This window comes from Juglans microcarpa x Juglans regia, chromosome 1S (assembly GCF_004785595.1).
Source record: "Juglans microcarpa x Juglans regia isolate MS1-56 chromosome 1S, Jm3101_v1.0, whole genome shotgun sequence".
NCBI lineage: Eukaryota > Viridiplantae > Streptophyta > Magnoliopsida > Fagales > Juglandaceae > Juglans > Juglans microcarpa x Juglans regia.
In genome coordinates, this window is record NC_054595.1 from 20,886,250 (window position 1) to 20,947,197 (window position 60,948).

At 36.6% G+C, this 60,948-nt stretch overlaps 4 protein-coding genes and 1 long non-coding RNA gene across 7 annotated transcripts; 2 read left to right on the top strand and 3 right to left on the bottom strand.

Moving 5' to 3' along the window:
• Positions 1-12,302: 12,302 nt before the first annotated feature.
• LOC121247393 (meiosis regulator and mRNA stability factor 1-like) lies at positions 12,303-14,761 on the bottom strand. Its single transcript, XM_041145750.1, has 3 exons — positions 14,321-14,761; positions 13,218-13,510; positions 12,303-13,157 (listed from the first exon to the last, which is right to left on the bottom strand). Exons 1-3 carry the CDS (start codon positions 14,610-14,612, stop codon positions 12,303-12,305), a joined length of 1,440 nt encoding a protein of 479 aa, XP_041001684.1. The 5' UTR covers positions 14,613-14,761.
• Positions 14,762-22,941: 8,180 nt separating this feature from the next.
• On the top strand, positions 22,942-26,877 carry LOC121247394 (TMV resistance protein N-like). The gene is made up of 4 exons (XM_041145751.1): positions 22,942-23,553; positions 23,904-25,002; positions 25,312-25,368; positions 25,546-26,877. Exons 1-4 carry the CDS (start codon positions 23,072-23,074, stop codon positions 26,875-26,877), a joined length of 2,970 nt encoding a protein of 989 aa, XP_041001685.1. The 5' UTR covers positions 22,942-23,071.
• A 14,440-nt stretch (positions 26,878-41,317) lies between these two features.
• Positions 41,318-49,004, top strand: LOC121246023 (eukaryotic translation initiation factor 2A). Of its 2 annotated transcripts, none has more exons than XM_041143988.1 (14): positions 41,318-41,474; positions 42,521-42,613; positions 42,686-43,040; positions 43,231-43,417; positions 44,676-44,910; positions 44,989-45,057; positions 45,669-45,770; positions 45,945-45,985; positions 46,799-46,932; positions 47,706-47,769; positions 47,848-47,944; positions 48,075-48,193; positions 48,471-48,493; positions 48,587-49,004. In XM_041143988.1, the coding sequence occupies exons 2-14, from the start codon at positions 42,574-42,576 to the stop codon at positions 48,672-48,674; spliced, it is 1,554 nt and encodes a 517-aa protein (XP_040999922.1). In that variant the 5' UTR covers positions 41,318-41,474; positions 42,521-42,573; the 3' UTR covers positions 48,675-49,004. The 2 variants fall into 2 exon arrangements, with proteins under 2 accessions (XP_040999922.1, XP_040999923.1); XM_041143989.1 differs by having other exon boundaries at positions 41,361-41,474; positions 42,536-42,613.
• LOC121246024 lies at positions 46,791-47,198 on the bottom strand. The gene is made up of 2 exons (XR_005937042.1): positions 47,055-47,198; positions 46,791-46,979 (listed from the first exon to the last, which is right to left on the bottom strand). It is a non-coding gene; the product is annotated as an uncharacterized LOC121246024 (long non-coding RNA).
• Positions 49,005-49,216: 212 nt separating the features above from the next.
• On the bottom strand, positions 49,217-60,671 carry LOC121246025 (something about silencing protein 10). 2 transcript variants are annotated; one of them, XM_041143991.1, is made up of 17 exons: positions 60,530-60,671; positions 60,176-60,313; positions 59,196-59,287; positions 58,177-58,264; positions 56,997-57,139; positions 56,343-56,489; positions 55,864-56,000; positions 55,076-55,163; positions 54,176-54,355; positions 52,820-52,966; positions 52,648-52,725; positions 52,276-52,415; positions 52,059-52,194; positions 50,657-50,931; positions 50,235-50,295; positions 49,585-49,653; positions 49,217-49,499 (listed from the first exon to the last, which is right to left on the bottom strand). In XM_041143991.1, exons 2-17 carry the CDS (start codon positions 60,279-60,281, stop codon positions 49,368-49,370), a joined length of 2,019 nt encoding a protein of 672 aa, XP_040999925.1. In that variant the 5' UTR covers positions 60,282-60,313; positions 60,530-60,671; the 3' UTR covers positions 49,217-49,367. The 2 variants fall into 2 exon arrangements, with proteins under 2 accessions (XP_040999925.1, XP_040999924.1); XM_041143990.1 differs by having other exon boundaries at positions 52,648-52,728.
• Between the last annotated feature and the right edge of the window lie 277 nt (positions 60,672-60,948).

Below are 60,948 nucleotides of genomic sequence, written 5' to 3' on the forward strand. Positions count from 1 at the left end.
GAAAAAAATCGAATCGAAAAAATGTCTCGGGACCACCTCTCTGTGATCTAAGCATTTTGCTTTCATATAAATCAATATGTGATTTGTCATTTTTATCATATTATTTTAATGCTCAAATATATATGTTTAAATAAAAGAATAAAAATAATAAATCACGTTTTAGTTAGCTGGAGTATATAGTGTAAAACTTTGAATTTAGATGTTGGAATTAACTTCTTTTTTTAATTTCATTAATTTAATTTCATCTATTGAATCATGTTGTACCCCTAAAAATGGGTCTAAATTCAAGGGATATTTTTCCGCCTAATGACTCTGAATGAAATCTCTTTTCTTCATCGTGATCTGAATGGCAATGTCAAATAATGGTGAAACGTACATCGAGTAGCCATATTGAGAATTGTCTCCAAATTATAATAATCCATGCATGCATGCAAAAAAAAAGAAATCAATTAAGAAACAAGTGTTCGTGAAGACACTACAAGAAAAATTGTCTTTTTTAGTGCCAATAATCATTGCAAATAATTCCTAATATCGTCGCAATTAATCTTTCTTTGTGATTTTTACAGTGCCGAACGTTCGCCGTTATTGTTTATTAACTTATAAGTTGAACCAACGAAAGTCAAAAATCATCGCAAATAAGTGATCATTTTCAGTGATTTTGTTTGCTACAAATACCGAGAAAATTCATCACAGCTACGTTGCACAGTTGAAGGTGAAATTGTTGGAAAAAAAAAGTATTTATAGCAGCACATAACTATCGCAAATACCTGGAATATCGCTAGAAATAGGTATGTTTATTCACAACGTTTGGGGAAATTGTCCTAATTAATATTTTTTTCCAGCATTGAAAAATCGACGCAAATATAATTTTCAACAGCCCAATACTATCTATTTCGACGCTTAAAATCACCGCAACTGAATTTAGCAATGACTTTTGGTTCGCCGAGAATAAATCACCCATTTAGATAGTGATTTGTCGCGTCGAATTAAATTCATCGAAAGAGTATTTATAGTGAATATGGGTTTGGCAGTAAAAATATTTGGTAGCTACTTTTTTTTTTTTTTTTTCGTCCAACTATATTCGCCGCAAAAAAGATTAACAATCTAACACTTAGTCTCGTCGATTTAAAAATCACTGCAAATGGGCTTATAATAAATTATGCCCAATACACAAAATGCAGTATTTTTTTGGGTACCTAATTTCGTGGACACGTGTTTTTTGGGTTACTTGTGGCCGTATATATCCCCAAATACCACTTCAAGTCCTGCTCTAACTCAATTACAATATTCTCAAATACTACAATACATCATATGTTAAACCAAAAAAATAAGTCATCCAATACTTGGTAACTTTAATAGCATATAAATTCAATCATCCAATACAACAGTTTCAGATTCTTTTAGTAGTCTATACACTGGCATGGTGCATTAATGGAAGGCAATTAAGTACTACAAATCGGAGAAGCTAATGTTTCTTACAAGCATAAAGTAGGATATTTGAGCTTGGAAAATTCTCTCAATAAACACACAAGTAGTCACCATGCGACTATACAAGTGGATAACCTGGTTTGTGTTGTTGCAAAGATCCAACTGTCCGGAACAGAAAACTCATATCAATACATGAAACAATGGTTAAAACAGAAAAAGCACATTATCCTTCTCACTTCATGAACTCAATGCACAGCTTCATAAGCTGATCACTAGTTTGCCAATTGAGTGCTAGAGCACGAAAATAGTCTAATAGTCTATTGTTGTATGTGTAAACTTCTGACTTCCTAACAAAGTAAATTTTCTCAAGTTCATGTCTTGGATGCAAAATATTCAAATTCATTAGTGAGACATTGTTCATGGTGATTGTTACCAGAAAACGTATGTATATAACCAAATGTTAGAGACAAAACCTTTGAAATAAGATCATAGTATTTGGATAGAAGTCCATACTAAAAGTAAATCGCTACGGGGAATGAAGACATCACATGTTCATTCAGCCTCCCGAGAATTTTTGCAAATGACTTTTGGTCAAACATAAGACAAAACATTTCCCCGGTTCATCACACAGTCCAGCTTTCCAAGAGTGAGCGTAAGGCAGCTTCTTTCAAATTCATGTTAAAAGTATATACACATACACACACACATATATATATCTATCTACAGATACATGCATTCAGGTCTTTATCATCCACCAATTACCACCTTAAATCTTAATTTTGTGTTGAATTTCTCGTACTTCTTCCAAGCATGATATCCAAAGAATTACTGCAGAATAGAATTAGCAATTCCCTCGTACGTAGGTGTTTTATGTGTCACTCAGAGAGAGGGAGAATTATGGGCATCTTGAATGCATATATGTCGTTGGTCAGTCTCAATATTTGACCTGGAACTAGAAGCGCCTAGTTAGCTAGCCATTTGCAAATTGCAATGCTCGATTGGAGCCTTGATCACGAGAATGGATCCAACCTGAAATTATGCCACAAAACATGGCTTCTGTTCCTTATAAAGCGGGTTGAATATGACATCAATCTTGATCGATAGACTACTACTTTGCCATGCATGTGGTTCTAACATTCAATGTCACTTTGAAGTAATTCATCATCCCCCATCCTAATATATATATATATATATATATATATATATATATATATCTCACACGCGCATATGTGCTCGTATGCGTATCCGCGCGTTAATTATTCTATCTTCTTATTTTCCTAATATATCTATCTATATATGCACACGCGCATATCCGCACGTAATTATTCTATCTTCTTTTTTTCACATGAATTAAGTTTCGATATTTATTTTATCGAAAATGACAATTTATCTTCTAATTAATTCAAATTTCATATCAACGAATCATGTGTTTTTCAAAAGCAGTAATCAAATCAACATACATATCATTTCATTGGATGATTAGAATCAAAATATAATAAATCGGATGCCAAATCCCATGTGAGTGGGGAAAAATGCAAAAGCTAAAAGTCTCGATTATTCAATGGAGTTGGTTAATAATGTCAAAGTTTGATGGGGTCAACATCTCACAGCTTCCCTTTGGTGGGTTCAAAAAGACTCGTAGAAGCTGGTGCAAAATCATTATCAAGGCATGCAGATGCTTTTCACAAATTAAAGAAAACATGAACCGCGACCCCATATTCATTCTTTTCACCTTCTTAATGATAGTGATAAGATGGCTGCACCAGAATCACTGTTTCAAATTTTGAAATACTTTAGCTATATTAAAATTATACAAAATTTAATTTAAATTTACGTGATTTTATGTAATATATGATTAGATTATAAAATTATTTTTATTATAAAATAAATCTAACATATCATATAAAATTATTAATTTATTAATTTAAATCTTTTTATAGCTGTAACAGACACTTTTCTTTAAAAAAGAAAAAGTCGAAGAGATAATAGACAACATGCATTATTTTAATCAAAACATTGGAAAATAATGCACCTCTTAACTTCTTCTTCTAATGACAAGATTAGCGGCAGGATTACTTTGATGCTATATTTTGTCGGGAGATCTTTTGCTAACTTTATTTAATGCAGAGATTATCTTTGGTGGATGGCAAAAGGGTGCATGGTTTTCTTAAGGAATAATACTAGCTAGCCTTTCCCCGGCGGCTCCCGCTGGATTTTTTTATTATTATTATTTTTTTTTTTGTGTGTGTGATTAAAGAAGTATTTTTTAATAATATTTTGATTTTTTTTTTAAATATTTAAAAAGTGTTAAAAAAATATGTTTAAAAAAAACACATAATATACACTAATAAGAGCTCTCAACAATGGCTCTAGTGTTATTTTTTTAAATATAATTAATTCAGTATCCTTGTGGTCCTGTGGAGGGAAAAGTTTCATCAATCTAGCTAATGTCTAGCTACCTATCTTGTCCAGCTTGATGAAACGTCTACGTATTATATTATCATTCCAGCTATGACTTACCGCACAAAGTCCAATCACAATAAGGCAAACATTTTTGGGGGGAAAAAAATCTACCCAACCTCTTGTATACTCGTTGCACACCACACACCTCACACTTCACTTGGCAAATCTAGCTCGTTGGCCACGTCACGATTCTTCTCCCCTCGCTCTTCAGTTTTTCTTAGGTTTGGTGTGGATGTATAAGTCATTTCAATTCATCTCAATTTATCATTATAATTTTTTAAATTTGAATATAAAATATAATAAATAATTCAACTTTTTCAAATCCTAAAATAATAATAATATTAGAAAATAATATTCTAATAATATTTTATCATCTCAACTCAACTCATTTCAACATCTAAACACAACCTTATCCTAGCAATATATATATTTATGCAAAATATTCTCTGTCAAACTACAATTATGCTTTATTTTTCTTAAGCCTGTTTTACACAAATTGTACTCTTTTTTATTTTTTCTTTTTCTTTTCCTTCCAAGGATGCCAATTTATAATTATTGATTAGTTTCGCATTGGGATTTTGTTAATATATAATTAAAATAATTAAATTTACTTTTTCTATTAATTAATTTTTAGAACAAGCAATGATTTAATAAAATATTAAAGCACAAATTTTAAATTCAAATTTTTACTCTACATTTCATCCCCTTTAATAATTTAGGAGAAGTGACGATATAACAGATTTTAAGATATAAATTACAAAAACTCTTGAATAAATTGTAATTTTAGAATAATGATAGATACAATTTTAGTGTATACAAGTCTCACGCATTCTCTTTGAAAGAAAAAAGATGTCCACCATTAAAAATGTCATTTTTCATGTAGATTTTAAATTTATTTATTTTTTCAAATAGAGTTTGTAAAATTTGCACATTTTAAAATTACAAATATTATTTTTCTTTTATTAATTTGAATGGGTGATCTGACATGGGTTCAAGTTCTTAACAGATATGAAGCCCAATAATGTTCATCAAACAGCTGGTGTTCATCTATTCAACTAAGCGACTCGGCCCGTCATAGCCCAACACACCCACTTCCCAGATCACTTCGTTCTTGGGCTAAAACTATATATTTCTTTTTCGGATTATGGTTCAGATTACTCAAAGGTTTTATACGCATATTTAAAACAGGGAAATGCAGGGAGCCCGTTTTTGGACTCCGGTAGATTTTCTCGATTGTTCCTTTTTTTTTTTTTTTTTTTTTTTATTAAGAAAATATTTTTTAATAATATTGTTACTTTTTTTATTTTTTTAAAAATATTTAAAAGTGTTAACAAAATATTTTTTTTTTCACATCATTTTTTAACACTTTTAAATATTTTAAAAAAGAAAAAAATTCACAATATTATTAAACAATATTTTCTTAATTACTAAGTTAAAAAAAACTAAAAAAAATAAAAAAAAAATCGGAAAAAAAAGGAAGCCCAAAATGGGCTCCCAGCATTTTTCTTTAAAATATGGGTGGCACTACCCATCCGTGATAAGTGTATTTTTTGTTTTTTTTTTTAATATATTTTTTTAATCATCTTAAAACATTTAAAAAATAACAACATTATTAAAAAGCACTTCTTTAATCATTAAATAAAAAATAAAAAAAAAAGTTCTAAAATCCACTATCAATTCCCACTATCAGAACACTTTAATATTTTCCTTAAAATATAAATTAAAAGAAAATAAATATAGAAAATAGATCATACAATATTTATTAAATATTTATCCAATTATAAATTCAGTAGGTCTATAGGAAAGCCCCATTAATAACATCGATTGTCGTGGAGGTGGATAAGTTGAAATATAAAAAATAAAACAAAAACAAAATAGAAGCTTTTCTCCGCATGTACGAGTTCAGCAATTCGCCCATCCGCATAGCTTCTCGAGTTCAGCATTTCGCCCATACGTTGCACACAGCATCTCATTTGTGTCAACCAAGAACTGCTTCTTCATGATTTCTTAGCAAACAAAGAGGATGCTCAAAAGAGCCATCTTACGAAAAGATTACAGCATACCGAGACAAATGCAATGGGTTTTTTATATTCAAGTGAAGATACGCATTTCCTTCATCCTATTATGAACTTTTGTTCACAAAATCCTCAATAACTTATGAGTGTTGGACTTTGCACGTGTATTTTAGTCTGTGATCTCAAGGGGAGAGATTCATAGTGTTAACGTCGTGTTTCGTATACTTTTGAACCAAGTTTCAGCAACTCAGATCTTCAGAACTGGGCCTGCAAAAATAGAGAATAAGGCAACTAGAAGAGGGCAGTTTTGAGACCGGGAGTATCCGATACCAAAGTCAGTAAAGTCTTTTAGAAGTTTATCAATAAGTAAGAAAGTCTAGGGATCCAAGATAGTTTCTCGTACCTAGGAGCTGCTATTTATACTAAGAGTCTGGGGAGACAGATCGTGTCTGCCCCCATGGAGTCCGTGTCCTTCGTACTGTTTCTTTTGTCAGAGTCTTTTAATGCGGCATGGCTCTCCGACGATGTCATTAATGTGGCATGTAGCTCGGGTAGTGGTGCCATTAACGCGGTGTAGTTCCTCGATTTACCACACCCCGCTGGTGTCCTTGGTGGTCCATCGATGCCTTTCATGTCAGAGGATCGAGGGTTCCCCTTATTTTTCGCCCATGAAGCGGACAAGCACTCAAGGGCTGGATACTGTTTAAGGGATCTCCAGGTCGGTGAGTCACGTCCCCCTACAGTACGTTCCCTCATAGAGGTTGCGTCCAAGGGAGTCTACCCATGGGCCGGGCCGAAGAGTCTACTTGTTCTGGGCTGGGCCTTTGCTTCTTGACCCTTAGTTGCCCTGCTCAGGCCCACTGAGATAGATGGGGGGGGGGGGGGGGGGAAACCCCCACTAATTCTCATCTGACTCGTACGGTGGGAATTATTATTAATCTTAAACCCACCTTGTCGTTGAGGCCAGGGTCCCTCTGCTGACGTGTACACAGTTTCGAAATTTAAGATGGTTCCCCGTCGTTTGGCTATCCCTACAGTACGTTCCCTCATAGACGTTGTTGTGGTCTGATGTTGCCACGCCCTAACTTCTTGGTGCCGCTGCTGCTCTTTTATTTTGTTCTTCTCTCTATTTCTTTTCTTTTTAGTAAATGTATATACCTATGCGTTGTCGCCTTGCGGCTTGTATGTAACTTTTAATTAATGAAATTGTTTCACATTTTTGTTGTGTTGGGTTGCTTGTCTTTACGATATTTCACTTGTATCATTTTGCATTTCTCTGACGTTTCCTTCTTTTTTCTTTTTGATGGGCAGCCTGGGGAGTTTTGCAGCAAGAAATTATGAGATTCCTGACTACCCCGCTGTCCGTCTGCCTATCTGTTTGCGCTACGTTCGTTCGCCCTTGTTAGGTAGTCGTCCTCTTGGGGCCTTTAGCGACTTTATTTGATGAGGCCAACGTCTCTCCACTTTTTTCTTATGCTAATTTCCTCTTTTCTGCCGTCTGTCTCTTGGATGCACTTTACCCCGCCTAGTCCATATGTTCTTCCTATTTGTGTTGTTGTGCTTTATTTTGGCATATAACTGAAAGAGAAGAAGAGAAGTACTTATTAGTGTTCGTTGGCCTTCGCCCACTACCGTAGGCTTAGGGGGATGAAAATCCCCCTATGAGTTAAGCCATGCCAGGGAGACTCCGATCGCCTCCTTGGGGAGAGGCTAGGTAGTATTCAGCTAACCGCCTCTATGCCATTCCCGAGTGGCACCCTGTCGCGAAGTTGGATGTAAATAGAATGGATTGCCCTTTGCCGCAATGATGGTTGAGATAAATTCTTCAGGTAGTCGTGGGGCTGATCCTGCTCTCCACTGCAGGGAGACAAAGCGGCCTCTGGCTCGACCCATCTCCTCGGTTTGCGCAGAGGTAGGTTGTCTTGGCAGTTTAGAACTCGACTCACTCCCATCCATTAGCACTGTGCATTTAATCCCTGGTTGGAAAATAAAAATATCATCATCATTTTATCCTTTAACTTTGTAGGAGTTATACTTCGCAAACAGGGCTCTCTGGCCTGTGACACAATTTGCTTGTCGCTTTTGCCAAGTTATTAACGTTCGCATTCCTTGGTACAATATTAGGGCAGTCAGAGGACCTAGCCCACTCTCCACTAGGGAAAGGTCAAGACGCCTTAGGCCGACCTACCATTTTAACCCCTAGGGAGGTAATTTCTTTAGACAGTTGTGGGCCGGCTTGTTCATTATTGTGATGGGAATTGGGTAGGAGTTCGGGCAGCCGCAAGGCTGGACCCGCTCTCCTCCGAGCAGCGTCCAGTTCAACTTGCCCCTACCACCCCGCGAGGTGGTAATTTGTTCAGCAGTTTGAGATGAACCCGCACCTGCTGTTGACATCGTGTAACCCCTTACTTTGACTTTTTTTTTCTTTGGAGACTTTGTTCACGTCGGGTAGCCGAAAGGCTAGACCCACACTCCATTAGGGAGAGGTAGGGATGCCTCAAGTCAAACTCGCCCATTTGATTCCCTAAGGAGGTAACTTCTTCGGACGGTTGTGGGGCTTATCCGCTCTTTTGCTGCAATAGGAGTCGGGGTAAGTATTCAGGTAGTCGAAAGACTGGAACTACTCTCCTCTGCAGAAGGGTTCGAGTGGCCTCTGGCTCAACTCATCCCTGTTACCCCGCGGGGAGGTAATTTGTTCCGTCAGTTTGAGACTAAACCCGCTCCCGCTCGTTGATATCGCAGGAAAATGTAAGATTTAGGCCAGGTTGGCGCTGAATCCACTCTTCGTTTGCAGTGAAGGTCGGTGTAAGTATTCAGACCGCCATGGGGGTTGGATCCGCACTCCTCCATAGAAGGGGTATAGTAGCCTTTGGTATGACTTATCCCTTCAAATCTCGTGGGGAGGTAAGTTTTCGGGCAGTTTGCAACTAAACCCACTCTCGCCTGTTGAAGCTTACGAAGAAGGTAAGTCTTTTGTCTTTGGCCAGTTGAGGAATGAGCCGCACTCTGCCGCGGGAGGGATAAGGCAACATTTTGGCCTACTTTTCCCTATAGTATCCCGCAGGTGGAGGTAAGTTCGAACAACGTATAGCTGGTTCGCTCTTCGCTGCGATAAGAGTCGGGGTAAGTTGTTCCGGCTGTTGGGGGGTATAACCTGCTCTCCATCGTGGGATGAATAGAACGGCGCAGGAGGTATATTTTTTGGACAGTTTGAGATTGGACCCGCTCTCACTCGTTGATATCGCAGGGAAGGTAAGTGTTGGGTCTGGCTGGCGTTGATCCCACTCTTCGTTGCAGAGGGGGTCAGGGGTAAGTTGTTCATGCCGTCTAGGGGGCATGACCGCTCTCAATCGTAGGAGGGGTAGAACATCCTTTGGCCTAGTTCTTCCCTTTAGTCCCTCAGGAGGTACGTTATTCGGGCAGTTTGAGATTGGACCCGCTCCCGCCTGTTGACGCTCGTAAAAAAGGTAAGTCTTTGTCTTCTGGTTTCCGAGGGCTAACCCGTACTCCGCCGTGGGAAGGGTGAAGTAGCCTGTGGCATGCTCATCCTTTTGGTACCCTGCAGAAGTGGTAACTTATTCGGACAGTGATGTGGCTAGTCCACTCTTTGCTGTGATGGGGGTCGGGGTAAGTTTTTTTGGTCGTCGGAGGAGCAGGATCCGCTCTCCATTGCGGAAGGGATAGAGCGGCCTTCGATCTAACCCTCCCTTTGATCCCGCATATGCTTATTCGGACAGTTTGAGACTAGACTTACTCCTGCCCGTTGACATCGCAGCGAAGGTAAGCATTGATTTGGTGATGATTTTAACATTGTATATTTCGTTAATTGTAGATCGTCTTATCGGCATTTTGTTGATAACACAAAAATTCAAAGTAGATATGTTGCATTGTAATGAAAAATAACGTTTTTCATTAAATAGCAAGAATTTACAGTATTTAAATGACATATTACAAAAGAAAGGGGAACGAAGCCTACATCGGGGGAGTTTTCGTTCGTTTTACCTCTGCCTCTAGGGTCATGCACCTTCTCACTCCCCCACGAGCCCAGTAGGGCATGTTGCAGACTAAGGCCTACTAAGGCTCTTCAAGCGATGCATGGCCTACTCTCTCCTAGAGGTGTCGTCCGTAGTAACCCCACCATCTCGCTACTTCGACTCTTCAACGTAGCATTCTCTTGTTAGAACCTGTTCGCCTCAAATTTCTTCCACTCCATAGGGAGTTGGGAACTTCATCTTGAGGTGGTAGGTCGACGTGACAGCCCACAAGCTGTTGAGGGTGGGCGTTCTGATGATGGTGTTGTACGACAACGGGGTTCTCACCACTAGTAAGTCGACCATGATTGTAGCCGTGCAGAGGACATTACCCGCGAGGACCGACAATATGATGGTTCCCATGGGTTGGACTATACTCCCGGAGAAGCCATCAATGGCATGGGGGCCAGATGCAGCCGGACAACATCTATTCCCATCCTGGTGAAGGCTACCCAGAACAGGATGTTCGCAGAGCTTCCATTATCAATGAGGATTCTCCGGGTGGTGAAGTTGGCGACCAAAATAATCACCACTAGTGCATCGTCATGGGGGTACAGGACCCTCTCTTCGTCATCCTCCGTGAAGGAGATGACCGGAATCGGCTCGCCTCTTTGGTGCTTGGCGGGATGGTACTTCGCCGAGTACACCTCGTGGTACCAAGCCTCCTGGCGTGTGCTTTTCTGCTTGAGGAGGAAGTGCCCTGACCCGTGAATCCTCTCGCTATGGTCTAGATTTCCCCGAGTGGAGGTCCCCCCATGGTGGCAAATAGGGGCAATCTTGCTGTGGCTCTCGTGCTGGGGGTCGTCGTCGAATGTTGTCTTTCCTCCTGCACCAGTCAACTCAGTTCGCGCTTCTTTCCCTTAATCTTTCCCTTCTTTCCTGCTCCAGTCTCCGGGTGGGGGGATAACCCTGCATCATTCGCTCTGCATGCTCCCTTTTCCCTTGCCAGGAGAAGCAATCATCAGTGTTATGCAAAGTGGACCTATGGTATGTGCAGTAGCGATGGACAATACATCGGTCTTCATCTTCGCGGGTGGCGGTGTCGGCCTCGTGGATGGTGAATGTAGGCCGGTCGAATCGAGGTCCTGGTCCCCTCGTCGAAGCTTCCTCCCTCCTTTTGTCTTGGGAACCCTTCTTCGGCTTCTCGTGTGCCTTAGCCTTAGCCAGGGCCCTTGTCTTCCTTTCTACTCACTCCAGCTCCTTATTTCTTGGCTTCATCAAGGCCCGAAAAGTGTCTTCAGCATTGATGAAGTTGTTGGCCTGATCCATGAACTCCTACAACGTCACGGGGTCCTCCTCGCCAGCTCGACCATGAACTGGGATCATGGCCAGACCCCTCCTAGAAGCGCCGCCGAGGTTATTTTCTCGTCCTGATCATCAGTGGTTATGTACTCCTTGTTGAATCGAGTCAGGTAGGAGTTCAGGCTCTTCTCCTCTCTCTACTTGATGGTGAGGAGGTACGCTGCTGGACGCCGCCTTCTCCGACTCGACATGAACTAGGTCAGAAAAAGTCAGACCAGCTCGATAAAGCTATCTACTGATCCGGGTGCTAGAGACCCGAACCACACTCGTGCTGGCCCATTCTGGGTCAGCAGGAACGCCCTACATGCCACCTCGCCTGGGAAGCCATGTAACGTCATGTGAGCCCTAAATGTTTCCAGGTGCTCAAGGGGTCCCTCCCTCCGTCATGCATCTCCATGATTGGGATCCTGAACTTTGGTGGTAGAGACACAGCCATCACCTCCACCTTGTAGGGTAGACTAGTGCTCATGAGCAGTTGGTCCACGGACGACGATGTGTCCACCTTCCTTACAATCTCATTGTACTTTCATTTGAGATTGTGGAGCTCATTCTACATGTTCTTCCTCTCTTCCTCCATATTTGCCCTTGCTCATATGTTTCGGGACCCCATGTGCTTGCTATCACTGGGCTCTGTTTCCTCATCCTGCACTCGTTGAGGCTTTCTGAGCTCCTTGTTCTCTTTGTGAAGCGTTTGCACCTCGTCGATCAGTTTCGTCACCCATTCCTCTATGGTTTTCAGTCTTGCTTTCATGGCTTCCTATGTGTCTCTTATGAGCTGTCTGGAACGTGTTGTCTCATGCATATGAAGTACACGTAAGATCTATAACGATCTCACAGACAACGCTATTGTTAACGTCGTGTTTCATACGCCTTTGAGTCAAGTTCCCGCAACTCAGGTCTTCAAAATTGGGCCTATGAAAATAGAGAAGAAGACAACTGGGAGAAGACGGCCTTGGGGCCAGAGAGTCTCCGATTCTAAAGTCAATAAAGTCTTTTGGAAGTTTATAAATAAGTAAAAGAGTTTAAGGATCATAGAGAGTTTCTCGTACTTGGGAGTTTATATTTATACCACGAGTCTTTGGGGGGACAGTCGTGTCTGCTCCCATGGAATGCGTGTCCTTCGTACTGTTTTCTCATACTCAGAAGGCGGTGAACGCCCTCGAGATCCCCAGCCACCATTACTAGAAACGCCATTTATAGGAGGAGATGCTGGTGGTCGATATCCAGAACCACGGGGATACCTGTTGCTCATAGTATCACGATGAAATGTTGGGCCATGGCCCTTTTGTGTTACATTTACACGAGCTGGATATGGAGATTCAGTAGAGTTCGGCCTTAATTCTTCTCCACTTCGGTGTTGGTAATTAGGAGGATTTTGAACATATCCGGGTGATTCAGGGATACTTAGACTACCCATATCAGGCATACTTGTGTGTCGAGCTGAAAACCTGGGGCCATCAGGTCTAGGAGAAATTGGGCGAAAACCACCCTGACTATGAGAATTTACAAGATGCAGATTCTCTAGTCCAAAAGGAGGTTGCATATGGGGGTTGTTTGGCCTCAAAGGAAGAGAATATTGATTTTGTGCAATACCTACGAAATTAATGCTATTACTCCCTGAGATTTCAGAACTGCCAGTTAACAAATCTGAAGTAGACCGACTTACAGAGACTACAGGCTCAATGAAACCAAAGAATTCATGTGGGGCTTTCTTAAACTGGTTGGGTTCTGTATGTTCCGGTTGGTAAGGGTAATCATTGTTTTTACTCTCTTGAGTTGAAACTGGCATGCTTGAGGCCCTGGACATGCTCAATTGATTTATGGTTTTTCGACCATTCCTCCCCTTATTTTTGTTATCACCAACCCTTTCACTACTGGAAGGCCTTTGATTTCCAAAAGAAAGGTTTTCAGAATTGCTGTATGTCATAGGTTGGCTTAATTGAATAGGTTCAGAAGCTTGGTATTGAGATGTTTCATGATTAGAGGTATGATGACCATTAGCGAACTGTGATGATTCACCACTCGAAAGTGGGGGTCCTCCGGCAGAGAGGCTAGTCCAAAGCCAGACAGTCTTCGCTGCAGCAATCAGGGGTGCGGATGCTTTTTGCGGCTGCGCTAGAAGAATGTTATACCTCCTCATGCGCAGTTGATGGAGCGCATTAGAGAAATCTCTGTCTCCCGAAATTAGCATAAAGTTTGCAGGGGCAGGGTTGTCTACTGCCCAGAACAGCATATCGACTAATATCTTCTTGTCACTAGCATCTTTCACACCTGTAACATACCTTGACGTGTCAATGAGAACAAATACACATTCAAACATCATCACAATCTTACCTTCTAGTTCATTAAACATGCTACTCAAGAAAGTATATATATTTTCAACAGGTTTGCAAGAGTTGGAAGTGCAGTTAAACAAAGTTTCTAAAACAATAATTGCACAGAGAATGAGTTCCAGAAAGAAATAAAAAGACTGTACGTAATTGATGCCTAATTAAAATTAGTTCTCACATAAATAATAATAGATACTTGATCGTCTATAACTTCAACCTTCATTGAGGACAGCTAAAAAAAAATAATTTCTTATAAATGTTTTCCACAAAATAAAAAATCGTTGAAAAGAAAAGAATCCAAGATCATCGTCACGCCCGAACACAAAATCTGCGCTTTAATTTGCAAAACTAGGGTTATTCTTAGATGAATTGGATGTGCAGTAAGGAATCATCGATAAGACGATAATCTAACATAACATGAGATTTAAGGATCAACAAGTGGAGTTAAAAGCTAAACCAGTATACACATAGCTACATCAATCGATAACAAAGAGGCAGAAATGCTAGTTTGGCATAATTGGCACGGAATAAACCAGGCGTGTATTTGATTTTGAACTCGAAAGTCAAAAGGCAGAAATAAACCAAATTCTCACAACAAAAATTAGTCGAAAGAAATGAAAAGTCGATGCGACACTCGGAAAATCCAGATCGGAAATAATTTGAAGGACGACCGTCCTCCTCCACAATCAGAATCAGAATGGGGGGAAGAGGATACGCAACATATTTTAAGGTGGGGGAAGGAAAGGAGTACCAGCGGGGACGTGGTTGAGGGCGATGCCGGTGCTGGAGAGGGCTTGTTGGACAGATACAGGGATCCCGTTGGTGTCGCCATAGGCGGAGATGGAGACGGGACCACAGTAATTCATCTTAGCGAGCGCGGAGCTGATGTTCTGGGCAATCGCGTACGCGTCGCTGCCCTTGGGAACTTGGCAGTTCTCTATGTCCCACCACACAGACGTCTTGGCCTTGACGTACTGCTCCTCCGCCAACGCTGGGGACGACAGCGTTGAACCGAGTCCGCCTCCATTTACATCTCCGACCATTCTCAACACAGGTCAGGGAGCCGCACACAAAATAGCATAAACCGCCTCTTCTTCTTCTTCTTCTTGTCGTTTATCGGCGCTCTTTCTGTTTCTGGGTGTTTCTGCAAAGTGCAAACTAAACTGCTATCGAGTGTCTTTCACTTTGGAGGTGCGGACCGTGGTGTGGGCAAAGACAATATACTCCATGGGCGGGGCCCACGCGAAGACTCCACTTCTTCCGCTCGTAATATGTAATTAGGTTAATAATCAGTAACCCTTGCCTTCTTAATCATGATTATTACTCAAATTATCTTTAAAGAGCCATTAATACAAAAAAAAAAATCATCTTTGCAGATTGTTTTAAAAAATTATATATATATATATTTGCAGATGAAAAATGATAGAATTTAATTTATAAATAAGTTTATAAAATAAATTTATCTTATAAATTAATTAAGATTGCAAATCAAATTTTGACACAATCTACAAATAAAATCTTATTGATTTGAAATGAACAATTTAAAATATGAGAAATGACTTAACTACAAAGAAATTTCGCAAAAATAAATCTACAAACCGACGTGGTATAAAATAGTAAATTAGATTATAAAATCACTTTTATTGTAAAATAAATCTAACAAATTATATAAAATTGTGTTAGTTTGTGTGTGGCTTTACAACACATTTATATTCTGAATTGTATTTTTTTTTTCCTATATTTTCTGGTGAATTAGAATCTATTGAGTTAAAACCGTTCGGTAAATAATGATAACCCTTACCTTCTTTTTCTTCTAAAGAAACTATTATATTGGAAATGTTTGACTAAATGGTAGTGCTTGTTTTTAGTGGCTGATTTATTCCATCCCAACATGGGTTTTTTTTTTTTTCAATTTTCCATTTCCATTCTTTAGGATTATTTAACTCTCTCTCTCTCTCTCTCTCTCTCTGTGGTTTAGCTGTATTTAACTTTAAATATGAAATTGTCACATGTTCACAGGAAGTTTCCTCCAACCCAATTCGGAAGTAAACTGTGTCCGTATACAAAATAGTATTCTCTAACCCATATTCGAAGTAAAGAACTAATCAGGGGGAAAAAATGGTCATTGCACCCATCTTCTCTTTGTCTCATTTCATTTTTCCTCTAGATTTCCACATTCGAGGCAATAAAATTTGGTTGACCTGGAAAGAAAATCCACATCCCACATGTTTGTTCCTTCCCTTTTTCCTCCATACCAAACAAGAAAAAAAGGAGTCATTCTGGTCCACTCTCCATTTTCCTTCCATCTGTCTTCATTTTTCTCCTATATGACATAACACAACCAATAAATCACTCCTTGACTACTTCCTCAGACCGAGTCTTTACATTAAATCAGTATAGCCTACTATATGCTCCTTGCTATTCTTCCTCTGTTTCTAATATGTATGGCTACTAAGCTGGCTTCTCCCAAGATGCGACAGTTTCGAGGGAGGAATTAAAGTAGCTTCTTCATCCACTTCTGAACCGGGAATGGAAGCATTCCATCCAATCCTTCCATCGTTGTTGTTGTTGTTGTTGTTGTTTACGTCATCGGGGACATATGCATCAGATTCTTTCCTCTCCATCTTAAACTCCTGCAAAGTTTGGAAACAATAAGAACATAATAAGATCATTATTTAGCATACTATAAGCAATCATTCCAGAACTGGCACAAGAGAATTACATTGATTGACTCTTTCAGATAAAAATGAAAAGAATTAATGTAACGAAAGGTAATAAAAAAGAAAAGATATGTGGGTACTCACTAAAGAAACCAAGGATTCTTATCAGGCTCATTTCAATTTTCCAAGCAAAGGGAGAAAAAGCTATAAAAAGAAAAAAGCAAAATGTTGTGTGCTTTGTTGGAACATTCGGTGAAAGACAGACAGATGGGAGAGGTAAAGACTAAGTACTCCTAATGAAGACTAAGGGTATTTGTAATGGCTTCTTCGTCCTATCATTTAAAATATATCATCAAAATTTAATTTTTCTATTTTATATATTGACTTTTACATTATACTATATATCAGTTTATCTATTTTTTCTTCATATCATTTAAATATTATATTTTTTAATATTTTTTTATTCATTTCAAATATTTTCTCTATCTATCAATAATATCCACATATCTTTTGATATTTGTAATATCTCCCCATATACAATGTCATATAATTATGTTCTATTTTAAATTAATCCAAATTTATAAGCTAAACCAAAATATAAATTAATTCAAAAAATAAAAATAAGAGATTATATACGGAAAATATTCTCAAAGTATATTATGAGAATATCCATTCTCAATAATTGTAAAAGAATATTCTTTAAGATATATTCCGTGAAAATTCATTTTCGATAATTGTGAAAGAATATTCCTAAAATATTCTTCGGTATATTCTGTGAATATCTATTTCCGATAATTGTGAAAGAATATTCTTAATATATTTTCTAGTATATACTAAGAATATTTCTTTGATTTTCTCAAAACTTCAACTATAAATAACACCATTTCTTCATAAAGTTTCACCAACATCTTCATTTCCATTTCTTTACACAATTCTTCTTGTTCTTCTTTCTATATAGTTCTTATGGATCCCGTCTCTGAGGTATTCAACTCTTCGTCATCTGTCGAGAAGTTCGAATTAAATTTAGCTCTTACTATGGAAGCAGAACGTTTGGGTAATGAAAGAGGCTCGGTATCACGTCGTAATTCTATTATGCGTCGTATATTCATTCGAAGAAATCCGTTTGAAGGCCACCAACGCCTTTTCCAAGATTATTTTGCTAAATCACCCATATATCCTCCGAATCTATTCCGCAGGAGGTTCCGAATACAACTTCATCTTTTCTTGCATCAAGCTGCAGTCAAAGTATACGAACCATATTTCATCTAAAGAAGAGATGTTGCTAGAAGACTTGGGCATTCCTCCCTTCAAAAAATAACTATTGCGATGAGAATATTAGCTTATGGAGTATCTGGTGATTTTGTGGACGAATACTTAAGGATTGTAGAAAATACAGCAATCGAGTATTTGAAAAAAATTTGTTAAGGCTGTCATTAGCATCTTCTCCAATGAGTACTTAAGATCACCAAACGATAGCGATATTGCTAGATTGCTAGCTGTTGGAGAAAGTCGTGGGTTTCCTGGGATGTTAGGGAGTGTTGATTGCATGCATTGGAAATGGAAAAATTGTCCATGTGCATGGAAAGGAATGTATTGTGGTCACATTCATGAGCCAACGATAATTTTAGAAGTCGTAGCGTCATACGACCTTTGGATATGGCATGCATTTTTTGGATTATCAGGCTCTCATAATGATATTAATGTCCTAGAACATTCTCTATTTTTAGAGAGCTCGCTGAAGGACATGCTCTAAAAGTCAACTACTCAATAAATGGAAATGACTACTTAATGAGATATTATCTTGCTGATGGTATATATCCTTCATGGTCGACGTTTGTCAAAACAATTCATGCTCCACATGGCCATAAAAAAAAACATTTTGCTACAATTCAAGAATCAGCAAAAAAAGATGTAGAACGAGCATTTGGAGTGCTTCAAGCTTGATTTGCAATTGTATGCGGACTTGCATGATTTTATGATCGACAAACGCTAAAGGAGATTATGATGGCATGCATAATTTTGCATAATATGATCGTAAAAGATGAGCGGCATTCTTACCTTCGAGTACAAGACTTCGTTCATGAACAAAACGATGAAATATCTCAAGAGCCAGTGTCCCATGAGCATATAGATGAATTTGTAAACTTCATTCAACATCATCATCACATTCGAGATCGAGAACTTCATTCTCAACTCCAATCGGATCTTATTGAACATTTATGGCAAATATATAGTCAATTTTAAGTACTTGTATTTTATATTTCACTATGTTTAGCCTAATGTTTTATTCTTGTTTTGTACAAGATGTAACCTTAATTTTCTTAATTTCACTATGTTTAGTATAATGTTATATTCTTGTTTAATGCCAAGGGTAATTTAAGATTTAGGTCTGTTCTATCATCAATAATGTTTATAATCTTTGCAAACTATTTTTAATAGTTGTTTGCTGAATCATTAGTTTTTTTTTTTTTTCGTAATGTTCCTTTTATAAAAAAAATTTGGTCACAAAACTAGCCACCAATGTTTCTTTTTACTTGGTCCCTATATTCCAAGATGCCTCCGTCAAATACATACACAAATTAAGGATATAGCTACTGAATGTGTTGTTCAGCATTCTCGAGACTTCGAAGTTCAGATTTTAGGGGCTAGGTAACTAGAGAAAACATATGGATAGAAATTCAACAAGGCATTGCTCCTTAACAATGAGTTGTCTATATCAAATAGAAGGTTTGAGACCAAGAACACTACACTAAGGAAAAATACTGCCCAGGATAGGGAAAATGAAGAGAAATAATAAAATGAGACTAAGAAAACTAAGAGATTATATTCCACAAAAATACATTCTCATTCAACATGTATAGATTCTCACGAAGGTAATATCCAATGTGGAAGAAAGTTGAATGTAAGAATTTTCATCAATAAGTTCAAATTGTTATACTCTGAACATAGTGATTAAAACAAACTCCATAATACAGTAAGTTCAGATTTTAACTCATTCATTCACATAATAATCATTCATGCTCATTTCTTCACATAATACTCTTAAATCATTCACAACTACACTTTAGTGTCCCACCATCATAATTTTCCTAACAAATAACACATTAGACTATTAAGACAGTTTGATGTGTGAATTGTGTTATGTTATATATAAAAGAAAATCTAGACTATCCACTGGCTGCATTGTGACTCAGGTTTGTGCATAGTTTTATACAAAAACTATCAAAATAATTTCCAAATGTGGCTGAATTTGTAGCTTCAAGTTTGTGCTATGTTTTATACAAAAAAACTATCAAAAGAGCATTCCCAAAAGTGGCTGCATTGTTACCTTTCTAAAAATGTTCATTTGCAACTCATACACCACCCAGTCATGGATTTGTAGGCCTTTGCTTCTCAAGTATTTTCAATTGGAGCCTACAAAAATACTCTTGCTACATTGGAGGCAAACTTGAGTTGTCAATCCTCATAATTTCCTTATCTTCTCTCTGTTGATCCAAATCAAGCCTCTCTTTTGTAAGGCAGATAAGCTCTTTCTTATCTTCTACATTCTCAGCATTTGCTCACTTTTTCTCCTATCTCATTTTAGTCACCAAATCAGCAAGATTCGAAGAAATACTATCTTGCCTCTTTCGTTTCTTTTTAGCCTTCTTTCCAATAGGTCTCTCCAGATTCACATCTATAGATAGAGATATGGTGTCTTCATCTATAGATATAAACATTGGCACATGAGCATCTGGGGTTACTGATCTTCTCTTAATTTTCACACTACCATCAGCCACAGTTTGTTTCCATTTTGGATGGTGCCTTAGAATAGTCCAACAATGAAGGAAGTTGAATGTTGCGAACTGGTTACTTCGATAGAGCTCATTTGCTTGCTCAATCTAAAAAATCATTAAATGAGATGTGAAATATATATAATACAATGTCATTTAAACAATGAAATTAAAAGATATTGTTTGTGCATCTTATCTTGTTTAGTAACCCCACTTGGAGACCTTCCTTCGATTTGAGCTAAGGCCCCACAAAACTTTTTTGTAGCATATTGGATGGTTGACCATCTATTTGTAAGAGAACTTGAACTACGTTCACAAGATGTGTGTTTCTTGTTTTTCTCATGATATTCATGTACTCTAACCCAAAATAAATGTTTAGATTGATCAACCCCATTGATCGAGTCCAAACTCATATTAAGCCACGCTGACATTAGTAAATTATCCTCCTCAACATTAAAGTTTCATTGTCTAGATTTTAATTTTCTAGCAGTAACTTGTTTTGGGTTGGGAGGAGTTACTTGAGATTCTAATTCATTCAAAGATGTGAGAAGGTAGTCATTGTAGCTTTCTTCCCCTTCCTGTAAGAGGGTAGTAAATGAATGAACTCGATGGAGTTGTGAATCCATCCTTCAAAGGAAAAAACAAAAGAAAAAAATGGGATCATGGAACTCAATAATTCTATCGATTAAAAAGTTTGTCAAATTAAATTTTAATAAGTACCACTTGTTGATTAAACTCAATTAAAAATTTTACTGATCTCAAATGGGGATAACAGGGCAGGTTAGTAGTGGACAAAAAAAGGGGGGGGGGGGGGAGTTGATTACACAAAGCCAACCAATTTTTTAATACATTTTGCTCCCAGCTATCTATACCATCAAAAAGGCTAAGCATTCAGCCCAGTAGTATCAAAGTCAACAATCTATACACCCTTCACCAACCACATCCAATTCATATATATATGAAATGAAGCGAGGAGACAGCAAGTAGAATCTCCCAGCTTGAAAATTTCCAGATGGTAAATAATAAAGCAGGCTAAACTGAAATGAAGCCAAATAAAACACCAAGTTTCAAAAAATAAATGAAGAAAAAAAAAAAATAAATAAACACCAAGTTTCAGAAATTCACCCCAAATAAGAAAATACAGGGACCCTTCAATGGATGACACTTTTAGAGCTTTTACAGCATACAAATGGTTAGCATTTACAACATATAAATTGATTTAACAAATAATAAAAGATTATATTCAGTAAGCCAACCATTTTTGTTAAGACAACCATTTAACTTCAATAAATTTCACTAAGCCAACATTTTTGTTAAGACATTTTGCTGCCTCATCTATATTCTATCTATTTCTCTTAAATGGCATATAACCGAGTAAAAGACTAAAAAATAATACATAATTAATGATAACTAGAGTTGGTTTTCAACTATAAAAAAGGCTGTACATTCAGCCCAGTACCACTTCATTCACATTATATATATACGTATATATATATGGATAATTGTGAAGAATAAAAAGGTGTGAGTTCCAAACAAGGATGCCAATCAACAAAGTAGACAAGAGGCATCACCAACTTAATTGAGATAATAGTCTTTCTGGTTGTGTTTTAAGTTTTGGATGGGAAGATTTTCAATCATGGAGGTTATAATTTCCTTTGCAGTTTTATGGAGTTATTATATTTTACTTAAAAAAAAAAAAATCCTTTGCAAAATGCTGATAGGCCTACATTTAATCCTCTTCCACCATAGTTTGAGACTCTGAAGCTTTTTCTAGTTATAAGAATGCATCATCAGTAGAGCGTATTTTAAAGAAGAAAAACATGCGACCATCCTCGTCCCTCTCAAAATCTAACAAAAAACCCTAAGTATGTGACCATCTCCAAATCTGAAGAAGAAAAAACTCCAAAAAATATCAACATGCACGAAAATCTAAGATTTTATCTACTAAAAATTATCACATAATTTATTTGAAAGAGAATAGAGAGATTGAGAGAGAAGAGGTTGAACCATACCCAAAATTCACTCGGAATAGGAGTTGCGACGGGGATAGATGGAAGATGATTAGAAGGCAACTATGGAATGATGCTTGCACTGGAAGGGAAGCAGATTTGAAGATGAGCAGAAGGTACCTGTGAGGAAGGGAAGACGCGAAATAAACGGATGAAGTGAAAATGGGATAAAATGAAATAAACTAAAACATAATAGGGAATGGAAAAGTACATAGATGAGAGAGAAATAATTAAAAATAGATTTACAACTGTAAACAATTACTGCTAGATCTAGCGGTAACACTATAGAGAAATGGAATTTACGGATGAAATAGATCATCCGTTGGACGGCTTTTTCTTACTACTTTCTTCAAAATATACAGAAATAACAGATTTACATAAGCTGTTGGGAATGCTCTAAGGACAAATTTTTCTTCGAAGTGACTCATAATGCATACCTTTTTTGACAAAAAAAAAAAAATTTGCTTATCAGTTTGAAAGTAGCAACTTCTTTGGTAATGATGCTCAGGAAATTTCATGTGAGTTTTTTTTTTTTTTTTTTCTCAACAAGATAGATTCATTCATAATTAAAACCATACTTACAAGATTAAGACAAAAATTAAATTAAATTGTACATCATCGACTAGTGCAAAGTAAAAGGAGGATCTTTTTTACTGTAAAAGTCCAACATATAAAGTGAAATAAAAAAAAAAAAAAAAAAGGTATGCATCCATATAAATTCTTAGAAGCTATCTAGTGCATAATAGAATGCATTCATAGATTCTAATTTCGATATATCTTTATAGTGTGCCAGCTGTTAAAAGAGTTCAACAAAGATTTAATTGCCATTGATTACAGACAAGACAGGATGGTCCAATCGCCACTTTTTCAGGATCATTTGCCCCTTTCATGTGTCAGGAAATTTCATTCGAGTTTAATTACACATAACAGTACTAGTGACCCACTCAAACCATCTTATCCACTTCCTTAACATAAAGCTCTCCACTCGCATGTCTCTCTGCACTCAATAACTCCTGACCCTTCTTCCTTCAAACAAGCTAGCAAGATTTCAATCTCTTCCATGGCCATCCCAAATGTCTCCTCCTCCTCTTCTTCCCCTCAACGGAATCATGACGTGTTTCTGAGTTTCAGAGGGGAAGATACCCGCAATACCTTTACCGGTCATCTATATAACGCTCTCGTTATAAAGGGGATCAAAACCTTCAGAGATGACGTGGATCTTCAGAAGGGAAACGAAATCTCCCCAGTACTTTTGGAAGCCATCGAACAATCTAAGATTTCCATCATCGTCTTCTCTAAGAACTATGCCACTTCCACGTGGTGCTTAGATGAACTCGTCAAGATTCTCGACTGTCGGAAATCAATTGGCCAAATGGTTCGACCCATTTTCTACGATGTGGGTCCTTCAGATGTGCGGAAACAGTTTGGAGAAGTGATGGATATGCATGAAAAGAAATTCAAGGATGATATGCAGAGGGTGTTGAGGTGGAAGGTGGCTCTCAAAGAGGCAGCCAATTTGTCTGGTTGGCATTTGAACAATGGGTACGATTTCAGTTTTATTAAATGCAAGCATTAATATCAAATAATTCTGATAAAGTAAGGACTCAAATACTTGAGTTGTAACGTAAACCAATGTGCTATAAGGATTTAGCATAAAACCAAATAGGTCTTTCTCCTCCTTTTCATTTCTCTCTGATTTATGGTAATTGCACTTAATTGGTTCCAATTCCTTTTTGCTGCTTTACTTTTCATTTCTTAATTCCTCTATATTTGTGGCACTAAAGAAAGCCTTGATCAGATTCTTCTTAGCGATTTCTAGATTGATCCTGAAATGCTTTTGATATGTAACAGTATATATGATTTCTAGATTGTCCTGTTTGAATGGCATGCAGGCATGAGTCCGATTTTATCCAGAGCATTGTTGAAGAGATATCAAGTGGAATATTGAAGTGCACATTTCTAGATGTTGCGAAGAACCCAGTCGGATTACATTCTCACATAGATGCCATGAGTGAGTTGTTGAGTGTTGGGTATGACGACGTTCGCATGGTTGGAATCCATGGAATTGGAGGAATAGGTAAAACAACTATTGCAAAAGCTGTATATAACTTATTTGCTGGTCAATTTCAAAGTTTCAGCTTTCTTGCTAACGTCCGAGAAACTACAAAGCGGTGCGGCCTTGTTCAATTACAAGAAACACTTCTATCTGAGACGTTGGGCAATACCAACTTAAAGGTTGGAAACGAGGATAGAGGAATTAATGTAATAAAGGAGAGGCTCTGCCATATGAAGGTTCTTTTAGTTCTTGATGATGTCAATAAGTTGGAACAACTTGAGAAATTAGCAGGAGATAAGAATTGGTTTGGTCCAGGAAGTAGAATCATTATTACAACTAGAGATCAACATGTTCTAGATACCCATGGGGTAGAAAGAAAGTACGAGGTCCGAGGATTAAGTCATGCTGATGCTCTTCAACTTCTTAGTTGGAATGCATTCAAGAAATCTTATCCTGAAAAATGGTATGAGAAGCTCATGGATCGTGTGGTTCAGTACGCCAAGGGCCTTCCCTTGGTTCTAGTGGTGCTGGGATCTCTCCTATATCGTAGAAGCGAAGCTGAATGGGAAAGCACAATATGTAAATTGCAAAAAAGTCTTCATAAAGAGATCTATGAAATACTTAAAATAAGCTTTGATGCACTGGAGGACAATGAGAAGGCTATCTTCCTTGATATTGCGTGTTTCTTCAAGGGAGAAAACAAAGATTTTGTAACTGAAGTTTTGGAAGCAAGTGATTTTGATCCAATTATTGGAATACAAGTTCTCATTGAAAGATCTTTGGTGAATATTGGATACCTAGGCCAATTGCAGATGCATGACGTGATACAATTGATGGGTAGGAATATCGTTCATAAAGAATCTCCCAACGAGCCAGGAAAGCGTAGCCGATTATGGTCTCATGAGGATATTCTCCATGTTCTTATGGAAAACACGGTAAATAGAGCTAGCGACAAAACCATTTTATCATTTTTCTTCTATCAATTGAGTCCTAATATTTTGTCGTCCACTTGTTCTATGATTTACTAGGGAACTAATGCAATTCAAGGCATAAAGCTAGATTCGTTCGGACAAAAAGATATTTTGCTGAATCCTGGAGCCTTTACAGAAATGAAAAGGCTTAGACTACTTATAATACGTAATGCACGCTTTTCAGAGGGTCCTAAAAGTTTGTCTAATGAGCTAAGATTTCTTGATTGGACTGGATACCCGTCACCATCTCTGCCCTCCAATTTTCATCCCCAGAAACTTGTTACTCTCAACATGTGTCACAGTAAAATCAAGCAATTCGAAGGAATAAAGCTGGTAAAGTTATGATCTAAATATCTTATTTCTTATCTGGAGTTTAAAATAAGAATTCAGATGCTTGGATCAATTTTTCTGGATTTAAAAAAATATATATATACTTGTAAAAATGAAATTATATGGGTAATTCTTGGAAGCTAATACAATATTGGTCCTTTCACCTTTATTTTCCAGGTTTGTGAAAATTTGAGAAAAATAAATTTTTCTTACAGTGAATACTTGACGTGCATCCCCGATGTCTCAACGATGGCAAATCTTGAGAGTTTGAATCTTAATGGTTGTGGCAATTTAGTTGAGGTTCATCAATCTCTTGGATTTCTAAACAAACTGTCTAGTTTGGATGTGAATTATTGCTCTAAACTTGGACGTCTTCCTAACCTGAAGTTGCCACTTCTTGAATTCCTAAGACTTGGTGAGGGCACAAGTATTGAGAAATTTCCAAATATTTTGGGAGAAATTCCTCGTTTAAGGCAAATTATTTTTGATAACAGTCCCATTCAAGAACTGCCTTCGTCAGTTGAATATCTCATTGGGCTTGAATTCATACAAATACATTCATGCAAGAAGCTTAGAGATCTCCCTAGAAGCATTTCTAAGTTGCCACGTCTGAAGTATCTTGGTCTTTGGGGTTGCACAAACCTTGGAAGGTTTCCAAAATCATCGTCGTTGTCATCATCAACAAGTTCGGGCTTTCGAAGTGTTGATATGAGGTTCTCTGATGGGTTTCCAGCTTTGGAAGTGTTGATCATCTTTAACTGTGATCTAGCAGAAGTTGATTTCCTCGAGAGTTTTCATTGCTTTCCCATGCTACAATATTTGGTTCTATCAGGAAACAATTTCGTTAGCATCCCTGCATGTATGATCACTAGATTTACCAATTTGCGATCCCTTAGTTTGGAGGATTGCGAGGGGCTTCGACAAAAGAATGCAAGTAGTGGTGGAAAATCCTTCATCGATAATTTAACGATGATGATGCCTATGGTATATAGATTCTGTAGAAAAATGGCAATTAGAATAAAAGTTAGAGGAGGGGAGTTACCAGAATGGTTTCGGCATCAAACTAGGGAGAATGAGATGTGTTTCCGAATGCCTCCACCTAAAAAAGCCAAGTTAGCAGGTTTGGTTATCGGTATTGTTTTGCAATTGGATGCTAATTTGTCTCCCTATTTTGACTGTATCAACATATATATCAATGGTCGAGAGGCTAGTAGTCTATACCCCAATTCTGCCCAATTAGATGGTGTCGTGTGGCTGTTTTGTTTTCCAGGTGGTGACTTGGAGGGGCGAGGTGAGACCAATGTAGGGGATGACTTTCGAGTTTCACTTGAATTTGTAGTCAGAAACATAATAGAGGACGGGGATAAATTTCATAAAAGATTGGGGGTCCATTTTCTATTCGAAAACACGGATGATGATGATGATGATCTAAGAGTGATCCGGGATTACTGTTCTAATTACAAAAAATCGTTGCCAAACATAGAAGAAGAAGAAGAAGACGAAGAATAATCGTTACCAACCAAAGAAGAAGAAGAAGAAGAAGAAGAAACGAGTGGATTTTATGATTTAGGGACTTTTAAAAAACATTCATTAAACCTTTTTATTTATACGTATCAGTGTTGGAATCTTTTATTTACACTTCGTTTTGGTTGTTTTATTATTAACTTATTTTGTGAAAAGATTGAGAGATTGATTATTATTTCGCCCATTACAAATTCTACCTGTAGTTATCATTTCCGTAACTTTTTTTTTATTATTTTTACCAGATTTCCGTACCCATTTTAATTATTTGAAAAAGTCTGGATGCAGCGTCATCTGGATCTCCCTGTATACTACTTCATACGTGAATTCAAAATAGACTGTTTAAAAGAAAAAAAAGTACATTTTGAACTTCTTCTTCCTTTGCTAGATGCGCGATTTCCCTTCTCCCCCTTCAATTTCCCTTCTCCCCCTTCTACTTGAATTTTTTCTTCCTCCCCCTTCGATTTCCCTTCTCCCTCTTCTACTTTTCCTGGTTTGCAATACGAAACTCATTGCTGTCTCAACTGGTCTGCAATACGAAACTCAGCAATACAGAGATGTACTGGATCTTCTGCAAGGCGTGAGAGCTTCTACAGCACGTCGATTCCGATTTCGTCCTAGGTAACTCGCTACTCCAATATCTCAGTCCATTTTTGCATAGATTTTGCTGTATTTGAGAATTTTTCATGGGTTTCCTTCTCACTTAAGGAAATGAAGATATTAGCCAAATATTTTTATTGATCTCGACCAAAATAACAAGACCATTCTCCATTGTAATGGCCGGGGCCTCCACTACCATATGTTCTCCTTGATTTACATTTCGGATTTACAATGAAACTCGATGTTTTCATTTTTGTTTCATTTCCTTTATTTATGGAGTGCATTTGTGTTTGTTTTATTAATGAGTAAAACTCCAATTTTTTTGAATCATAGAAAGACTTATAGCACCAGTACAAATGCATTATAATATGCTTGCTAGGTTAAATGTTTTTGTGCACCGGATACACAAGCACTATTTGATATGCATGTATGAAGAATACTTGATAGTTTGATCTGGGGAGTTAGTAAGTAGAAATCATTTAGTAAAGTGGATAAAAATGAGATGGCAATGAATGACTTGGTGAAAAGTTGGATTTTGAACTTAATTTCAATTATAATTGGTTGTTAAAATATTAAGACAAGTCTTTCTTAAACCCTTTTTATTGTTTGTTGTTTTGTTTTGTTTTTTGGCGCAAACATCTTATTATGGCCGTTTGCTAGTACTTATGTATGCTGAAGTAATGTTCTTAGAAGCTGGGGAGAGGAGGATCTGAGCAAAGTTGTCACTGAGGTTAGACTCAGAGTTACTGTTGTGGAACTGGTTAAGGTCAGTATGTAATAGTTATGAATAATTATGGTAATTTTTATTAATTCTTGGTGTTGTCTATTTTCTTTTCAATTTATTTTTTAATTTTTGTTTCTTGTTGTTTGTTTATTATCTAAATTCTGCTTGTTTTAGAAAGCATTATGTTTAAAAACAGCTCGAGGTTTGAATTTGTTTGTGTTACAAGCTAGGGCTATAAAACAAACTGGAGAACCGACTAGGACCGACTCAGACCGGCCAAAATCGGTGCAAAACAGGTTGGAGTGCGGTACAAAATTGAGAAAATCGATATCGGCATATTCAGAGTCGGTTCAAACCTGGTTCAAACTGCTGAACCGGCCGGCTAAAGAAATTAATTTTTTTATATATACTCTGTACTTAAAACGACGTCGTTCTACTTAAATTTAAGTGGAACGGCATCATTTAATCCTATAGTTGTGTTTTAAACACAACTAAAACAACGCCGTTTGATAATAAACCAAACGGCGTCGTTTTATTTATAATGTATTAAAACAAATAAGCAGAATGACGCCGTTTGGTTTGGTAAACCAAACGGCGTCGTTTCGATATCAATCCGTCTTCTTCCTCGCGTCTCAGTTCTCATCCTCTCTCTCTCTCTCTCTCTCTCGCTCTCTCTCCTCTGCAACTCTCTCTCTTTCTATTCTCTACTCTCTCAGACAAAGCTCAGTCTGAGAATCGATCTTGAACCGCCACAAAAATGAAGCATTGGCTTGCGTCGGCATTTCTCCTCCCCATCGACCGGTTTCAACCGGTTTTCTCCCCAAAACTTAAGCGTCGATCGGCATCATTTTGCCCAAAAACCGCACTGAAGGGGTTGATTTTTACCCCTATTACAAGCATCGTGTGCTGATGTTATTAAACTCTATCACATGATGTAAAAAACACCAGCAATAATAGAGTCTTTGCTTTTGTTAACTATTATAATCATGCATATGCTGAGTATTCAATGCAAAAGATGATGAAGCCACAATTGAAGTTAGGTGATAATGACCCAACCGTGAGCTGGGCTGAGCCAAAGAATGTTAATTATTTTGTTCTCTTCTTTTTATTTATTTACTTATGAGTGTTTATAGCTTCCTATCTTCTCCAAATTTAAGGAGCAACTATTTCAATTTATGTTACAAGAATGTAGGATATTATAACAATTTTTTTTGTAACTGGTGAAGAAAGCTAAATTCTTTTTTAGATAATGCTCTGCAAGTGGTTTATCTCAGTGTGCACCTAGAAAAAGATGTTATAGTTAGTAGGACTTGTAGGAGCTACATGACATTACTGCTTCATTCTTTCTTAGCTTTGTATACAATCGCACATTCTTAAGGTAGTTTGTCCCAGCTTCATTCCCAGATTTACAATGTCATTAAGGAGGGAGGAAGAACTTCAAAAGAGAGAAGAATAGATTGGGAAGAGGGAGTTGGCACTCCACAACGATCAAGCCCAGCGTTGTAGTCAAGAAGCCGACATGCAGCATGCGTGCACACTTCTTTGTGCCTATTTTCTAATATACATAGTTATTTACTTGTATTTGATATGTTCGAAGTGAAGACGACTTTGTTTTTATGTTTGATAGGATCTTAGTGTTTGTAAGTCAAGACTTTGTTGTTATATACTGGAGATTTTATTTGTAATTAGTGATCTTCAATTCTGAGACTTTATCCAGCTTTAATGTGCCACTTCTTTTTAATACAGTATGTTTCTGCGTGAAATGAACTTTCCAATAAATTATACGTTTATGGATTGCCAATAAATTACAGGTTTTTGGATTGCCAATAAATTACAGGTTTATGGATTGTCAATAAATTACAGGTTTATGGAGTTAGATTTTAAACTTTCCAGCATTGTGATGGCAGGCAGAAATGCTGCATACCTGCCTGTCCTTTTTATGACAGAGAAAGAAATACTTCCATTTTGGCCATCTACACATGGGAGCGAAAATAGACATAGAAGCAGAAGTATCCATTGCAACAAAAGTAGAGTATGGGTGTTGCTGCAATTTTTCAAAAATAAAATTTTAAAAATAAATAATTAGACCAAATATTCAAGTTCATAAAATTAAAACACATGAACTACTTTACCATCCAATGATTACCTTGTTGCTCCATGGATATGGGTATGTAGTTGGAAGAGGTCCCATCATTGGTATGGCCGAACTATACAAGGTAGCAGAACTACTCAAGGTAGTAGTGGTTGACATAGCAACAGAAGTAGAGTTCCATGGGTGTTGCTAAAGTTTTAAAAAAAATTAAAAATAAATAATTAGATCAAATATTCAAGTTCATAAAATTAAAGCACATGAACTACTTTACCATCCAACGATTACTTGGTTGCTCCATGGATATGGGGTATGTAATTGGAGAATGTCTCATCATTGGTATAGCGAAACTATACAAGACAACAGAACTACTCAAAGCAGCAGTACTTGACCTGGCAGCAAAAGTAAAGTTCCACGGGTGTGGGTTGGCACTTGGAGGAGGCACAAAAGGTGGTAATCATGCATGAGGCATTGGACTGTAGTAACTTGGAATGTAGTTTGAAAAGTCTGGATAAAGTGGTCTTAACCCGTCCTAACATATAGAAGCATAATCTTAATCAACCCAGATGGGCAGTGACTACATATATAATAAACACACATCAATTGTGTGTTGTATACAATATCTAGGTTTATGGATTAGTGAGAGGAGTTGTTATGGGGATGCATCTTCTTTCTCTTTTTCCATATTCACAATTCCTAATAGAAGTTGAAATATTTACTAAAATGTGTGAAATATCTATTGTCATGTCTCTTAATAAAAAAATCATCTCAATTACATTTGAAATAGATAGTCAATCTAATATATGGGAAAAAAAGAAGTTCAACAATATTTCAAGCTATATAAGAAAAAGAAAATATCAGATACAACATAAAAGTTGAATGTACTAACATTATTATGAGCTTCTAAAGTTGGGAGTCAAATACATCCAACAACTTCAAAAGTCAAATACATCCAACAACTTCAAAAATCTATTTTGTGGTATCCAAGAAACTTGAACCCACTTCTTGAACCTTTTCAATTGCTTTATCCACCCACTCCCATACTTTGCTCCCCACTCTCCAAAGTGGGCCCCTAGCTTATTACTTTTTGACATTCTAGTGTTGGATCTTTGACTTGAAGTCCACCACACTCACACACATACGTATATATTTAGTTACAATAATCTTTAATTTGTAGTATTTTTAGTTTTAGTAGTGGCCCGATGGCCACCTCCAGAGTCTCACATTTTTTTGCACATTTCATAAACAGAGATGTCCTTTGAAAGGTATTTTGTCAAAAACTACACCACAAAGCCATTTGAAATGGAAAAATGTTAAATATCCTACCTTAATTATCATCTCCAAAATGTGGTAATATTTATTAATGTTTGATTTTATTTTGGAAAATAATAAAATTCTAGCTGATTAAATGATTATTGAGTAGCACTATATCAATACCCAAATTAAGCACAGTGCAATAATGATGATGATGATGATGATAACGCATAAACAGGGAGTCTGCATCGGAGCTCCACTTCTAAAGGAGTTAACAAGTAAGAACGCAATCACATGTGGTACATCACACATTTGGGAGGCTTCACCGAAAGTAAGAAAAGAATAAAAAAATAATGGAGGCTTCACCGAAAGTAAGAAAAGAATAAAAAAATAATCGGCAACCTTTACCAAGAAAGAAATGAGCTGACTTAGGTGAGAGAAGAGACTATCTAGTTCTTGGGGAGACTGAGATTGCAAGCCCAAGTGTCTTCTTCGTTTTCTTTGGAATTTTGGAACCCTATACGGTCACCATTTTCTCTCTTCGATTGTCTCTTACGTTTTTTTTAATAAAATGCGCCACATCAGCATGGTGCACAGGGACTCTGCGTCCGTATGCCTGTATGTAGCGAGATTGTAATTATTTATTTCGTGTCTCAAAAATTTGTAACATTTGTCTGCTCTGGTATTGTAAGGAGTAATGTATAGGCAATTGAGTTCATTATTTTCTATCAGTTTTTGATATTTTTTACATCATGTGGTACACAGTTTAAACTTTGTTTTCCAAGTCTATGTTATAAAAAAAATTTAAATTTTTAAACTTTTTTAATTATAAATCAATTTTTGTCTTATTAGTGACGTGGAGAGTGAATCTTTTCCTCTAAGTTAATTATAAGTAAAAGAATTAAAAACAAAGTAATATTAGATACAGTCCTAATTAAGGTGTGCAAGCCCCACATACTTCTTTTGAAAAAAATGGATAAATCTAGTATCTATATAAAAAAATTATTTTTTAATGGTGAACTCAACATTTTCAGAAAAAGTGCACAAAACTTGCACATGTTGAGTACTATGGATTTTGGTCCACACCGCTCGAGCAGAGTCATTGGCCGCTCGAGTAGAGGCAAGTCAGAGAGTTTGCTTAAGACTGCTTGACAGTGAGCTCGAGAGGAGGCAAGTCTGAGAGTTCGCTGGAGTCCTGCTTGACAGTGAGCTCGAGTGAGACACAAATTCTAGTGTTCGCTCGACACCCCGCTCGGGCCAATGTTAATTTGGCCGTTCGCTCGAGGTGCGCTCGATAGACCGCTCTAGAGAAGAACACAGATTTTGCCAATTATAGTTTCCAGCGTCATTTGCTATAAATATATCATATGTCTTGCACGACCTTAAACATATTTTGAGAGAGAACAATTGTCTAGTGAGTATATATTGTGTGAGAAAGCAAAAAGCCCTAGAAGTGTGAGTTGAGATTGATTGATTGTAATCTCCTCTGCTTAATAAGATTTCTGCAGCTTTGTGGATGTAGGCAATTTGTCAAACCATGTATATTATGTGGCGTGTTCTAGATTGTGTTGCTTTTACTTTATTTGTCATCGTTTGTGTTAGGGCTGAGCAAAAATCCGACAATCCGACTCCGAATCCAGCTCCGCTCCGGCTCCGCTCCGACTCCGACTTGTCGGATTCAGAGTCGGAGGTTTTTTCCTCTTGAAAGTCGGAGTCGGAGTCGGATTCGGATTCACTGATGATCCGACTCCGACTCCGATCCGATCCGACTCCGATCCTCCGCCTCCGCCTCCGCCTCCGATTTTATACATATTTTATAAAAAGATGTGTTTTTCTATATATTAATTATTTAAATTTTATACAACTATATCTTATATAGTTAGTTAAACTCAATAATATACAAGTTAAATAATATATTTATACTATAATATATAGACTAAATTGACTAATAATAGTTTAGTATATGACTATAATATACTATAAACACTAAGATGCATAATAACATCAACATGTAATATTGTAATACTAATGAATAAACACTAATCTATAAATTTATAATAACATATAATACTAATGGATAATAACTAAAGTATTATTCATATAAATTACTAATAGTATTAATTACTATATATAAATTAGTAAACCACTTTAAGCCTATATATAAATTACTATACAAATCACTATAGTAAATTACTAATATATAATTATGTTAATCACTATAACTAATAGTAATACTAATATAGACTATAGTTATAACTTATAGTATTATAACTATATTAAATCACTATAACTTATACTAATATAGTTATATTACTATAGGGTACTATTAAGTTATTAACTATAGTGATATACTAGTATTAGTCATTAGACATTAGTGTACTAATACTATTAGTGATATAGTTAGTATAATATTTATACTAATACTATTATATAGTTATACTAAATTAAAATCACTATAGCAAATACTAATATATAATTATGCTAATCACTATAACTAATAGTAATACTAATATAGACTATAGTTATAACTTATAGTATTATAACTATATTAAATCACTATAACTTATACTAATATATTATATAGTTATACTAAATCACTATAACTAATACTAATATAGTTATACTAATCACTATAACTATATATAGTATTAATATCATTGTTAGTATAATATATATTATTAATAATAACTAATACTAATATAACTATTAGTATAACTAATATTAATACTAATACTAATATACTAATACTATTAGTGTATAACTAATATTTATATATATTAATATATATATATATATATCATGTATAAGAGATTAGAGATTTAATATATATATATATAGCAAGTATATTAGTGTATTACTAATATTTCATATATGGTGCATTTATTTAATATTCATATATAATAATATATATCATATTTTTTTTTTATGAATCTTCATTTATATATTTATATATAATATATATAAAATAGATTAGTATTGTATAGTACAATACGGCGCCGTTTCTACTTGTTAATTAATCCTTTAGTGAGGGTGCCCGAGTTCGGAGTTCCATTTCGGCATTTCCCCCTCTTTCATCTTCAGTTCTTATTTCTTCTGTCTTCATCTTCAATCTAGCCCTCCCCTCTCTCCGTCTCGCACAGCGCCGCAGGCCCGCAGCCCTCCCCTGAGTCCCCTCCCTCTTGCAGGCTTGCAGCCCCTCCCTCGCGCAGCTCCTCTCTCAGTCTCTCGCAACTCCTCTCGCGCAGCCCCTCTCTCGCGTAGCCTCTCTCGCAGTTTCCCTTGAAACCCTAGGTCCCGCGAGTCTGTGACCCGTCGTCGCCTTCGATGGCCTCTTGAGGTGTATTGAAGCTGTGCAAACACGGAACACCGTCCCTCGAATTCGATCATAGATCAATCACTTCCCATTGAAGATTCGGTAGGTTATCCAAAGTCCAAACCCATGTCTCTGTTTTTGGTAATGTTGATTTTTTCTATGTTTATTTCCAGATTTGGCATTATAGTTTAATACATAACAAAATGATCTCCATAATTTTACGTGTAAACCAAGTGAGGAATTTTGAAATGAAAAAATCCGACTCCGCTCCGACTCCGCTCCGACTTGTCGGAGCGGATTCGGAGTCGGATTCTGTACGTGCGGAGTCAGAGTCGGAGGTCGGATTCGACCTCCGACAAAGTCGGAGTCGGAGTCGGAGGGCCCAACCTCCGACTCCGAAAGGGTCGGTGCTCAGCCCTAGTTTGTGTGTGTGTTTTGCACAACATTTTACAATAACTGGTATCAAGAGCCAATATCTGATCTAAAGGAGAATGATGGCTGGAGATAAAGTCATTACACCCAAGATCGAGAAGTTTGACAGCACTGATTTTGGGTACTAGAAGATGTAGATTGAGGATTATCTCTATAGAAAGAGGCTCTATCTTCCACTGTTGGGTAAGAAGCCGAAGAGTATGGATGATGCTGAGTGGACCCTGTTAGATCGACATGTTCTAGGGCTTGTTCGGCTGACCTTGTCCAAAATAGTGGCACACAATGTCAGTAAGGAGAAAACTACAGTGGATCTCATGGAGACTTTGTCAAGTATGTATGAAAAGTCATTTGCGAACAATAAAATGTACTTGATGAAGAAATTATTCAATTTGAAAATGTCAGAAGATATGTCTGTAGCCCAACTGTCTTATGTAGATATTGAGTTTGATGATGAGATCAGAGCGTTGCTTTTGTAGGCATTGTTGCAAATAGTTGGGAGACCATAAGGATGGTTATGAGTAGTTTAGCTGGCAAAACAAAACTGAACTACGATAACATACGGGACATGGTATTTGCTGAAAAGGTATGTAGGAGAGACTCAGGTAAGTCCTAGGGTTCTGGATCGGCCCTGATTGTTGACAATAGAGGCAGGACATGATAGGTCAAACTCCAAGAGCAGATGGAAGAGTAAGACGAGATCTGGGTAGCAGATCACGTGCTGAAGTTTTGGCAAGTCGGGTCACATCAAGAGAAATTGCAGGAATCAAGAAAGTGTTAAGGATGATGCTGTGAACGTGTGGCAGAAGAAATTCATGATGCCTTACTTCTTGTAGTATACAGTCCGATTGATGATTGGATGTTGGATTCAGGCTTCGTTCCATAGCACCTCATATCAAGAAATCATGCAAAATTATGTTGCTGGTGATTTTGGGAAGATGTATGTGGCTGATGGAGAGACATTGGATGTAGTGGGAGTAGATGATACGCACATCACACTTCCAAACAGGAGCGTGTAGAATTTACAGCAAGTCAAACATATTCCAGGTTTGAAGAAAAACTTGATCTCTGTGGGATAGCTTGATGACAACAATTTTGCAGTAGCGTTCTCTAAAGGAGCTTGGAAGATCACTAAGGGTGTGCTGGTCTTAGCGCATGGTAAGAGATCTAACTCTTTATATTTAACATCAAGGTCTAGTGATGTCCAGGAAAATACAAGAGTGCCAAAAGGCAGGCTTGATCACGCGAAACATGTGAGGAAGCCAAAGGGAGTTAGCTTTGTTGTTCCTCATGAAAGCCTGGGAAAGTTGGCTAAGGTTACCAAGGTCGGTTTGAGACCGGATACTCCTAGTACAGTGGGAGTTGTGAGCTGCCCAGTGGATGTGCTGACTAAGAGCAATGTATGTGGAAGACTAAAATCGGGCTTGACTTCAATACGTCTTCTAGCTTGAAGACAGGAGCTATGAGCTACAGAAATAATAGGGCTTGGCTGGAAACAGTGGCTGGCATGTGGAGGATATTATGTTTGCCTCCGCTCGACAGTGAGCTCGAGCAGAGGCAAGTCTGAGAGTTCGCTCGAACGAGACATAAATCCTAGTGTTCGTTTGACACCCCGCTCGAGCCAATGTTGATTTGACCGTTCACTCGAGGCACACTCAATAGGGCGCTCGAGTGAAAAACGCAGATATTGCCAATTAGGATTTCCAGTATCGTTTGTTATAAATATATCATATTAGACATGTCTTGCACGGCCTTAAACATATTTTAAGAGAGAACAATTGTCTAGTAAGTGTATATTGTGTGAGAGAGCAAAAAGCCCTAGAGAGTGCAACTTTAAATTGATTGATTGTAATCTCCTCTAGTTAATAAGATTTATGCAGCTCTGTGGATGTATGGATGTAGGTAATTTGCTGAACCAAGTATATTGTGCGTTGTGTTCTAGATTGTGTTGCTTTTACTTTATTTGTCATCGTTAATGTGTGTTTTGCACAATATTTTATAATAGCACACTCTAAAACTATAAATATTATTTTTTAATTAAAAAAGGAAGAAGTTGATATTGGATGGTTGGAGGAGAAGTCTGAACCATTTGGTTTAGTGAAGCTCTTGTGACCAAATGGCTCACTGCTTAGCTTGCTCACACTTATCCCATTGCCTGCCCGATCGAAGTGAACCCATGGGCAATTGGCATGGTCTCTCTGCTTTCAGCTAATTCTTTGAATCGGTGGAGCATTAATTGCCTTAAGCTTACGTTTGGATAGTTAATTGATCTCAGATAATCTGTAAATAGTAATAAAAAATGATAAAAATTAATGATTAAATATTGAATAATAGTAAATAATAATAAAAAGTAATAAAAAGTAGATGAAAAGTAATGATAAAATATTGAATACCCAAACAAATTAAGCAATTATCAACAAGCTTCAAGAATGCCACATCCACATCTTCAATACATAATATATTATATATATATATATATATATCCTTATACTTAAAAGCATCTATTGCCTAATCAACAGTATGAACAACAATGAACAGTATGAATATTTTACGCTTTTCTTCTTCATTCTTCTCTACATCCTCATAGCAATATACTTTCCAAAATACCACAAAATCACCACAACGGATCACAAAATCACCACAACAGATCATCACAAAATTACCACAATAGATTACAAAATTACCACACAAAATCACCCCAACAGATCATAAAATCACAGCAAGCACAGTCCAAACTCATTGTAAATCATTTCAAAATCACCGTAGGATGATCACAAACTCATCGTAAATCATCCTAATTCTACAAAATCACAAAATATACAAATTTACAAAATCACAAAATGGGAGAGGTAGAGGCTCGATTGGGCATGGAGGAGCCAAGAAGGTGCCATGGAAGGCTAGTGGTGGCATCGTGGGCTGTAGGCGGTGGATCTAGGCCGTCGTGGTGGTGCGGTGGCGTGGGCTTGGCTAACGGCGACGCTACAGGGAGAAACCCGTGCATGTAGAGGCGTTGTGTGGAGGGGCTAGGGAAGAGCTACAGGCGCTGCGAGAGGTGGCTATCGAATCTCATGGGAGGAGCTACTCACGGGGGCGCAGTGGCAGCGCGATGGAGGGAAATCAAAGGGAGAGGAAGAGAGGGCTACGGGCTTCGGCCTGTTGCGGGGAGAGAGAGAGAGAGAGAGATCTGTGGGGAGGAGATAGGCGTCAGGATGGCCGCAGGTGATTGGGCTTGGTGGTGACGCGACAACGGAGGCTGGTGGCGCTGGGAGGAGCCAAGGAGAAGAGAGATCGAGAGAGGGGCATGCGGCTGGAGGGAGGGAGCAGAGACAGAGAGGGAAGAGGGAAAAGTTAGGATTTGGGCCTTTAAATCCCAACCCTTCATCTTGAATCTCTAGATTTGATTCAACGGTAAATCAAATCATATATTTAAATAAACTTACTTAAAATAGATAATTAAAAAATAAATATCATATCATACATTTAAAATCAACTTTAATTTATAAAATACTAATCTTTTATCATTAAATAAATTATGAAGTTTTGCTAAATATTTTTAAGAAAATAAAACTATATAAATAATTAGAGTTTTTAACATAATTTAAATATCATAATATTCTTAATTAACTAAAATCATTGAGATAAAATATTTTTCTACAATTATAATATTTTTGGGGCTTCCAAAATATAAGAGACTTACTTTAATGATGAAAGAAAGTGAGAGCAGGAACATAGAGAGTAGATTTGCTTCATACGAGCTTGCTACATCTTCTGCATAATTGGAGATAACATGACATGCATGCATTGATCTCTACCGTCAAATATGGTTAATTTGTAGAACTGAAACTTCCATACAAAGCTTTTAACACATGATCGTAATTGACCTTTCACGACTTTGCACGTTAAACCACTGCTAGTATATATATATATATATATATATATTATATATATCTGGAAATTTTTTAGGACAGTACTTGGATTTCTCTATAGAACAATGGTAGTAGTAAAAGAATTTTCTTTGAAAAAAAAAGGTAAGCCGGCAGTGTTGCCTTTTCTTAACATCATGATGATGAGCTGCATGCATGCGTATCCTGATTAATTTAAATTAGAAGCTGCCTAATTGTATTGTAAATGAATGAATAAAAATAGCAATGTTGTATCGGCACGGCAAATATATATTTAAGAAGAAACTTATGATGATGAAACCAATTGGCAGACGTTGGCATTAATCCTATTTTTGTTAGAAGATCATGGTGGTATTCTTTTAATGTTTTTCCTTGTCCCTTTCTCGGTGTACTCTGCTCTAGATTTTCTCGATCTGTTGTACTAGAAGAAATTTCAAGCTGCGTAATTATTAAATTAAGATAAGACAATTAATATTAATAATTTATTCAGGCGGATGTACCAAAATTAAGATAGCGATCGAGCATGTATATAAAATAAATAAATGGTGGCCGGGAAGTGTGAAATAAATCCTAGAAGAATCCTGATCATGATCTGCATGCAGTTGCACTACTACTCTCACAAGGCATTGAGCAAACATGAACATTGACCATCGCTCCGGTCGGCAGCCGAAATGGTCTGCTAGCCTTTTGGACTTTGAAGACGTGGGTACATGTAAACTCTCTCTCTCTCTCTCTCTCTCTCTGTGACACATGCAGAGAGAAAGAGAAACACACGTTTTCTGACCATCACCTTTGGCAATATTCTGGATCTTATTACTGGCGTTCTGAAAGATAAACTGATGAAATGATGATGGTGCAGGTTGCATAACATGCTGTCTCCCGTGCATCACCTTTGGCCGAATTGCTGAAGTTGTGGATGAAGGCCAAAGCTGTATGTGAAATTTCTTCTTCTTTTTATTCAACTCGTGATTTCAATACCATGCACTCACAAAAATATATATATATATATATATATATATATATATCATTATCAAGGGATAAAACTTCACAAAAAACGTATCAATTACAGATGTATGGGATCGAAAGGTTTCCCGATTTGCCTCACCCCGCTAGTGTCTTTGGTGATCTATCGTGCCTTTCATGTCAAAGGATCGAGAGTACCCGTTACTTTCCGCCCATGACGCGGACAAGCATTTAAGGGCTGGACACTGTCCGAGGGATCTCCAGGTCGACGAGTCACATCCCTCTACAGTATGTTCCCTCATAGAGGTTGTGTCCATGGGAGTCTACCCATGAGCCGGGCCGAAGAGCCTACTTGTTCTGGGTTGAGACAGAAGAGGGGAAAACTCCCTACACATAGCATAATTACAGGAAAAAAAATAACTTTTAGGGCATAAAAAATTCTCCAAGTTATATATATAGCTACAATTATATCAAAAGTGACTACGAGAGAAAGTAGTGATTGAGATAGCGAACGACACACAAGAGAGAGATAGAACGAAATACGAGTAGAGCACTGGTCTTTCCTCTATTGAACAACTTTGCTTTTTAATCTCTTGGGTGAGGCTTTGAACACACGTCAGGTTGTATTTTAAAAGAGGGTAAATTTGACATTTTACAATATGATGAGGTGGAGGGTGTGCATTTTGTGCTACTAAAGGGGTGTGCTTTATAGAATTTTTGTTATAAATTTTGTAGTTAAACATTATGTCTCTCACTTTAAATCGTGGAAAATTATATGCATTATATTATCATCTCACTTTTATCTCATTATATAAGATATGTCATATTTATCACAATGGAATGATCTTTGATTAGATGATTTTTTATAATTCAATAGTAATAAACGTGTCATATCTTATATAATAAAATAAAAATATGATATGAGTGTAATGTATAGCATTGTTCATAAATCAAAAGTTGGATAAATAATCTTAGATTCATGTTGACAAATAAATAGAGTAGTGAGTTCTTTGTATCCAATATGAAATATCCATTATGCAGTTCTTTGTAGACATTTTATGCTCTTTAAACGACGCAATTAGTTTCCAAAAACGAATAAAAAAAAAAAAAAACTTTTGGGCTTTGCTTTGGTCAATACGATGCCGTAGCTCACACAAGCACGTGGCTAATGAATTTTACTTGCTATAAACTCCGCAGTTTTGCGGTGAACTATAGAGCTGCACAGCACAAGGTCGACTTCCTCTACGACGTCGGTTCCTGGCTCTCCATTTATCGCCGGCGGCACTCTCTCCGGCTCCATCATCCGGATCGGTAAACGTCTCTCTCTCTATGTCGAACTTGATGTGATAAGCTCCATTCTGTTTCTTGAGAACACGTACGAAAAGCAAGGAAACTTAGGAATTTGAGTATTATATATTTTCTCTTGTTGGAAATGATGAATTAAAAGCTCAAAAGCGAGTATTTTGAAACTTTTAGCACGTTGTTTATTTATTTATTAGTTAGAATTAAATGCTGGGAGCTATGCGTAAGAGAGAGATGGCAGTGGCAGGACAATATCTTAAAGAGGCATTGTAGATTTAAGCCCTTGTATTCCACCCGATTAGAGAAACATAGAATACTAACCTTTAGGGTCATTACCCGATCTTAAGTTGATTTCCCACCTCAAATTTTGGTGGTGTTAGTTTTATGCATAATTGTGCTAATCAGATAATCGAGAAGGAATTTAAATGATATGTTGCCCCAGACAAACAACGAAATAACTCTCAGCCCCTATTCATCGATATAGTTTTCCAGTGAGAAAATGAGTCCCTAATGTCACTTGAAAAAGTCCAATTTTGTAGGCCTTGTTTGGATAGTGAGATAAGATGAGATTGTTTTAGATGGAAGTTGAAAGTTAAATAAAATATTGTTAGAATATTTATTATTTTTTAATATTATTATTGTTTTAGGATTTGAAAAAGTTGAATTGTTTATTATATTTTGTGTGGGAATTTGGAAAAGTTGTAATGATGAGATGAGATAAGATGAAACCGTTTCAGTATCCAAACGAGGCCTAAATGAAGTTTCATCTTGGGTCTTTGAAGCTTGGAGACAGCTATTCGGTGCTTTACAATGTTTCACAAGAAAATAATGAAGATTTTAAGCCATAGAATAACAATTAAAAGAAAGAATTGTCACTTCACAGGATAACTCTCAGAAATTTTAAAGGTAAAATAATTTATCTAGCAGTTATTTGTCAGCTAAAGTACTTCATTGCTAATATTTTCAATACTAACTGGCTGAAAAATAAAACATTATCTGGCTGAAGCAGTTTTTTTTTTTTTTAAATCATCTGTGCCTAACACCATCTTTTGCAGTCATTTTATCAACAGGGTTGCTTTCCGCTCACATATACCTCTGTTAGCCTGCAATGGCTTCCATTGACCCCTCACTAGCTTTGGAGATTTTAGGTACCTAATTTTTGTTTTCATTATCATAAGCTCTATATTGGCTGTCTCTTATTTTTCTTTCTCCTCTACCAGTTAGGGGACCAGAAGGGTTTTGTCTCTGGAACGGGCCCCCATTCAGCAATGGTCAACCTGGTATCAAGATTGAAAAGGTTCCTTGCAGTAATGCAAAGTTCAGTGAAGATGGATCCAGACTCATGGTGATGAAATCTGATTCCGTGATTAGCATCTATGACTGCAGAAGCTCCAAAGAAATCAGATCTTTTCAAGTCCCCAATGTAGCTGCAGCCAACTTGTCCCCATGTGGGAATTTTTTTCAAACCTTTCAAAAATCCTCAACTCCACAGGACAAAAATGTGAATTTATGGAAGATTGAAACTGGTGATTCTGTTTATAACCACTTTCAAAAAAACACAACAACAGCCACATGGTACACCTAGTAGAGTTTATTGCAGTAGTTTTTGTCTATTTTCTCTTGAAAAATTATACTGTATGAGTTGATTTTACTATTAGGCCTAATAGAGCAATTAAGGTCAATTTCTTGGTAAAACAGAGCGTGTGCCTGTTTTGAGATCCTTGTTTGAAAAGTAATTTCAATTGTTAATTGTTCTGCCCTTCAGGCCCTCAATTCGATTTAGCTCTGATGAAGCTGTTGCATGTCGACTGGCAACTAATGAGATCCAATTTTTTGATGCTCAAGATTTCTCCAAAGGAGTTGTCTATAGGCTAAGAGTTCCTGGAGTGGCAGCAATTGAGCTTTCTAAGGCACCTGGGTCCCATGTGGCAGTATTTGTTCCAGAATCTAAGGTTTGTGCTCTGTAGGCCCAGACTGATTTTGTGGGCTGTTTTCTTTTTTCTTGACATATGAAGAGATAACTTGGAGTTGCATGGGAATGAGTTCAATTGTGTCCTAAGTGTATAGTATTCTGTATGCTTTTCCATCTATGTGGTTGCAGACCGGATAAACTGGATTCCTACCCACCCTACAAACCGTGAACTGGGGCATGCATCCTATTTTGTGATACTGCCTTATTCCATTTTGCGATAACTGGGGATCTTGAAATGCTGAGTTTGTTCGTCGGGGTTGAATAGGGATGGAATATTTAGTGAGATTTTTATAAATACATGGGAAAGATGAAGAACAAGAGATATACACTTGTCTTAGATATTTTTTATTCTGTATATACATAAAGTGTGTTGATATAAATGTACATATGCATGTATGTATAAAAATCACACCTAAGCAACCTGAATAAGCTGTTGATGCTAACCACAACCTAAAATAACAAAGCGACTAAGCTAGCCTGAATGTACTGTGTACCAGGTGTAGGAGCTATCACATCTCCATACCTGTATGACAAACTGTAGTATGCCATGTTCTTGGCAACTTTGTTGCATATCAGGGTTTTCTATTTTTCTTTCCCATCTATTGGATCTTAACTATGTCATTATAGGAAAGAAAGCTTTGACTTCTATGTCTGCCTTTTGTCACAAGATAAATGAGATGATATTTGATAGCTTGCTGGACCTTGTTTTTGGGGGTTGAGTTTATTATTTTGAAATCCTGAAAGAAAGCCCTCAGCATCTATCAAGTGTTTCAAATACAGAAAATATTCAAAATTAAATTCATTTGAGTCAGTTATTTGAAAAAAAAAAATCATGATATCAATCGTATGGAAATATGGTTAAAGCCAGGAGTGTCATATATAATTAATTATTTGATTGATTTGTCAATATGTGCCATGTATGGAGGTTCAGTACATCCAGTGGATGGCCTGGCATTCATTTATGCTAGAGTCAGATATGATGATTTCATTGTTACATAGCAAGCATCTGGAAATATAACTGATATTCAGCTTTCATATTTGAGGTTTTATTTCATTATCAATTTATTGTATCCCATAAGAACGGGAACTGAACTCTATGAGATCCAATCCTCCATTGTTCCTCAGTAGCTCAATGGTAGAGTGGTTGGCTATCAACTGGCTGATCATAGTTCAAAATGCATGGTTTTGAATTATAGAAAGGTGAGGTATCCTCTAAGTTAAATACTCTATGTATGTAGGGGGTTCCTGCCAGCATCCAGATATTTTCCTGTGGAAAAGATTCACAGAGTCAACCTATTGCTCGTCGGAGTTTTTTCCGATGTTCAACAGTGCAATTAAATTGGAATCGTGGCTCATCTGGACTTCTAGTTGTGGTGCAGTCTGATGTTGATAAGACCAACCAGAGTTACTATGGAGAATCAAAGCTAAACTACTTGACTACAGATGGGACATATGAAGGAGTTGTGTCTCTTCGTATGTTCTAAGTTTTACTATAAATCAAATAATGGTTCTAACTGTCTGCCTGCAACTGATCATTGATTAACCTGGCAGGTAAAGAGGGTCCTGTTCATGATGTTCAGTGGTCTTACTCTGGTTCAGAGTTTGCCGTTGTTTATGGATGTATCCTTTTTCTCTGTTTCATTACTTATTTCAGAGGAGAGGTTTCTACCAGTGAAAGAAACAGCGTTATATTAATTTGGATGAGCATAACCCATAGGCCATATCTTTATTCTTTACCCTTCAATGTTCCAGCTTGTGGTTAAGTTATCATCGATTGGCCCCCACTTTTATGGGTTTCTATTAATAATTTCTAGAAAGGTTCCTAGTGGTACAAAGTCAATTTGTAAATCTTTTGATTGATAAAACACTAGATTTTTAATTTTTTATCATTTTCCATTGCACTTTATTATGCTTTTTTTCTCCTTTTTTTTTTTTTTTTAACTGATAAGACAGATTATATCCAGTTTTGGGCCCCTCTATTGGTGATTCTCTAGTACTTAGCATCTGTTGATGGTGTTAGTGTCAATGTGACAGAACAAGGATTTTGAATTACTGAAAAGATTTTCCTTTTTCTTTATCTTATATGGTTATGGCTGTTAACGTGTTTGATGGGAATGCAATTGAAAAGGAAATGGGTTGTTTTTTTATCCGTTTGTTTTTCTTGTCACCTGTTCTGATCCCTTGTTTTCTCAGTTGGCATTATTATTGCACTTATCCTTGACTAATTTTAGTTATGCCCGCTAAAGCAACTGTGTTTGACAAGAAGTGTAATCCTCTGCTTGAGCTTGGAACAGGCCCTTACAACACTATCCGCTGGAACCCGAAAGGGAAATGTATCCTACATTGAAAAAAAAATTGATCTCCTTTTTCGTTGAGAGCATTAGAAATTTATACATCTATTTTGCGGGTTTGAAATAGTTCTTGACAGTATATATTTTTCTAGAAAAAGAAAAGAAAAGAAAAGAAAATACCTTTCAAATCTGTCGCCTTAATTCTCTTGTTTACAGTTCTATGTTTGGCGGGCTTCGGTAACTTACCTGGTGACATGGTATGTAATTTAGATGTTTTCTACTCTACTGTTACTCCAGTTGTCTTTTGAAAAGGGGTCACTACCTAGTGCTGGTCCCACTTAAGTGGGCTACTTGGAGGCTTGGCTTGGATATGGTCTTACTCTCAACAGTTTTTGTATGGAGTGGCTCCTATCAGGACTCTATACACACACTTGTGCTTGACAGCCAGGGGATTTTACCGTAGTCTTGGTGATTAGAGGGGACAAAAAAGAATTAATTGGTGTATCAATTTATTTATTTATTTATTATTATTATTATTTTTTTTTTTTTGCTTTCCATAACTTGCAACTCTTATCCTTCTAAAATAACATAAATCGGCCATGATTTCTTCCCTGTAATGGAAAAAAACTTCTAAAACAGATTTATTTTTTAATTTTTTCATTGATCGACATAATATGTTAATTTCTTTAGAATATTTTTTGGTCAATAGGTATTTCATGTCCTTGGTTGATAATTGTTGGACAGATATTTCGATATTTTTTCTTGGATATTATTTATAGTGGCATTTGAGACGAAGAATCTATGGCTGATACTTCTACCTTATCTCTCTTGCTTATTTCCCACCTTGTGCTTTTTTCAGCTTTTTCTCTGCTCTTTGGGATTAAATTTTTTCTTATTGATAAATCGAAGGAAAAAGAAAAAGTTGAAATTTAGAGAGTCGCTTCTAGCCTTCTACAAGCACTCTTATATGCATCTAAGGATTCTTTTTCTTTTTCTTTTTGGTCCTGAAAGGACTTATCATATATTGGTTGTAATCTCAGAGTTCATATATGTACTTGTTTACCCTATAGGCATTTTGGGACTACACAGAGAAAAAGCAGCTTGGAACAACTAAGGCCGAATGGTCCGTTACAAGTGAGTGGTCTCCAGATGGCCGGTATTTCATGACTGCAACAACAGCTCCGAGACTACAAGTTGACAATGGGTATATTAATCTTTGTATACTGTGTCAATGTGTTTTTGGGAGAGGGCCTAGTTAATAGATTTTTTTTTTTTATCAGTAAAATCAATCTAATTGAAAAGGCACTTCTAGAGACTCGAACCAACCTAGTTAGTTAATAGATACATGCCATTAAATGGTGCATACCAAGTGCGAAGGCATGCTCTTCCCACATGTTTACCTGGCACTGTAAGTTTGAAGGCTTAAATTGTTATTTTGGCTTATCGAGAGCACCATCTCCAAGTAAATTCCATTCTCCTTATTATCATTCCATAAGAAGTATTAGTTGTTGATTCGCAGGAATAATTTTTTTCCTGGTGTGTAATATCAATCAGGCAGTCCATCTTATATTGATTTGATTGTTCCATTTGGTGGTATTTTCCATGGATCATGAATAATTCCAATGAGAATATCCTTGCTGGTAGATTACAGTTTCGACTTGTGGTACTTTAAATTCACATTTTGCTACTAAAGTTAATGATGCTTAAACTACAAGGTGACTCGCACCTTAGGCATTTGTTCTAAGTCTTGGCATAGCATGTAGGAAAGAAGTCCTTTGTGATTTGAAAGGAAGTGCCTACTAATTCTACTTGAAAAGCATCAAATGGAAGTAATAATATTCTTATATTTTTCCTGGTTTCTGGTTTCTGGTTTATATACAAGCAATACTAATGGTGGCTGGGACTCAGCCTGATGATGTGATTCTGAGAAACTTATTCTAAACGAACCACTTACTGATTTTCCTGTTCTTATTTAAGGATTAAAATTTTCCACCACAATGGGTCCTTGTACTTCAAGAAGATGTTTGACAAGTTGTACCAGGTCAGTGTTGATCATCAATGTTCTCATATGTGCTTATAACTTATACCCCCTGATTATTTAAGGAAACTATCTATACAGGTCGATTGGAAACCGGAGTCACCTGATAAGTATCCTGAAATTGTGGAACTCATCAAGTCTATTGACTCTTTAAAGGTTGAAGGCACCAAACCACAAGGTTCTGTCTTGTCTTTTGAATCTTGAATTTTTTTTTATTTTATTATTATTATTATTTTTTTTTTGTCCGGATTTTTTGTTTGTATACGTTTTTCTTTTTTTTCAATTGCAGAGTCTTAATTGATTTTCAGGACAAGGGTCAAAATCTTCCCAGGCCTCCACAAAAACCACCTCCAACAACCCTCCTGCACAGAAACCTGCAGCATATCGCCCACCACATGCTAAGAATGCTGCTGCCGTTCAGGCAGAGGTATACATGAGCTACATTTGGTTTCTTTATCCTGAATTGTTTTGTTTGTTGGAACCAAAGGCGAGACCGTCATTTAGATGTCTTTTGGCATTCATGGTCAGACCAAATATTTGTGTGCAGACACAACATACAACAAGATTTTCTATATTTGAGATTAGTTGATTTTGTATTTACTGAAGATAAGACACGTTTCCTACTGCTTAGATTGAGCTTCAGTTGGATTTAGTTAATTGCTATGCATGGTTCTCATGATTTGATATTTTTTTTGTAATGACAGCTATTTGGGGAGAGTCCTCAAGAGTAAGTTCAATCCGTATTGATTGGTAATTTGTTCTTTACATTCATGGTTTGGATTTCATTGTGAAATGCTAATGGATTGTTTGATTAATTTAGAGCAATGAGCAAGAATGCTTTGAGAAACAAGAAAAAAAGGGAGAAACAGAAGGAAAAAAAGGCTGCTGAGGCTGGTGGTGGTTCATGATTATATGCAGGAATGCTTTGAGATGGCTACTAAGTGCATCATATACATTTGACGCACTGAAGCATGACTTTGATACTCCCGGTGTGAATGCCGCTGCAGTATATCCTTCTTGATCAGATTTCAGCGGGTATGGTTCTCGAGCGGGATTCGGCTTATAATTCTTGAACAATTTTGAGGTCGACAAAATAAAAGCATTCAACTATGAGCATGTATCCATGTATGTGATGCGTACTTTGTCATGCTGTTTCGGAAGAATTGTGATGTTACTAGACGAGTCATAGATCTATTTATTTTAAGCAATATCGCTTATGGAAGAGTTAATTTCAGCAGTGTCGCTTATTGAAAGAGTTATTTTCGGCAGTATCAAAAGCAGGTCGATTATTTTGAATTACAGCTGCATTTAGGACTGCTAATTGAACCGAGCTCTTCATTAAAATTCTGACCATTTGAGTCGCAGCCATATGATGATATGGCACGATCAGAACAAAGAAGGTTCGCTAAAATTACTTGAAAAAAAAGAATGCCCATGCCAACAAGGGACGTAGAAGTTGTGCAGTGACCGCAGTTGGGGCACTATTTCTATAGTTTATGTCATCCCAAAACTTGAATGCGCAACGCGATCATTAATAAAGGATCCAACAATCAGTATAATAAGATTGGCCTGGGGTAAAACATGAAACAAAGAAACGGTATCTAGTTCTTGAATCTGACGCTCCGACTGGTTCCTATATTAATTCCAGTGGCTTCCCCACCATATGGACCACTAGGTTTCTTAATCTCTTGCACCTGCCCCTTCCGACGATTTACTTTTTTCTTGTGTTGTTCCTGCACATTTTGAGAGAGAGAGATTAGGACGTTAGAGGATGACATGATTTGCTATATTTGAAAATTTGAATTTATGGTGTAATACCTTGTACTTCTTCCTTGGATTTTTTATCTGCTTCTTACGATTACGAGTCAACCCCCGGTTCTTCTCCATCTGTGGCAAATTTGGCAAGAAAAATGATAAGAGACCAGCGACAGTAATTCCATGTAACAACCCAATAAACGCACTAATCGTGTATGCGTTTATACTCCAAACGAATCAGTTAAGGTTATAATTGATGTTTTTAGAATCATTGATAAACCTGAAGAACTTCTCTTTCTCCAAATAAATTGGGATCTCATTCACCAAACTCACTCGTCACCCTCTCATGCAAGTGAATTAACTCAATCTAGGATATTACATCTCCCACACTGAAATTTCTAATGTCCTCGTCAGACCACTGTTGTAGCTTCTCAGCCCCCATGGCTTAAGATCCACAATTTTGACTACAAATTGTCTTTGATACTATTTTTAACGACCCAATGAAAGCATTAACCACATTTGTACTTGTACTCCATAAGGATTGGTCAAGATTACAGTTGGAGTTTCTTAGAATAATTTATAATCCCAAAGACTTCTATTTCCTAGACAATGTGGCATCCCATCACCACCCCATCATACAATCAAACTAACTCAATATGGGGGGGCCCTATAGTCAAGATCAAACAAGATGGTGAAAATAGGGATGTGCTCACCTGATAAGTGATCTGGCGTTTTCCATCTATGGTTTCAGGAAGAGATGGGACTGCTGAGGTCCTGCAGTAGCAAGCATGTTTTGAGAACACAACCAGAACCAGGGGAAAATCGATGTGTAGCAAAGGCCATTTAACAGTTCAATTGAAACCATAAAAATTGCAAGAGACCTACTAACAGTGATAATAATTATAATGAAACACATGCACATAAACAAACAGAAAGAGAGATATCGATCTCTAGCACTCAAGATATACCTATGAAGAATAATGTAGCTATAAGACACGGATGAGTTATCATCCCTGTTCTTAAATGTACTAAGGAACACAAGTCTCTGGCAGATGAGATAAGAACCAAGCAACCTGAATATAATTAGTTGGGAGGTGGTAAAAAGGTACCAGCTACTCACAGTGCAGAAACACACCTTGAATACATCTCAGCTTTAGCAGCAAGTTTTGCAGCTCTTAGTTGTTTGACTTGTTTATAATACTCATCCTCTGAATCTCCTGCATCATTATCCTCCGTTTCAGCATCTCCATCCTCCATGTCAGCATCCTCATCAGCATCAATGTTGCCAACTTCATCTCCAAACCCATCCTGAGATTTGATTCCAGCTCCAGCCAACACTCGAAGCTCATGCTTCCTCCGCCTTTCTCCAATATCATCCCTCATAGGTAAATCATCATCACCAGAAACCACCTTCCAGCAAAGGAAAACCAGAAAAAATGGCATGCAAATGTTATTTAAATAGATACATACTTCGAAACTTCTTGACACAATCAACTAGCTATCAGGGTTTCCCACGTCTTGCCCAGCTCCTTTTCATCTTTTAGCAGTAGTGGGACATCTTATCATAAAGAGGAAGAATCTCATATTCACAGAGCGCAATAAAAGATTCTCCTGAAATTACAACCTAAAATTCCATAGATCCAGAAACCCTAGGTTGCAATTAGAGGTAAAGACATTAAATCCTAGACCAGAACTTTCCAGATATAATCACCCACAAGACAAACCTAAAACACTAACTCCGATAGTCAAATAGTCTTTCATTTGTTCTTTTTTTCAGAGCTAATTTCAATAGTTTGATAGTCAAAGTACAATAAAGTTGGTATCCATTTCTAGCTGTTAACTTGTAACCAGGTGGTTTTTTGTATACTTCCTGTGTACTTGGACTACACTATTTACTTGATTCAATAAAACTTAATTTTACTTGTAAAAAATAGTTGTAGGTTGCAGGAGGAAGGAACCACAGCGGCCTGTTGAAACCATTCAAGGAAGGAGGATCAGTGGTTTAACAGCAAGTCAAAAATTCATTTCACAAACATAAGGCAGGGCAGCATTTTCAAAATTTCAAGTTCAGTCCTACTAAAAAATGGTGAAATAAAGTTTTCAATGTTGAAAACAGTAGTTCTCATTCTAACTGAGAAATTTAAAAATGTTAAGAATAGTAAATAATTGAAGCATAATACCTATAAAAAATAATTGAAGCATAATACTACAAATTAATTAGTTTGTCAGATCAAAACATAAATCCTTGAGGAGCAGGCACATCGGCTTTAGACATGCCAGGCAGTCTCTATTCTGAACCCATACAATGGTGGACAGGATGCATGCAAGTCAACATCACGCTCCAATCTTGGACGATAACCAACATGGTCTGTGAACTTGACATCAACATGTATGACCGAAAATGCTTCATCGCAAAGATCCACAGTAATAATTTTGATTTTAACTTTCTTTCATGCGAGCGGTTAATTAAGTATGAAGTTAAGGTCTCCATAAACTCTATAAAAGGCCAACCGAGAGGAAGTCAACGAGTTTTGTACCTTGGGCTTATTCTGTTTAGCAGCAACAATTTGGGAAAGTTTGCTTGAGCTCAATGAGCTTGCAGGATCATTACCAAATCGTGTGGACCCCACATCTATAGCATCATCATCAAAATCATTATACATCACGAGCTGTCTGTTCCATACCAGCTTCATTCAATTAGTCCTCACAATGTGAGAAAGAAGCAAATCATAAAGCCTAGGAGAAAAACTGTACCCATTAACCGGTTTCAAATATTTCTGGGCTTTATTAGGTTTAGGAACTATGGAGCTAAGAAAACCCTTCTGCTTCAATCTTTCTTCAAGGGCAGCTCTTACTTTTAACATTTCCATGCTCTGACCACCAACTTGTTCACTCTGCATATTTCAACCATCTTTTTTCATGAGCGGAATTGTAGCAACAAATGTCTTAAAAACAAAAGGAAAAAAGTAAAGGACATGGCAACTGTAGGACGGAGTAAAAGAATTATGTAAACCAATCCCAGTTAATTTGGATTAAGGTTTAGTTGAGGTGAGTTCTAATTAAAAACAAAAACAGATTATGAGAATGAAAATAAAGGTGAGAACATCAAAACTGAAATAATTTCACCTGACGCTTGCGCTTTCCTGCTTTGTTCTCCTTATCCTTCAAATAGACCACATTTTCAGACTTGTTTGTGTCATGCAGCTGCAGTAGTAAAAGAAAGCCATAAGTAAACATGAAAGATAATCACTTGAAAAACAAGCACACATTACTGAGATAAAGTCAAAGTAGTAATTACCATTGTTGCTTCTTGGGTTTCAACAGAAGGATGGGGATCCTGATCAGTAGCATTCTCCTCACCCAACTTTACTACCACATCAACCCCTTGATTATTACTGAGGAATTTCTCAAGTTCAGATGGAAGATTCCCATCAAGTTGTTTTATCTGTTTAGTGGAGCAAATATTAACAAGTTGCAAGCTATGAGTGAAACTAATTTCACCTTTGAAACTAGAAGCAAGTGATGGACCACAACAAATTTTTTTTGAACAGAACCACAACAAATTTATAGCTGTTATAGTAATTGTGCACAAAGTGAGAGGAAACAATCTGTAGGAAAAAAATTAGTTATAAAACCAAATTTTAAAAAATATAGAATTTTGGGAAAAAACCGATTTTTTCCTCTTTATTTACTGAGCTGATTTTTTCACTGTTGTTAACCATCATAACAATAAACTTAGGTCCAATCTGAATTTTCTCTGGCATTTTATTACCAAAAGAATATAGTACAAGCAAGGCCAGAAATTGAAGTACTTGGCTTTAACAGTCATCGTGTTGCAAACATGTTGACAACTTTTCTTTTGCAAATCAAATTAGATTTCATAAAATTCAATAGAATAGGCAAACTTTAAGATGACTTACAGGTAACCATTCAATAATAGTACCTATCTGGAAAAACAAATACAAGTCTTAAGCTAGCAGAAATATAGATATATTAACCTTTCAGGTGCCTACCCAGCATTGAAATAAGAGAAGTGCTAGGCCACAAAGAGATTACACAAAAGTAAACTCACAAACTTACTTTTATTGTAAAGTAGATCTAACGAATCACATCAAGCCATATCAATTTGTGAGTTTACTTTTGTATAATCCATTTGTGGTTAAAGTATTTCTCTTGAAATAAATCCTAATATTTCTTTTCCATCGGTACCAATGATCCCACCTCTATCTCATTATTTAAGGAAAATGTGTCATTTGATCTAAAGCTGATCAGCTGTAATAAATATTACCAAAATTTTCAAACAGAAATGAATTAATTTTTTATGTTGCTTTAAATTTGGATTGTTCAAGCAGCACTCTTGGCATGGGACTTATCCAGACAATGAAAATCACAGAAATAAATAGCCATGGTGTACCTATTTAACCAATTTTAAACATTATCAAGGAGGAGAAGTAACCTTCTTTTCGAAGAAGAGCACAAACGCTTGCCACATATACATTTGTATGGTATCAACAACGGTCAAAAGTGAAAAGATAAGGCACAGTACAAGCACAAACCACATTTTCAACATTCATGAAAATTAAATTATTATTTCGGAGCAAAAAACCAAATGCTTATAGAAGATAATTTAGTCTTTGGAAAGAGAACGGAGGACCTTATCCAATAAGCTCTTGATCTCTACAAGGCGAGCTAGCACAGGATGATCACGAATGGGCTGCCCTTCAGACTTGAGAAGAAGATAGAATGTTATAGCTTGGCAATAGGAGAGCAAAAGAAGCTGCTTCACCTCCAAATAGCGGATTCCCCCTTCCATCAGGGTTTCCCCCTTTTTAACCTTCACAGAAGTGGAAGTAAATAAACTAATCACACATCTTACAACACACTTTGGGTCAGGAGTGCAGTTGGGAATGGAGCCACTGCCCGGAGGGGGGAGGATCCGTTCATGAGGACCCCAGCACAAAGCAGGAGAAAAGAAACAAATAGAAATTATATAAATCAATGTATTAGATGATTTAAGACAAACTTACAAGTTAGATCTACAAGCATGTTAATATCCAAACTTAAGAAAAAAAGGCTTGTTTTGTTGTGTCTTTGGAAAACACAAACAATATGTTTTCAAAGGTTTTTTTTTATTCCTAAACTAGAAAAAGAAAAAGATTTCAGGATGCATCACTTTGATATTCTCTAAAACCAGCTACTTCCAAGAATAATTTTCTGAAAATACATTTCTTATTTATCTTTTTTGTTGGGAATACATGGTTTTAAAACGAGAACAAGAGTGGTCCTTGAGAGCATCTTTAAAAGGAGAAAAGAATCCATCACAAATACTAATATCTCGTGTCAAACTACCAAGAGGAACCTATTATTGACTCCTGGCAGATGCCACAGATAAATAAAATAAAATAAATACAATATAAGGCCCTCTAAAAGCATAGATTCTGAATTAGGAGATAAATCAACCCACTTCCTGGAACATGCCACATAAGTTGTCCTCATTGGAGCACTGAAAATTACTCCTCTTATAAGAAAATGGAACAAGACGAACAGATAATACCTTACTCAGAAGTGGATTCACTTTACTTTCAAGCTGTTCAAGTGCATCATTGAGCTCTGATAGCAAACCAACTAATTCTGGCGCAGAACTGTGGGATAAAAATATTATCACACAAAAGCATAGGATATTGAACTGCAGTAGTTGGTAAAAGCAGAGATATTTTCAATGAGAAGCGCAGAGATATTTTCAATGAGAAGCACACATTAAGGCCCCAAAGAAAACCAGAAAAGTAATTTATGAGCATTTGTAAGCAGCATAACTAGTGTAAGAACTAGATAATATAAAAACTTTGATCGTGAATGAATGTACACGAGCTCAAAGCTTTCATTCCCGATACACTCTTTCTTTGGACAAATTCTATAGACTTTTGTGGGCTTAACTTTCATTATTTTCTTATATATTTTTTCCCATTCTAGATGGATCTATCATCGCCCTTGTATACATCTTTATAATAGGGTTGCGCCTTTTGTGCTTTTTCATAAAATTTTTACTTTTAAAAAAATATAAAAGTCTACAAATGCCAAAGATAAGTATGTAATTCTTTTAAAGACAACAAACTTAATGCTTTCTTTGTATTAAGAAAAACAACAAATGATAAGCACCTCTTGTTTTTTATTGGAAAAGCTGAACCATGCTAAAAGGGGTTCTACTAATTTATTGTTTTTATGAATAAACCTATAACCAATTTACATCACATCTTATAGCATAGGTATAAAAGATATAGCTTAGAAATATAAAAATCACCAAACTCATATTTGTAATATCCATAAAAAAGAAAATCAAACTACCTATATAAAACATCCATTTGTTCCTCCCTTGATAGAGCATTTAAATCTTTCTTAACCTCATAAGCCATGCCCATGTCATCTATGGTTTCTTTTCTCACTGGAGGTTCTTTTCTGTTTTTTCCTTTGGTCGATATTTCCTGTGCAAGCAGAGAAATCATGTCACGTCATTCAAAATAATTTTATTTTTAGATGTCCCTTTCTACTTATCAGGAAAAGTTATTAACTATAGCAGCACAAAGGGAACATTCCAAGATTAAAAAAAAAAATGCCTGGGGAAAAACAGAACACAAGACTAAGACCAAAGGTTTAACAAACTTTTCGTTATCATTTTTTTTTTTTTTTTTTGATAGGTAATAAGAGATTTTATTCCAAGTAAATAGGCATAGCCCAAGTATACAGGGAGTATACATGAGAATACACCTAAATACAAACTAAATTTATCAAATTCTTTTTTATCAAGGAGAGAATTGAAATCCCACCTCTAGAGTTAATTCCCTATCACTCTCATCTTCATTAACATCTTCAAGGCCAAAGTCTTCCATTGATAAAGATTTTGCTTTCTGCCTCTGCAATTTCAAAGCCTCTTCCTCCTCTATTGCAAGGTCCTCATCATCACTTGATTGTCTCTTCATCAAAAAGTCGGAAATTAGAACTTGCCATCACTTATGAATTCACTTATGTTCATCTAAATGCAATAAGAAATTCGTTGGCAATAGGTTGCCATTAAGGTAGTAATTTATTTGTTCTAGAAATATATATAAAAGAAAATTACATTTTGCACCTTTGACCTACCACCAAGTTTTCAATTTGCACCATTAATTACCATAACGGGCAATTAGCACCAAATCTAAAAATTTTTGGCAATTTACATCCTCAGTTAAGATATGACCATTAAGATTGTGCCACATGTCCTATTTTTCATCGATCATAACAGTACAATCTTAACTGAGTGCAAATGGCCAGAATTTGGTAATTTAGGGTGCCGACTGACAATTTTGATACTTTATAGTGCAAACTGAAAAAGTGGAGGTAGTTTAGGGTGAATAATGTAGTTTTTCCTATATATTAAACATATATGGATGGGAAGTGAGAAGGGAAGGGGGGAGATAGAACAATCAATTTCAAATCATCACCTCAAAATCACGATTATCAGCAGAATAATATTGATTCATTTTTCCACCCCATATGGCTTCTTGTTCATCCTCATCCTCATCTTCATGCATGTCATCCTCAACACCACCAAACTTCTCCCGTAAAAATTTCTGTTGCCTAGCAACTACAGAGAGTATTCATAATTAATAAAAGTTGCAATCCTACCAGTGTAACAGCCAAATAGGTATACTACATACCCCTAGATGATTTAGCATCCCCTCACCAACCACCCCATCCCCCCCTTCTGAAAAAAATGAAAAAGATTCTCCTTGGAGTAAATGCTCTTATTTCACCCAAGAAAGATATCAACCAATGAAGCTATAAATGTAATCTTTAATGTATCAGATAAACTGATCTCCGTATTTTTTTTCTATCCAAGTATCACATAAGCTGATAATTATATACAAGATTATGAAGATATTGAAATTTCATATCACGTAGCTCATCCCACATAAACCCATCTACAAAAAAGACAACACCCTAGCACACAAGGAATATATAGATGATAACTTGTTTTTAACATTTAGCACATAATCTAATCATATTAGTGAATGGGAATTGTTTTATACAATATTTTTATCCACTAGTATTAAAAATCAATTTTACAACCAGCCAACCAATCAAAATTAAAACATATAATGATTAAATGGAGGAGGGGATGAATCCATGCGTTGCATAAAAAAACTCCCAATAAAAGCCAGTGCAATTGCTTACCAATCCCACCCACCCCATCCCTATGGTTCATAGGGTTTCCTGAATATTTCTATACCCGATTTTAAAGTATATTCTAGCTGAGCCATTAGCTGACACATATTTTCCATAATTCACCAAATTTTAAAAAGATGAATATGATGTGATAACTTATAGTATTTCTAGCATACATAATGACAATCACTTGTTGTGCAAGCATGTTGAGCCATGTCAAACCCAACAAGAAGAATATATTTCCATTGAGTGATATGATGACTTAATACATTTTACTTTTTATTAAACTAAATCATCCCAGTACAAGCTTCTGTCTGTTTATAAATGCACTTTTCAAGTGTTTTTAGCAAAAAATGATCCAGACAAACAGCTTCAGCTATACTTTCAAAATAGAAACCACTTAAAATTATCAAATGCAATAACAAAATGCAAGGAATGGTAACCCATCTTCCTTACTTTTTGCAGCAAAGCCAGTTTCTTGGGTATCGTCACTGATATCGCCGTCGTCGTCGTCGTCGTCGTCGTCCTCATCACCATTGACACCCTACAAGCAATATTAACATTAACTGATGGCCTGAAAGGAAAAAATACAAATGAAAATGCCACAGCATGTTTAATGTTTATGCTCGCTCAAACAAAATCTAAAAATAAGAGCAATGCCTTAACTTGTTTGGAGGTGTTACATGTGGAGGTCTCGTGTGCCCTCTAGAGTTGCTTTCTTTATTTGGAATGCCGCCCTTGGGAAGATCTTGACCACGGACAACTTGAGGAAGAGAGGATGTGTAGTGTTGGATTGGTGTTACATGTGTAAAAAGAATGGAGAATCGGTAGATCATCTTTTACTACATTGTGACGTAGCGAGGGGGTTGTGGGATGAGATTTTTCGAAGGGTTGGTGTGGCTTGGGTAATGCCTATGAGGGTGGTGGATTTGATGGGTTGTTGGAGAAAATTGCAGGACAGTCATCAAGTGGCAAGTTTGGAGAATGATTTCGTTGTGTATCATGTGGTGTATTTGGACGAAAAGGAATGCGCACTGTTTTGAAGACAAGGAACGAACAATGGTGGAGCTGAAAAATTTTTTTCTACATACTTTATTGCTTTGGTTTTCAGCTATTGTATTAAATGGGGATGATATTCATGAATTCTTATCCTTAGTTCATCGCTCCTAGAATGTATTTAGGTGTTCTATTGTATACTTGCTGTGTACTTGGTTCATGCCTATTTAATTCACATCAATAAAGTTTATCTCTTACTTATCAAAAAAAAATGTTTCAGTGTTATGTATAATACAAAAAGAAAACAAAAGCAAAAACAATAAAAGCAACCTAAATTTTACCTCATGCATGATAAAGCACTCAAAAATTTTCCTGCAACTCAAGTGAAACCTATAGCATTCTCAATAGAATAATAGACATAATATCTTCAAACTTTCAAAGCACCTATTACAACTTGATAGAAAAGGGAAAACACAAACCTTGAGATCAAAGACAGGCAGCTCTTCTTCTTCATCTGACTCCCCAACACCAACATTCACATCAAGCGGAACAACATCCCTCTGCTTGTGAACTGCAAACACACAGGATTTCTTTTAGCATCATTATTTTCTCCTTGACTAACAATAGGACAGAAATAAAATAAGAGGACCCATTCCTATCCTCATTTCTTTTTTGATAAGTAAAATTTTTATTAAAGCACGTAATTGGGCATAGCCCAAGTATACAGGAAGTATAAAAGAGAAAAACGCCTAATTACAAACTAAAGCTGAAAAACAGCACAAAATTCATTTAGACTATCCCCATACATTACAATAATCGAAGCCCAAAACAACAAAGTATGATAAAAGAAGTCTTTAATCCCTCCCACTGAGCGTTCTCTATTGTCAAAATAGCGCCCATTCCTCTCATTCCAAATACACCACATAAGACAAAGAAGTACCATCTTCCAAACATTGCCTTGAATCCCATTCCAACAGGCCAAGAGATTCACCACCCTCTTAGGCATCACCCAAGCAATACCAAGCTTAGCAAAAACCTCAACCCACAAAGCCTTCAACACATCATAATGGAGAAGAAGGTGATCCGCCGATTCACCACCCCTTTTGCACATGAAACACCAGTCCATTACAATGATACCTCGCTTTCTCAATTCATCCATGCTCATTTTCTTTCCACTAAAATAGTTATCAGTTCACCAAAGAAGGAGAAAAATGGGACCAAAATCATTAGAATCCCATTAATTTTTTGTCTTCTCGACTAAAAACAGGTACCAACACAAGATAAGTGTATCCTTCATTCGATAACATTTGACTGTGAGCAGCACAGAAACAATGAATCGAAAAGCCTTAAGAAGAGCATAGCATCAAGCACCAGCTCAAATTTACTTTCTTGCCTTCATGTGAAAAAGTGTTATCGAACCACGAAAACTTAATTGCATGAATAATAGCAAAAAGCTTACAGGCGTCGATTTCGTCGTCCATGTCAGACAATAGAACGTCATCGTCGCGGGCAGTTCTCTTAGGGGTTTTGTAGTCTTTCTTCTGTCCCTTCCCTCTCTTACCCATTGCCTTCCACCTTATAAGGATTTCGATAACGCCTGCAGAATAGATTTAACTTACACAGATTATGAAAAAATAAATAAATAAATAAATAACAATAACAAATTTTCGCATTGGACTCTGTTTGCCTCCATTGAAAACACTTTCTGGGAACAAATATCAACTAAAAAAACGAAGAGTTGCGTTTTCTATAAAGTCCCAATCATGAAAAGAGTGCATATTACAATGAAAAACAAGGAAAAAAATTGAGTTACCTTTCGGTGAGGATTTGAAACCTCTCGGGTAGTCTTAAAGCTTGACACACCGAAAAATGTCCCCAAAACCCTGGTCCCTGAGTGGTACGTTAGCAAGTAGGGTTTATGAATGATGACATCGTCGCCATGACCGGGGGTTGCAGGTTGAACTAGGCGAGTATAGGCCCATTACCTTCATGGGCCCTAGCTCTAATATGACCGAATGCCCAGCCCAATTTCCATCATTTGATCTGACTATTTTTTTTCAAACAAAAAAAAAAAAAAGTAAAAGATGGAAGGAAATGTTTATATTTGTAAGGACAGACTGAGAGTATTCAATTAATAAAAAAAAAATTGATGTTTTAGTATTTTTATTTTTAACATTGTTGAGTTGATAGATAAAAAAATATTTAATATAGTTCATATTTTACATCAAAAAA

Excerpts from the sequence above, each read along its gene's own strand:
- LOC121247393 (XM_041145750.1), bottom strand. The coding sequence starts at position 14,612 with ATGGTCGGAGATGTAAATGGAGGCGGACTCGGTTCAACGCTGTCGTCC. Across the intron at positions 13,511-14,320 it reads CCTCAACCACGTCCCCGCTG|GTGTGAAAGATGCTAGTGAC; the intron begins GTACTCCTTTCC and ends GGTATGTTACAG. Across the intron at positions 13,158-13,217 it reads ATGGTCATCATACCTCTAAT|AGCAATTCTGAAAACCTTTC; the intron begins CATGAAACATCT and ends CCTATGACATAC.
- LOC121247394 (XM_041145751.1), top strand. The coding sequence starts at position 23,072 with ATGGCCATCCCAAATGTCTCCTCCTCCTCTTCTTCCCCTCAACGGAAT. Across the intron at positions 23,554-23,903 it reads GGTTGGCATTTGAACAATGG|GCATGAGTCCGATTTTATCC; the intron begins GTACGATTTCAG and ends AATGGCATGCAG. Across the intron at positions 25,003-25,311 it reads ATGTTCTTATGGAAAACACG|AAACTTGTTACTCTCAACAT; the intron begins GTAAATAGAGCT and ends TTTCATCCCCAG.
- LOC121246023 (XM_041143988.1), top strand. The coding sequence starts at position 42,574 with ATGGCTTCCATTGACCCCTCACTAGCTTTGGAGATTTTAG. Across the intron at positions 43,041-43,230 it reads AACACAACAACAGCCACATG|GCCCTCAATTCGATTTAGCT; the intron begins GTACACCTAGTA and ends TCTGCCCTTCAG. Across the intron at positions 47,945-48,074 it reads TGAAGGCACCAAACCACAAG|GACAAGGGTCAAAATCTTCC; the intron begins GTTCTGTCTTGT and ends ATTGATTTTCAG.
- LOC121246025 (XM_041143990.1), bottom strand. The coding sequence starts at position 60,281 with ATGGGTAAGAGAGGGAAGGGACAGAAGAAAGACTACAAAACCCCTAAG. Across the intron at positions 52,416-52,647 it reads CAGGAAAGCGCAAGCGTCAG|AGTGAACAAGTTGGTGGTCA; the intron begins GTGAAATTATTT and ends TGAAATATGCAG. Across the intron at positions 52,195-52,275 it reads TATTTGAAACCGGTTAATGG|ACAGCTCGTGATGTATAATG; the intron begins GTACAGTTTTTC and ends GGTATGGAACAG.